At 33.5% G+C, this 72,089-nt stretch overlaps 3 protein-coding genes and 1 pseudogene across 5 annotated transcripts in view; 2 read left to right on the plus strand and 2 right to left on the minus strand.

Moving 5' to 3' along the window:
- LOC102619674 (protein transport protein SEC23-like) overlaps positions 1-3,822 on the plus strand; it is a 12,504-nt gene extending 8,682 nt beyond the window's left edge. The window contains exons 9-12 of the mRNA XM_006492926.4: positions 1-21; positions 126-389; positions 1,653-1,757; positions 3,101-3,822. The exon at positions 1-21 is cut by the window's left edge and continues 141 nt beyond it. Coding sequence (XP_006492989.2) covers positions 1-21; positions 126-389; positions 1,653-1,757; positions 3,101-3,247 — 537 coding nt within the window. The 3' untranslated portion in view covers positions 3,248-3,822. The remainder of the gene's footprint in view (positions 22-125; positions 390-1,652; positions 1,758-3,100) is intronic.
- Positions 3,823-19,706: 15,884 nt separating this feature from the next.
- LOC102619963 (protein PUTATIVE RECOMBINATION INITIATION DEFECT 1) lies at positions 19,707-25,699 on the plus strand. Of its 3 annotated transcripts, none has more exons than XM_006492927.4 (9): positions 19,707-20,204; positions 20,622-20,731; positions 20,832-21,007; positions 21,645-21,956; positions 22,030-22,996; positions 23,085-23,805; positions 23,889-24,181; positions 24,250-24,919; positions 25,186-25,699. In XM_006492927.4, the coding sequence occupies exons 1-9, from the start codon at positions 19,761-19,763 to the stop codon at positions 25,420-25,422; spliced, it is 3,930 nt and encodes a 1,309-aa protein (XP_006492990.2). In that variant the 5' UTR covers positions 19,707-19,760; the 3' UTR covers positions 25,423-25,699. The 3 variants fall into 3 exon arrangements, with proteins under 3 accessions (XP_006492990.2, XP_024949085.2, XP_052289834.1); XM_025093317.2 differs by having other exon boundaries at positions 24,358-24,919; XM_052433874.1 differs by having other exon boundaries at positions 21,729-21,956.
- Positions 25,700-26,336: 637 nt separating this feature from the next.
- On the minus strand, positions 26,337-28,288 carry LOC102620247 (pentatricopeptide repeat-containing protein At4g14190, chloroplastic). The gene is made up of 3 exons (XM_006492928.4): positions 27,873-28,288; positions 27,452-27,737; positions 26,337-27,352 (listed from the first exon to the last, which is right to left on the minus strand). The coding sequence occupies exons 1-3, from the start codon at positions 28,242-28,244 to the stop codon at positions 26,577-26,579; spliced, it is 1,434 nt and encodes a 477-aa protein (XP_006492991.2). The 5' UTR covers positions 28,245-28,288; the 3' UTR covers positions 26,337-26,576.
- Positions 28,289-40,674: 12,386 nt separating this feature from the next.
- LOC127900150 (small nucleolar RNA R71) lies at positions 40,675-40,773 on the minus strand (annotated as a pseudogene).
- Between the last annotated feature and the right edge of the window lie 31,316 nt (positions 40,774-72,089).

Below are 72,089 nucleotides of genomic sequence, written 5' to 3' on the forward strand. Positions count from 1 at the left end.
CGGCGATCACAATTTGTACAGGTAATTTGACTTGTAACTATTTTCCTGTACTATTTATGTTTTTATAGTTATTTGACCTTATGTAAATATGCATGCCTAATATGCTCCTCTCTCTCGTGGGATAGGTCTTTAATAACAGTCCAGATGAGACTGCCTATTTTCGAATGTTGTTAAACCGGGAAAATATTACCAATGCTGCTGTCATGATTCAACCATCTCTAATATCATATTCGTTCAATTCTCTGCCCCAACCAGCATTGTTAGATGTGGCTTCCATTGCAGCTGATCGCATCCTCTTGCTGGATACATATTTCAGTGTTGTCATTTTTCATGGAATGACAATAGCACAATGGCGTAACATGGGTTACCAGAATCAACCAGAACATCAGGTATATACTCATCTGCATACTACTTGACTGGGTCCGAGTTTAAGTTGTGATGCATTTAAAAGCATTGGCTGCATATTCCCTAAAGCAGCTGCAGGACACTTGTACCTCATGTTACTACAAATCATATAGTTCTGCTCATGCCTCGGTGCCACTAAGTCCTAGAGGCAGCATTGAGAACACATGAAAAACTACTTGACTAGATAAATATTTTCTTCAGTTTTCACATTGAAGATCTCTTGAGCATAACATTCTCCACTACCCTTTGCCTCTCAGTTCAGTGTTTGTATTTCTTATAATAGACTATTGAAATTTATAAGTTCTCTCACTTGACACAATCTATCATAATACCTTCTTCGGGAAAGTGTAGACTGAGTACCTCCTGCTTGCAAATCTAGTATGGAAATGATTTAGATTAATGCATTCTTTCTTTTAATGTAATATTGGATGGATGCCTCTAAGGCTCTGTTATTTCTGTAGACTACTTTTTTCCTCTTTTGGTATTTTACAAAATCCTGTGAGCTTTAAGAGGTTGAGGAATATATTCTGAAGTAATATTGGCTTGATATCTGTTTTCAGAATTTCCTGTAAATCACACATTCTACTGATTCACCCTCGTTGTCTTGCTATGGTAGATGAATTGCTAGCTGTTCTTGAGCTATAACCATAACACGAACGAAGTATTCCTTTTGATTATTGTTTTCACTGAGCCATCTCCATGAGCATAGTCATCTGAATTGCTAACGGAACAGCAGGGCTTTTGCCTGGTAGCAGGATGAGGGAGCATTTAGATGCTATACTGATCTTATTGACATAAAAACTTTGTATTGGAATCAAATTGTCAAGAGCAACAACTTTGAAATAATGTTCTTTAAATGAACACTTTGATTGGAGTCTTCTTAAGCGTAGGATATGAAGAGGTGTTCATTACACTTGAATGGGAATTTCAACCATGCATTAATTAAGGTCTATTCACGACATTGCATATTTTATGCTGTGAATCACATGTTGGAGTTCGTCCACAATATCATTTGTGGTTGTCATTGAAGTCTAAGATTATTATGGCCAGTTGTGTTGCAAAAGAAATTTTGACTTGGATATGGTTGAAATTTTTATATAGATTTTAGTTAGAGTTTCTTATAAATCCACTAATTATCTGGAGACTTTGATAGGAATTTGGTCAAAATTTCAAATGATCATTAGTGGGCTTGAGTATGACCTTTACGTTGGTTTCAATTATTTTATTCTTGTTACGTTATTTTACAGGCATTTGCGCAGCTTTTGCGAGCTCCTCACGATGATGCTGAACTGATCATTCGGGATCGTTTTCCTGTTCCTAGATTGGTGGTATGCGATCAGCATGGATCCCAGGTCTGTATATACTTTTTCAGATTTTAGTTTCTGATGCTTTACAGCAAAAGTGAATTTTTCTTTAAGAAAATGTATGCCTTCTGAATATGGTTCAGAATTTAAGATATAGTAGTGTGCAGCTATGGAATGGTCTAACTAGTAGCTTTACATATAGGATAAACCAACCAAGTAATATATTCTTTTTTTTTTTTATTATTATTATTATTATTATTATGATTATTATTTATTTTATTTTATTTCTTCACTCAGAAACAAAATAAGTATATTAGATATAGGAAATGTACATAGTGGAGGGACAAGAAGTCCACAAAGACAAAAGACAAAAATCCCCAAGCCCAAGAGCTACAAATCCTGTAAGATCAGAAATTCTAACTAATGATATTACACCATAGCTGCATTGCAACTAATCAAAATAAAAAAGAATGACGAATCTTTAAACTCTCATAGAAAGCCCAGAATTTAACTCTGTCCCAAATAAACATGTAATCTTCCATCACTTTGTTCTCGAAAGTTCTTAAGTTTCTTTCAATCCATAGGACCCAAAATATAGCCATAGCTGCGCAACCCCATAAGACAGAAGCCTTTCCCCTACTGTTAACACTAAAAAATTTGTGCAAGTATTCTAATCTTACATTCTAGAAATTACATTCAATAATAAAGAAAAGAAAAGAAAAAGAAAAATGCTTCTACATAATGTATGCTGGTCTGTCCTCTTTTCTGATATTTTACCTCTATTGACCTGGTGAGTGATTTACTGTATGTCTTGGTAGTTAGGCAAAAGCTCTTATCTTTTATTGGCACAGAGCAGAAATTTTATGGTCTTTTGTAATTCTCTATCTATCACATAATAGTGCATCATAGTGGATGGGTTGAAGGAAGTGAAAATACCAAAAAAGAAAAAATGTGGAAAAAAATGAAGAACCTGCCTAGAAAAATAAAATTAAAAATTAAAAATTAAAAGCAAATAAAGGATAAAGGCTTTTACTTAACATAATTATAATATATTTGGCTGGTGTAGAACAGTTCTTCCTGCTTTCTAAAATAAGGCAAAAATGGAAAAATAATAACTCTCCTCTGTCGATTATGCAATTGTTTGGATTATTATCTCTTCAAACCGCCTGTTGACACCATGAATTTTAGTTCCTTTGGATTGAAGAATTTTAAGATTTGATCAAACCTTTTTCTGTTGCTTTATTTGTGTGGCTAACTTCTAATGTCTAAACATTCGATTATTCATTTGATATTGTGGACCTGGTGGTTGAACTGATATTCTGGAAATCTTTTATTAACTATTGTCCAATAAAACTTATTGTGATTTGATTGTTTAATGGCATGTTGAGCAGGCAAGGTTCTTATTGGCAAAGTTGAACCCATCAGCTACATATAACAATGCCAATGAGATTGCTGCTGGGTCAGATATAATCTTCACAGATGACGTGAGCCTTCAAGTCTTCATTGAGCATCTTCAGAGGCTGGCTGTGCAATCTTGATAGCAGAAAATAGTTATCAGTTCTTTTAGATTAGGGAAATTCCCCTAATGTGAGTTCTGTATCCCCTTTTAATCCGATGCTACATACAGTTCTTTTCCTTTCTTTCCATTAATTTTTCTGAAAAGGTCAGACCCCTCATAATTTGAAAAATAAGGATAGCTCATATTATTCTTTTGGGTGGCGGGAGGTTTTTGTGCTTCTGGAGATGAGAGTCAGAAAAGGTTAGTTCAATTGGAAGAGTGATATGGAAAGGAAGGGAATGCGATGTACACACATCCATGCTTTCATTAGAGGGCCATCAGGAAGATATCTTTACCAACTTCTCTTTTCTTGTATTCAGTCAGGTCAGAATGTGTTTTGTGTATTTTGAAATTTCAAGTTAGATACCTCAACAAGGTTTGATTCTCTTAGGTTAAAAAGGTTCAGTGAGGTAAGTTGTTTTGTTTCAGACTCTCTCATAGCTCTATAAATTTGTTGCGCTTATATTTTATACCAAATTATGAGATTCAAAACCATTTTGAATGTATTTTGTTTGATGGAAAGAAATCAGAAAGTGAATATATTAATTGACTATATGTGGCTTATATCAAGATGGCATTCGCCTCCCATTAATAAGGTCGTTTATGGTATGAAGCATGCCACTTTTCCTTTGACTTAAAAGGTAAGTACTTTGTTAATTGTCTTGGGTGGATGGCAGTGATCTTATTGGCTAGTATAAGAGACTCCTTCCAGTTTGTCACAGTAGTGTATCTCATAAGTTCTAATGTTCTATCAAAATATTTGTTATATCTCGCAAATGATGCACTTGAGAAGTTATGGCAGTATTCTAATTGATGTGGCACCTATAGTCATAAATATTATTCTGTATCGAATTTGTAAGTCTTATCATTATCTTAAAAAGGTTTATTGTAAGTAAAATAACATCAAAATTCTTCGCTATGATGCAATTCTGATCAATTTCTTTGTGGGATTAGGATCCTCTTGTTATTTTTTCCTTTTCTTGCCTTCCAATTTTTTTTCCATAATCTAGTGAAAATGTTAATTTAATTGTATATTAAGTGAAAATACCTAGCACGATTGTTTATATTAGATACAAAACTTAATTTTGGTACTCGTGGTGTGTGGTTGGGAGGAGAGAAAGGAGAGGAGGAAAGTAATTTAAATTATATTGTAATTTTTGTTGTTTGATTGGACAAAATATATAAGAATTTAATTTTCATGAGAATTTAATATCCATCATAATATAGAATTTAAATTTCACACTCAGGAGTGAAAAATTTAAATTCCTCTTGTATTGAAAATTAAAATTTTCAAAATTATCCTTTAACTTTTTAGCTTGATTGATGCCATTAATATTTATTATTAATAATTTTATTTTATCAATTTAATATTATGAATAATTTTATATTGATTAAATTTAATGAATGATTTAAGAAACTTAACAAAATAAATAAACTGATTTATTTAATATAAAAATATAAAATATAAATTAATTGTCGCCGAAGTCGTTGGATCGTCGTTGGACTACCTTCGAAAGGTCGTCGACCACAGTCAATCGCTGTCGAGTCACTATCAACACACACACATATTTATAATGTTTTAGGATTTTTTGACATTAAAAAAGTTGGTATTGATATTAAATTATATTTCATTACTAATGTAGATAGTTTAGTATTTAAGGCAAATAATAAATTTATCTAAAGAAAAAAATTGTAATTTCTTTCCTACGCCTATTAAATTTTTTGTTAAATCAAACAATAAAATTTTATTTTACTATTTTTCTCCACTTGTTTCTTCTCATTTTCCTTCCATTTCGCTCTTTTTATCTCCCCCTTTCTTTAAACCAAACATTACCTTTAAGGAGAGGATTTTTATCATTCTTTACTTTGGTGCTTAATTTTGTCATGTTAAATCTCTTTTGAAAAATGATAATTGCCCATAAAGAGCCCAGCACGGGCACAGCACAGAAACGGCAGTCTCCTGCTGCTGTTTTTGGCCATGCTTTGTTGCCAAAAAAAGAAAAAAATAATGGGGGCAGCAAAAGTGGCAGCCAAGAGCTGAAGGGCAAATGTCAGCGCTCAACTCCTTATGCGAGCAAATATACCATATTTGATCCCTTAAATTATATCATTAAATTTCATTTCTTAATTAACCCTATAAAAAATTTAGAATAATCTCATTCTCTCAATATAATCCATATGATTCTCATAATACCCTTATCATTTTCACTTTCTCTTTTACACATTGGATGGTTTGTGTATTCTCAATTATATTGTTGACTTCTGTGAAATTAAATCTAGCCCTGTTGATGGTGATGAAATTACCTGCTGGGAATGCATGGTTTTGCCCGGATTTTGAGGTAGATGATAAATCAACAGATGAAATTCCTCTGGAAATTTATCAAAATTCTCATTAGCGTATAAAGCTTAAATGCTTATCCGGTGCAAAGCAAAAAATTAAATAAATAATGTTTAAACTAGTTAGGGTTGCCATGTTTGTGAACTGAGTAAAAAGGAGTGCTGCGTGTCCATGTATTCAGGAAGAAATGAAAAACCCATGTAACTTCTAGAAGCTTATACAACCCTTTTTCTGTCACCCAATTGACTCAAACTCTCCTTATAAACCCTGGCTTTGTTGACGAGGATGTCTTTCAGTTTGCATGCAAGTTCCTGGGATTTGATTTTGCACTCGAGATTCTTCCATGCCAACACACGCTTCTCTGAGTTCTTGATGTGGTGTTTCTGCTAATTATCAATGATTCGCTTTCACTGGATTGCATCTTACGCTGTTTCCATGACAGCACCTGCTTCAGGTTCCCGTCGAACACCTTCAACTGTTCCTCGCAATTTCCCAAATTCTTTTGACCTCTCTCCATCATTATATTTGTCAAGGTTTCACTTCCCATTTTTTCAGTTTTTTCTGTAAAAGGTTGAATGCAGTGCAACAACCAATACAAACCTATAAAAGATTCAGAAAACAATAATTGATAATAAAATTGTAGTTATGACCATACTAGATAGCAAAATTCAAGCACTTAAATATTTTCCTTCTCATATGGCTCTTTTATTTTCATATATAGATTACACGAAAAGAGAATTAAATGCATGAATTCAAATGAACTTGACTATATATATATATATATATCCAAACAGAGCTTTACCGACCAGAAGTTTTAAGTCTAATCCCATTGTTAATACTTCATTCCACTAAATCAAGTGTTGATGAAAAAGAAAATCCAAGAGGTGAGTCAAAAAAATCAAAGAAAATGAGCGTACCGTGAATTTTTTTTTTTCTCTCTATCTATAATGGAAATTTAGATTATGGACATTTTTAGTAATAAAAAATAGTTTTAAAAGTGGTTCAATATTCCCACCTTAAATTGATTAGTGGGAACTAACGAGATTAAATAAGGGGTCAAATATCATAACTCATTTAATTATTTAGTGAATTTTATGGAAAAAAGAGACAATTTATTGTCTGTGCTAGTTTTTAGCTTGACCAACCAAATAATAAAAATAAAGGAAAGGAGAATGGGTACTAGAGGTTGCCTAGCTATGTCTGCAGTGTTCTCACATGAATGGAGGAAGTTAATTGTGTGGGGTGAGTACAGATGAAGATGGAGTAAGTTGAGGAGAAAATTGGGTGGAATGCCACTGAGTTTAAACTAGAAAACCCCTGCAAAAAAAAGCTAGAAGCTAACGTTAAGGGTGGAGCCGGCAGTGGCCGACGATCACACTCTAACGCTCAAGTTAGATTATAAAAGGCAAAAGGTTGCTTTAAGGTCAAAAAGGGACCTCAAAGCCATAAGCAATTAAGGATAAATTGAGAGAAGGAAGAAGATGCGCGGTGAATGAGATAATAAATTGTTGTTACCATTAGAGTGAACCTTGAGTTCTTATGGAGTGTGCCTGAGGGCTATTTGGTGGTTGCCCTTCCTCAGGTGAGAGCATTTGCATAATTGGTTTAGTAGTCCTGAGATGGTAATATTCACATGGCATTCCCTCCAGCTTGTGGTTATGTTGTTTTTTGGACCATTGCAGGGGGCAGCTAACATGGCGCTTGTTCATTGGCTTAACTAAGGAATCTCTCTTACTATTGGTTTCTTGTATTTAGCCAAAGGTGAGATAATTTTGATTTTACAAATGCTAGCATGCACTGTTCACGTGTACTCTGAACAACATTTCAGATTGTGCCCTTTGAAATCACAAGTCTTTCTAGAATTGGCACTCTCTGCTAGGAGCTGACCTCCCAGATCTCCTCTAATTCTCCTGCCATTATGTTCAGACTGTTATGATTTCAGTTATTTGACTCCCTTTTTCCAAGTATCATGATGCCATTGGTCCACATTTGCTTCCACAATTCCTTCCAAACAATATCCCCCTAATTTCTTTGTGTTTAAAAATTTTGAAGCACAAGAAACTTCAAGGAGAAATTTGTTTGGTGTTGACATGTGATAGGGCTGTTTCTAGCTTTTAGATATGGAAAACATGGATGAGCTTGACGGATATTTTGTTGTAGGGGTAGTTTTGAAATTCTAGCAGACATCAGGGGGTGTTAAAAAAATTTCCCCCATTTTTCCATTTCGTGACGTGGTCCCATGTGGGCCTTTCATTTAAACTTTTGAGAGTGGGTTAGTGGGTTTTTTAATGCACTAACGGTTACTCCACGTGGCGTTCATCCATTATCTTTTTTTTTTTTTGCATGTCGTGCCACTTGCAATTAGGTAAATGACAAATTGGTGTTTAATGTGAATAGTGAAAATAAAATTTTGTAGATGCCTTTCGTGCATCTTAGAATAGTTAAGCTCTTTTAGGGGTTCCCTTGATCCCTTTTATCATAGGTATATAGGAGCGTTCGTGTCTCTATGCACTAGTCTTTCCCTCACTTGGGCGTAGTCATTCCCTCACTAGGGCGTAGCCATTCCTTCATTAGGGCTTAGTTTTATAAAGGCTCAATTTTGGTGAAGTGCGTGTAAGGGCAATTTAGTTTTAAAGGTATACCTTTATTAGACTGTTGGCGATTTGCTCTCATTTTTAAATCTTTTATGAGCTCCACTCCTATCTTTAAGTTACAGTATCTTCAGATTTCATTTTAAGTGTTGTAGCTTTCATTGTTTTTTGTTCATTGTTTCGGTGTAAATATGCTTTAATTCTGTCCTGTAGCTTATCTCTCGGATCAAGTGTTTTAGGAGAGCTTTTTGTTTAAGCCCTTTGAGGGTGTCATTTTCCTAATAATCATATGATGAAAACAATGGCAAAATGTTAATGGAGATCATTTATGAATAAACAACCACAAGGCAGATGGATAAATCATCAAGCATGAAGTTAAACTTCACTTATTTAAGTGAAACAATTCACCATTCTTTTATATCATAAGGAGATTAAAAGTAGCTACATTCATAAGTGAAAAATAGGCATTTATAGATAACTTTTCTTTAGGTATCGAGAGATCACATTATTACATGACATGGCAGGAGTTAACCTAAGTGAGGCATATTTTGTAGGCCTCTTGATTTGTCATAACGAATTCTTGGAATTGAAAAGAGCAACTAACCATTTAAGGAAGCCAGTATAGCCCCAACAATGGCTTGCACATAAGATTACAAACACATTTTTAAAGAGAATAAGAAATTGGTGTGAGTAGTGACAAGAGAGGACTACCGAGAATATTTTCTTAGCATAGTTGTGTTCTATGGGTGCTTAACTATTGACCTATCCATGTGTAGCAACCTATAGGCACCTAAACCAAATGGCTTATCCACCCAGTAGAGACCTTCCCAGTTTCGCCCAATGACCCCTTTTGAGGCAACCTTTGTGTTAAAGGTTATCCTCCTGAGTGCCAGATCCTCTTTCTTAAAAGCCCATGGGTGAACTTTTTTATTGAATAACTTGAACACACAATGCTGATGTACGACAATTTGGAGCTCTGCTCTTGCCCTTTTCTCTGCTGGTAAATTGAAGTCAGCCGTAATAAAAGAGATATTCTCCTCCTCATTGAAGTGAGCTTTCCTATGAAAAGGAATCCTAATCTCAGCGAGTATGACTGTATCAACCCCAAGGGCAAGGATGAAAGGTGTCTCCCTCGTAAAAACATTTTGAATAGTCCTGTGGGTCAAAGAACACTTAACAATCCATCCACCTAAGCTCTTTTTCTATCCTCAAGCTTTTTTTTTTGTAGGATTCCCTTAATAATTTTGCCCATAGACTCCACTTGGCCATTGGATTGGGGGTGAGCTAGTGAAAAGAACCTGTTAGTTGCTTTGTAATTCAATTTTTTTGTTGTACCCTTATCATCTAGGAGCTATCATTCCTCTAAACACTTCACAATGGGCGTCATCTAAGAATTCTCCAAATGGATGAAGATTTCCTCCTTTCCTTTAATTAGGATTATACTTGGTGAAGGGATATGCTCCACTAACACCTGTTCAGGAAGTTGAGTGTTTCCAAATGAGGTCACTTAGCCAAGTTGTCAGTTTCATTGTTCTTGGTTTTAAAGACCTGTTTCAGCTTCACTTATTTGAATTCCATAATCAATTCTCTAGTCTTTTTCAGATAAGCTTTCATATTTTTTTCTTGGTCTGGTACTCGGAGCTTATATGATTACTAATTGAGAATCACTCCTTATTGATGAGCTTTCCTACCTCAAGAGCTTTGCATATCCTTAATACAACAACGATTGCCTCATATTTAGCTTTATTATAAGAGACTTTAAAGTCGAACTACAATGCGTGCTGAAGCTTCACTTTAATACGGCTTCTAATGAAAAGATCAGCTCCGTTCTAACATGAATTCGAAGACCCATCTACTAAACATCCTAACACTCTTCCTGCTCTTTGATGGTCACCTCCTCACTCGGCTCCCCTAGATTCCTTCTACCCCTGAGTCATTGGCGAATTTTGCAAGGAAATCAGTGATGGTTTGAGCTCTGATCACTTAGCGAGGACGGTAGGTGATGTCAAACTCACTAAGCTCAAGACCATTTCATAAATTTTTCCGACATATCAAGTTTCTATAACACTTGTCTTAAAGGCAAATTTATGACTACAATTATAGTGTGGGCCTGGAAATACGGCCAGAGTTTCCTTCTGGAGATCACCAAAGCTTGTAATAATTTTTCTGATGAGGATACCTCTTTTTAGCATCTACCATAGCTTTGCTTGTATAATAGATTGGACATTTTGTGCCATTCCCCTCTTCTCTGACCAAAACTAAACTGGTTGTATGCTCGAAGACAACTAAGTAAAGAAGAAGGTATCTCATGCCTTTGGCTTAGTGAGAATCAGTGGATGAACTTAGTATTCCTTCTACTTTTGAAAAGCTTCTTCATATTATAAAGTCCACTACAATCTTTTTTTTTTTTAGCTTTGATGACTTTAAAGAATGGTTTCGAACAATCGATAGTTTTGGAGATAAATTGGCTTAATGCTACAATTTTGCTAGCTAAGCTCTACACCTCTTTTACTGCTCTTAGAGATCTCATTTCTAGCACTGCTCTAATCTTGTTTGGATTGCCTTCAATACCCCTCTATTGTACCATAAATCCTAAACTCTATTCAAATATTACCCCGAATACACACTTTTCCAGGTTGAGGCGCATCTTGTACTTTCAGAGGAGCTCAAAATTTTCTCTGAGGTATACTGTACGATCGGTCGCTTGTACTAACTTGGTTATCATATCATTGTTGTAAACCTTCATGGTTTTATCGATTTGGTCTTTTGAGTTCTTACTAACCAAACATTGGAAGGTTGCTTCCGAATTCTTTAATCTAAAAGACATAGCTCTGTAGCGGTAGAGACCCTTATTGATAATAAATGAGGTTTTCTCTTAGTTTGCATCGTACATCTTGATTTGGTTATAGCCTAAGAAGGCATCTATAAAGCTCAACATTTCATGTCTGGAGGTTGAATAAACCAACAGATTTACCATGAGGATAGAGAAGCTATCCTTCGGGCAAGCTTTTTTTAAATCTGTGAAATCAATACGTATGCGCCATTTCTCATCAGATTTCTTGACTATGACAATGTTGGAAAGGCAATCTAAACAAGTGGCATTTTGAATAAATCCAGCCTACAGTAAAGATATATCCCTGCCTTGATGGCTTTATACCTCAACTGGTTGAAGGCCCTTCTCTTCTGTTTATTAGTTTGTGATACAGATCAAAATTAAGCCTATGATAGAACACCTCCGTATTCATGCCTGTCATATCTTTATATGACCATGCGAATACATCACTGAATTCTTGCAAAAAATTAATGAGCTGCTCCCTGTTATCCTCTATCAGATGGGACCTAATCTTGATAAATTTGGAGAGGCAATCCTCTTTAATTGGAATTAAGAGGAAGTCTTTTGTTGGCGTTCTTTATTTTTCTTCTTTGGAGATTTGTAGATCTAATGGTGCTTCAATCAATTTTGAAGTCTCACGACGATTATCCCTAGTTAGAACATCTTGAAGAGTGATAAAGTCTACCTCCATGGAGGTAACCTCATTTAGAATTGGCTTGAAACTTAACTTTACAACTTTCTTTCTGGTGTTCCTTTTTCACCTGATAACAGCATGTCAAGTCATTTTAAGAGCGAGAGCATGGCAATTATCCCCAGCTAGAGCATCGTGGAGGGTGATAGAGTTTACCTACATGGAGGTAACCTCATTTAGAATTAGCTCGAAACTTAACTCACAACTTTCTTTCTAGCATCTCTCTTTCACCTAATAATGGCACGTCTGGTTATTTTAAGAGCTAGGCCAGCTGAGTTGAAGTGCTTCTTGGCAAGAACATTGGTGATTTGCTCATTGGAGGCTATCTGGTAGTTAACCTTCATTGTTGTGGCATAACACTGGCGGGCAATCTCCTTTAATAGTGATACAAATTTTGGGGCTGATAGTTTGATAGCAAGGTAATGCATGTAAACAGTTGGCTTAGTGGTTGCTATGAATGGGCGACCCAACATTGTAAGCTCATAGGTTGTCTACCACAAAAAAAATTAACCATATAGACTGCCTTGTGAGGGGTTTTACCTAATAAAATGGGTAGAGTAGCTATCCCCTTAAGCATAATGATGTCACCAGCAAAACCAATAAGAGAAGTGCTATTAGGAGTTACCCGAATGGACTTAAGTGTAAGCTGATCTAGCATGTCCTTAAAGATGATATCCACCAAACTTAAAGTTGATGACTAGAGTATCATCATAGAGATAGACCAAGTGCTGAGCTGCTGTAGGTAAGCTTTAGTTAGTTAACCTCTTTCCTAACAATAGTGTTCCTCCTATAAGTTTTGATTGATTGTTTGGAATTCCCAACAAGAGTAAACCCCCTAGATATCATGCCAACATAATTACCCTTCTTGGGACACGAAGTTCACCTTCGTTAATACTCTCATTTTGGTTTTCTTTCCCCTTAGCCCTATCCCTGAATTTTCGAGTATATCCCATCCTAGCCATACACTCTTTTAAATACCCATTAATAATTAATGCCTTAATTTCTTCCCACAACTGAAAACATTCGGTAGTGCAATGGCCAAAGTCTTAATGAAACTCACAATACTTCAAACTTTATTTCATGTTAGGGTATTTCTTTATTGGCTAAGGGGGCCTCAAAAGGCCACTATCACGAATATAATAGAAAATTTGTTCTAGAAATTTATTCAAAGGTTGATAGGAGTCATATCATGATTTCTCAAGTGATTGTTCTCTCTCACGATGCTCCATCCGAGGGGGTGAAGGAATTCTAGGCATATATTGATGGTGGACTCCTCGACCTTTTCCCTCTAGCTATTGGGGTTGGGGCACAAGCGGTGCTTTATTGGGGTTTGGTTCTGGTCCCTTGGAGTTATCCTTGTCCTTGCTGCTATCGAGCTTGTCCTCTTAGAGCTTGAGCCAATACTTGTCGTCATAGTCAATTTCCTATAAGGCTATTATCCTAGCCTCCTTATATATGTGTGGTTTAACTTTTTGAAAGGACCTCTAGAGCTTCTCTCCTATGAGATTTTTTGTAAAACATGCTAGCATTTTCTCATGTCCAAAGGCTCTAGTGTGGAGGACTTCTTGGTAAAAGCGATTGACAAAGGAGGCTAGCGACTCTGTCTTACTTGCTTGATAAAAGCCAACTTAGAAGAGGATTTCTCCTAATGAAAGGCATAGTGAAACTCCTGAATGAACTTAGAGAATAGTTGGTCAATGCTAGCCATGCTTTTTGGCTTGAGAGATCGAAACTAGGTCTTGGCTAGACCCCGTGAGAGTATACGTAAATAGTTGGCACATGGCCTTCTCCCCAACTCTTTTAATAAGAATTTAATCCTGATACAACTTGGCATGCTTAGTGGGGTCAGAGGTACTATGATATTGTGGAATTTGAGGTATGTTGAAGTCGATAGAGAGAATAGCTTGGTGAATTTTCACGGTGAATAGTGATTGATGAACGATTGGCGCTTGATCCCTGGTGATGGAGCTATCCTTCTCGCAGAGTTTACAGACTTGTTTTTCTAGAAAAAAAAAAGCATTTTGTTAAGGATTTCTTAAAGCATCCTCTGGTTTCTGAAGGAACCATCCCCATGATTAGAAGGTCTCTTGGCGTTGAACTTATCTCGTAAATTTTCGCTAAGTTATTTGCCATGTTTTTTACCTCTATTGTTGGTATATCGGCTATTGGTAGTGGATCTTTTATCCTTGGAGCAAATCGGCTGTGCTTTAGATCTTGTGGTGGTAGGGTTGAGCCTTTTTTCCTGCTTTGAGTGCCTTTTGTTCTTGGGCAGCAACTTTTCAGCCAAGGCCTATGCTGTGGCTTGTTTGCTAAGGCCACTGTCTGGGATTTGAACTTGCAAACCATGGCACAGTAAATCTTGTCGACAAATTTATCAAAGTGCCTTTTAGTGACAAACTCATCGTCACAGTGAACAATGATCGAAGGGTTTTACAAACTTTCCTTCTTCTATTCCCATAATTTTCTTTGTCGGTTCAATGGTGAGTTGTTATGAAAATTTTATTGTACTTACAAGCGCACGAATCCACTCCAGTATAGAGTAATAGTGAGGAGTGTCGATCCCACGAGCATGTAGATTTAATTATGTGTAAGATTAATTTTCTAAGTTTATATTAGTATGATGTGATTTTTTAGAAGTACTGAGATTTAAATTAAAAAGATGGCAGGAATAAATTATGGATGAAAGAATTCAAATGAAACAATTGAGTCTTAGATTCACACTTAACACTTCACCATGAGCTTAATATTCTTTTTTAGTTCCAATTAATTTATAAAAGAGTATTTTTACTCCTCATATTCCTCATTCTGGTAAATATGGTATCAAGCACTCAGTGTGCTAGAAGAAATAATCTTCTACTAAATGTGGTTTCAAGTACACGTCGTGCCAAGTGATAATAATCCTACTGTCAAAAATGTGGCAAGACTATTCATTAAATTACTTAGATGCATTCTCTATCAACACTAAGTCAAGATGAACCACTAATGCTGGAGGGAAGATTTTCGCTAATAAATATAGTGCAAAGTGCTCATTGTACCAAACAGTAATGAACTTACAATAGGGAGCTGATATACCGTGCAAAATCTAAACAAGATTATTATTGTCTGTTAACAGTGAGTCAAAACAATCCACAAAAATCAGAGGGAGAGAAATAAACTTACTAAATTAAGCCAATGGATCATGTTGAAGCTTCACCTTCAACTCAAACTTAAAATTAAATTAGTCACTCATAATTCAACAAAGACTAAAATGGTAATTTTATTATAATATGTAGAAAATACAAGCTAAAGTGAGAATTACACAAAATGAAACTCAAATTTGGATTTATACCTGTCAAATTAGGGGGGAGTCCCACATTTATAGATACAATAGTTAAAACATGGCCATCAGATGAAAATAACTCGAACACTCAGGATTGCGCCACGTGACAAGCTCTAATTGGATGAACACGACAATAAGGTTGTTATTCGGTGAATTGCATGTAATGTACGTGCGTTTTTTGGTCCAATAATATACTGACACATCATCGGTCAATGAAAAAGTCAACCAACATTGATTTAATGTATTGCACGTATCGTAAGCTCATTTTTCAATCCAATAGAATGCTGCCACATCATCGATCAACACAATAGGATACTGTCATATCATTGGTTAATGTCACATCAGTTTGGCCCTACCAAAATCCTAAAACAAAAATGCTATATGTTTTGTAGGGGTGTTCGCGGATCGGATTTTAGGGATTGGACATCAATCCATATCCAATCCATGATTTTGCGGATTATAATTTTTCAATCCAATCCAATTCACGGATTGATAAAATTCAATCCAAATCCAATCCATATATCTACGGATCGGATGCAGATTTGACTCAATCCATATCCAATCCACCATTTTGCGCATTAGTTTTCAAATTAAAAATTTTTAGTTCTCTCCAACTAATGAAATAAAAAAATCTAATATAAAAATAATTTTGCTACCAATTAAATTTAAAATTGAATAAAATTTAAATAAATTAATTATTTAAATAAAGCTAAAATAATACATTTAAAGTTTCAAAATATAACACATCAAGACTAATTATTCAAATAAAGCTACAATAATACGTTCAAAGTTTTAAAATATAACACACCAAGCTTAATTGTTCAAATAAAGTTACAATAATACGTTAATATAATACCGAAATTAATTGTTCAAATAAAGCCACAATTAATTGAAATGACTAAGTTTTAGAAACCAAACACAGTTTGATCCTTCACCAGGGTTGTTGTGCCTTTCGAAAAGTGGTGATTACGGAGCCGTCCACGATGGGAACCATGAGAAGCCGTACGAGTGGAGATCTTGAAGGTTGTGACAGTGAAATTGTTCAGCTAGAACCAGTAAATGTGAAGTGGCTCGATGGACTTAGGAAAGAAGATGGCTTGCTCTCGCCGGAATCGCGCGGCCGATGTTCTTCAAATCTGTGTCGAGAGTATATCCAACCAGTATTGAGTGTTGCTAGTGTGTGTGACGGCGGGGAAGCTTAGGGTTTTTTGTTTGCAAATTGTTGGTGACTTGGCGTTATGTTACTTTGCTTTTGCTAGTGCGTGTGACTTTACTTTTATTTTGTTTTACATTTTTTACAAGTTATATTTGTATATTTGTATATTTGATTATTTAATTATTTTTTATTTTATATTATTATTGGGTAATGGCTAAGATATGTTATAGTCCTTATGTAACTATGTAATGTCACATTTATAATTTTTTAAAATTAAATTTATAATAATTTTTTAATTATATATATATATATATATATATATATTTTTTTTTTTTTGGATTCACGGATTTCTGTGGATTTACAGAAGTAAATCCATATCCAATCCATCGACTGTGGATTTTTAAATTTTCAATCTATATCCAATCCACCAATCCACGGATCAGATTTATACGGATCAGATTAAGTGGATCGGACGGATTGAGCGGATCAGATTGGATTCTGAACACCCCTAATGTTTTGCTATTTGATTTCTTGTTAATCATAAACTGACCAAAATACCCCTGAAACACATAAAATACTCAAATTATAACAAAACACACCCAATTAAAGGTTAAAGAACTTAAACACATAAAAGGAGAAATGTTAATGAGACTTGTAGTATATAATGATGATTTTACCCTTTATAAATATACATTCTCTAATACTCAACATGGGCCCATTTTCGTATTCCTTACTTTGCTCTATGATGGCAAGATTGTCATCGGAGGATTGATCATGATCCATGTTGCTTCAAACACAAAACAAAATAACTTGGCAACCATTGTGGAGCATTTTGTCGCGCTCCCACCAAGACGGCACTAATTGTTTGTGCTAGTTTTTAGCTTGACCAACCAAACAATAAAAATAAAGGAAAGGAGAATGGGTGCTGGAGGTTGCCTAGCTATTTTTGAGTTGTCCTCACGGGTATGGAGGAGGTTGATTGTGTAGGGCGAGTATAGATGAAGAATGGAGTAAGCTGAAGAGAAATGGAGGTTGAATGCCACCAAGTTTAAATCGGACAACTCTTGCAAAATAGAGTTAGAAGGTAGCTTTAGGGGTGTAGCCGGCGATGGCCGGCGACCACACTCCGACGCTCAAGTTAGATCATGAAAGACACTTAAGGTAAAAAAAAAAAGACCTCAAAGCTGTAAGCAATGGAGGATAAATTGAGAGAAGGAAGAAGAAGAATGATGGATGGGATAATGAATTGTTGTTACTGTTAGAGTGAACCTCGAGCTTTTGTGCAGTGTGCCTAAGGGAGATTTAGTAATTTTGTACACGTGGCTCCTAATTAATTTTTGCCCTCCCTCAGGTGAGGGCATTTACGTAATTAGATTAGTGGTTCTGAGAGGGTGATATTCTTAGGCTTGGGGAGCAAAGAAACCATCAGCCACCCTTTCCCTTACTTTTATTCATGTGGCATTCCCTTCAACTTGTGGTCCTATTGTTTTTTGGATCACTGTAGAGGATAACTGACATGGTGCTTGTTCATTGGCTTAATTAAGGAATCTCTCTTTTCTATTGGTTCCTTGTATTTAGCCAACAGTGATATGTTGATTTTACAAATGATGGCATTCATTGTTCACGTGTGCTCTTAACAACTGAAATTCTGAGTTTCGATTATGCCCTTTGAAATCATGTGTCCTTCTGGAATTGCCACTCTCTAGGGGAGCTTACCTCCCAGCTCTCCTCTAGCTGTCTTACCACTCAGTTCTGACTATTGTGATTTTAGTTGTTTAACTCCCTTTTGCCATGTGTTCTCATGTCATTGGTCTACATTTACTTCCAAAATTCCCCCTAAACATTTCTTATTAATCTAATTCATTGAAAATAAAGTGGATCAGTTCCTTAATTAATCTTTTTGTTTCTAAAGGAATGGAAAGTAGCGTTGGCAAAATCTCAAGCCGGGCCTGCCTGAGCATGTCTCGATCCAATCTGAATCAGGCCTAAAAGTCAAAATTTATGTGTTATATTTTATTAATTTTTTGTAATATAAATTTTTGTTTTTATTATATTTGGCATTAAAAATTAGGTTAAAAGGATATAAAATTTAAAATTTATGTTATACATGGGTCAAATAAATATTAAAAAGTTTATTTTAATTAAAATAATTTTTTTTTAAGCATTTATTGACTTTTAGGCTGGGCTTAGGCTTTCCAATCCAAATGTTTGAAAAATATTACCAAATCAAGCCTAGCTCGACCCAAAATGCCCGGACTCGAGCTAGGTAGGCCTCATTTGTTTTTAACCATCCCTAATGGAAAAGAAACTCACTAAAAAAATGAAAGTGAAGAGCAAAGGAGTGAAACCTTGAATATGCGAATAAAAGATGCGAAGAAAATGGTTTAAATAGAATGGCTATAACACACTAAAATTAAAAAATTCATGTTGTTAAGTAATTAAAATTATATTCTTATTCACCAATCAACAAAATAAAATATATTAAAAAATTTATAATTAATTTAGTAATAGCTAGTAGGAACTAACTATTAATAATACCACGTAACTATTACACTTAACAAAATCAATTAATTAAAAAATATGTTATTAACAAATTAATTTTAATTGATTTTAATTATTTCACACATGAGACTAAGACCTAACTCAATTGTTTAGTGAGCAGTCTTAACAAAAGTTATGTTTTGGGGTCCAGCCTCATGTGGTATGCGAGTCTGTTTAATTAAAAAAAATTATATCAAATATGAAACATTTTATGTACACAATGATGTTACACTAAATATCAACATCCATTATTAATGGTATATGTAATACCAGAAATGGAGTTTTCGCTCACCATAGATTTACAATCAAAGTTTTAGATCCTGAAACTTTGACCATATATTTACAATGATAGGAAACTCCGTTGCCGATGAGACACGCACCATTGTGTAGATATGATGATGAAGAATCTAATGACACCAAAATTGATATTAGAAGATATCAAAATATGAATGTCGGTGGTAGTTCGTGATGGCTCAAGTGGCTACTGGTGAGTTATTTGATTTTTATTTATAAATTTAAATAACAAATTTAATAAATATAAATTATAAAACTTTTAAGATATTTATAATTATAAAAAATTAATTTAGTATAAACAATAATATAAAAAAATATTATATATAATACTATATAATATAACATCAAATATTGTATAATATTAATATAATATAATATAATGCTAATGCAATATAATTTAATGTAATATATCCTGTATTAATTAATATAATATATTATAATACAATATAGTTTACAAACGCTCCTTGAGGGTTCTTGTTAATGCTGTTCAGTGCAATCCATTTCAATTGCCAAACATGAGTTTATTTCAATTAATTCTGAACCCACAAAGTAATATTATGTAATGCTACATGCCAAACATACTCTTAAGTGAGAGTTTCACCTTAACCTTTTTGAAAAATAGTTTCTTTTAACATATTGCTTATATATAAAAAAAATCCCCTCCCGCTAAAATTCAAATTGAAAATAGACAGCGCAACTTTCTCTCTCTCTCGCTCTCAAAGAACAACAGATGTCTCAGACGGATTCGCAAGAAGCAGAAGACCTCGAGGTGGAGGTGGAGGCGCAATCATTGGGTTCTTGTTCACAAGGCCACAGATCAACTCTCTCTCTCCAAACTCAACAAGGCGGCGCCATTTGCCTTCTCTGCCTCTCCAATCTCATCACCACTCCACACGCTCTAACCATCCATGTCTCCTACGCGCTTTCTCAGCTCTCCCTCGCCCTCTCCCACCGCCCCCTCCACCTCTCCCAGTCCCATGCGCGGTTCCTTGTCTCTCCTCTACTCCACGCTCTCTCCTCCTTTGACGACCAGCCCATTGCCTGTCAACTCATCGATTTAATCACCATTCTCTCCGACTCCGGCGACGAAGATGTTTTTGCTGAATTTGTCTCGCGCGTCGCCGAACGCCTCTCCTCCGGCGCTTTCTCCTGGAGCCCCAGGCAGCTACATATGGTATCTCTATCTCTGTCAGCCAATTAGTTTGAGAAATTTTGAATTTACGCATCGCATAACATAATTGATTGTTTAGTCTAGATATATTTTTTAAAATTTTTATTTAATTGTGAGAGTGGAGTATCAGTGAGATTGATGAAGTTTTGTAAATTCAATTGCGGAATTGCCACCGATCTTCATCAGGATAATCCGCAAATGTGAATTTACTGTTTTAGCCTTTTAGGGAAAATCATTGTGCGAGTAGTTTATTTATTTATTTATTTATTAAATTCGATCAATATGTACACCTGCTTCTTGCAAGTTATAAAGTGAACTCCACATTTAGTGTCCATGTGTGAGTATAAAAATTCTTTTTATCGTACAAAACTATGCAAGTTTTATTTTTACCATTTGATGTGTTGGTCCTTTTCTGTGCAGATTCACTGCCTTGGGGTTCTCTTTAATTGCCGAACAAATAATCCCTTTATCTTTATTAAAAACAAAGATGCCCTCATAGCCAATCTTGTTACAGGTCTTGGATTACCAAGGTAAGAGGCAGAACATAGCAACCTAGAAAGAGGAGGTCTTCCATTACCATGCCTCAGCTGTATTTTTATAACACTGTTGAGTGTGCACTTTTGATTGCAGTGAAGAAATCCGGGGGGAGATTCTTTTTGTTCTGTATAAAGTATCCTCCATCCAGTGCCAGTCTATGGACATTGATGGAGCTGATATTCTTTTTGCTTTCTGTCCCAAGCTCTTGCAACTTTCTTTGGAGTCCTTGATGAAGACCCAAAGGGATGACGTCCGCTTGAATTGTGTAGGTCTGTCACATTCTCTCAGACATATCTTTCTTTTTTGTTGCAATTTTAAATGCATCATCCGATTATCCTTTTCTGAAATCTCATGGTAGGGAAGTGAGAATAAACCATCTTTTTAGTTGGATGCCAATAGAAATTTCTGAGTGGGATTGTCCTTTTAAATTTATATAAAATATCTGTTCGTCAAATGACAACACTCAGACAGCAACTCTATTTGTGATCATTCACACATTTTTGTGGTATGCATGTACTGACTTCAGTGAGAAGATAAAGCTTCATTTAACTTCTCCGGTCAATAACTAAGAATAAGTCTAAATTTCCAAATGCTAAATACAGAGATGTGTTGTTCCATGAAAAGTCATTTAGGATACCATTCAGTAAGCTCTAAAGGGATTGCCTGAAAGGGATGCCATGTGATGTTTAAGTATTGATCGATTATAATCACCCAAGAAACTAAAATTATCATAACTGTTATGCTGAATGAGAGAGTTCCTACTTTTATTCTGATTCAAACCATAAGGGACATACATCAGTCATTGTGACATAGCCTGCATGCATTCACCCATCTAGATGCAGTCATCATTATCTTATATTATCACTGCTGTCTTCTGAGTAAACAGTTTTAAGTCTTATTTGCCAGCACTTTTGACAATCCTGGCTCAGAAGGGGTTTCTTGTGAATGCATACACAAATAACATTAGCCGCATGAATTTTGATGAGGCAGAAAACTCCATGCAAACAACAGACTATGGAACAAATCAATCATCTCTGCCTGTCTTGTTTGCTGAGGCCATAAAAGGCCCTCTGCTTTCATCAGACAGCCAAGTCCAAATCAGCACACTTGATTTGATGTTACAATATTTGTCATGGGAAGCTGCTCCTGGAAAACATATCCAAATTTTGAAGGAAGAAAACATTGCAGATTATGTATTTGAAGCACTAAGATTGTCAGGTAAGCCTACTTTGAAATATTTTCTGCAACTAAGTGTAATTTAGGGCTGATCAGCTTGTAATACTGCAAACAGAATGCAAGGATCCAATGGTCAACTCTTGCGTTCGGGTGCTTAATCTTCTTTTGATCGCTGAGCCAGCCTTTGGACAAAGGCTAGCTGTTGGATTCACAACTCTGATTCCAGTGCTGAACCATGTAGCTGAAGTTCCTTTTCACCCTGTCCAAAGTCAGACCCTGAAGCTCATATGGAACTGCATTTCTGATTTTCCTGGAATGATTTCAGCTTCTCATGTCAAGGAGTTAATCCTTTGCTTGACAAGGATGCTCAGAAGGCATACTGATGGAGAGATGGGCATGCTTCCAGAGACTTTCACAGTTGTCTGCTCAATCTTTGTAGCTTTTTTGAAGTCACCATCCTTTAAGAGAACTGAAAATCTAGCAATTGCAGTTCAAGAAGCATCAAAACATGCTGTTTTAGCTTGTTTGAGTATCTCTGATGAAGATCCCAGTCAACTTTTGCATTCCTTGTACCTCCTTAAAGAGGCATATGCATACAGTTACAAGGAGTTTTCCACCAACAAAACCACCATCATGGAACTACGGAATTCAATTGTTGATGTATGTGAATCACATTTGTTGCCTTGGTTTGTAACTGCGATTAGTGACATAAACGAGGAAATTGTACTAGGGGTCCTGGAGACTTTTCATTCTATACTGCTTCAGGATTCTGATATTCCAGCCACAGAATTTGCACAGATTTTGGTTGCATCTTCTTGGATCAGTTTGTCATCTGGATGCCTGGGATTATTTCCCACAGAAAAAATAAAATGGAGAGTATATCTCATGCTTAGTTCACTTGTGGATGTTCTTTTTAGTAATGATACCGGGCAACCCATTAGAGATGCTGCAGTACACATTCCAACTGATCCTGCTGAGTGGCTGTTTTTACTTGGCCAGAAGAGCTCCCATAACTTCGAATTGTCTTGCTGTCAATCTGCAATTTTACTGATTTTACATACTGCTGCCATACATGATGACAGGTACTTGTGCTTCACCTCTAATCTTAGTCGTATTTCCGTTATAGGTTTAGATTATCTACTGGACCCTAAGTTTTGAGACTTTCTTCAGGCTTGCAGATGAGAAGTTGGTTTTAGCTTCATTGGAACAGTATATTCTTGTCAATAGCAGCAATTTCCAATTTGGTGCAGCAGATTCATTGACTATGATGTGGCTGGTGAATCTTTATGGATTGTATAGGAGTCTTGCCAAAATGAGCTACCAAATACCCTACAGTCTAGAAGCCGAGAGGATGCTATTCCATCTGTTGACTGAAAAGGAATGGGATTTACCATCTGCAAAGATTCACCCATTGTCTCTTAAATGGTTGTTCCAACAGGAGAAACTCAGCAAGCCGCTGTCTTACCAAATCCTAAAATTCTGCAGAAGCAATAGCTTAAATGTGAGCAATGTTGTTGTCCATGGGAAAAGTAACAATTCTATGAATGAAGAAGTGATCACTGAGTTGGTAGCAGCTGGAGACAACTATGGAGCTTCAGTTGTGGTATGCTTATTGATGCAGCTCATAGAGCAAGAAGGCCAAGTACCTGACATTGTATCTGTACTGAATCTTGTGGCAACAGCCATTAACATCTTGCCTCGTACTTCAGATCAGTTTTGTTTGCATGGCATAATAAATGCAATCTGTGCTCTTTATAACAATTCCAGCTATTCTTCTTTACCCCAAATATTAACGGCCATCTCACTTTTAATTTTTAACATTTTACGGTCAGTGCACCCTGAAGTTCTTTCTCTTTCTGATGAGGCAGCCTGGCTCACGGTAACTATGAAGGTAATTATTCTAGCTCTGTCTCGTGTGACCATGCTCATCATAAATCCAGAGAACTAATTGAACCTTTATCACTTATTTTGTAGTTGATCGAGTACTTGATCTCTACAGTAGCTGTGTGTAGCTGGACTCATGAAAGTCTACTAATAATCAGCATTTTGTCCTTAATCTTGCACCATTCCACCAACAAAGCACTCATAGAAGCATCAAAATATATAGTTCTAAATAATTCATTGGTGTCTACTGTTAATAGTACCATTGATGCTGCTTGCTTGAAGGGACCAGCTATGACTGATTATGATGAGGAAGCGAGCACAGGAGAATATGAATATGAATATCTAATATTTGTACTTTTACTGTACTACTTTTCCATAAGAAGGTAAGTGCCTTGGTTGAATGCACCTGTATGATTCCAATTTCTGAAATCTAACTTCTTTGTTGCCTTAGTTTGCAAGCTAGTTTACCAGGGGCTTTGGACTGGCAGAATTTTCTTGATCCGTTTAGTGAAAAGCAATCTCTTTCTACGATCAACATCCGCTGCCACGACTTGTGCAGGCTGATGCATTTTGGGTCTCCCCTCGTCAAGCTTGTCTCTTCATATTGTATGTTGGAGTTGTTTACCAGATTATCAGACCATGAAGATGGAGAACATGACGAGCTGGAATGCTCCATGGGTTTCCTATCGTCTGTAATGGCTGTACTAGAAGGCCTTGTTTTTTATAGTGACATCAGAGTGGCTATGAACTGCGGATTCTGCTTGTCGATGATTTTAGGGTGGGAAAAATTGGATTTGCATGAAAGGACAATCATTGCAAAGAATTATTGGTGTAGATTGATTGTAGAAGAGATGGCAATGTCTTTGGCAGTTCCACATTTAGCATCAAAATCCTTCTTTAATCATCACAAGCCAGCTGTATACATAGCTGTTGCACTGTTAAAACATGAAAAAATTCCTGAGTGGATGAGAACTGTGTTTGATAGTCCCTGCATATCTGGTATAATTGGAAACCTTGGGGCCAGCAACATGGGAGCTGAAATGGTACTTCTATTTCGAGAATTACTAGATTCTGAGTTCTTGAAGGCTGAGCAAATTTCCAGTCTCAACCATGTTCTGCAGGTAACCTAAGTTTTTCCTTCTCCACTTTGCACTTGTGTATTGTTCTTAAGCTATCCAAAAGAATTGGAGGAGTTTCATATATCATCAGAACAGCTATTATATCCGTGTCATGTTCTTCTCTCGGGTTTTACATAAAAGCCTTTCTAGTGCCTGCTATTCTGTCTTAATTTTAAGACTCAGTAAGTTAGATGGTTTCATTTTCCATGATATATAATCAACGATAGTAGCTGTCAGACATCTCTTTTATCTTCCCTTTGCTTTTGCAGGCATGCAGAAAATACGTGTATACCAACTGTACTCAAGATGAGCACACAAACAAGCATCTGTACAAGACATTTACCAAATTGGATGATCTGGGCGAAGTACGTGAGTATCTCATTCACTTAATGTCATCTCAGTCGTCCATGGAAAAGAATTGTAGGGGATTACAAAATGGAGACAAAGAATTGTTAGAAGAAATAGAAATGTTCTTTAGATCTTTAACAGTGAAGGAGCATAGCTAAGAATTAGGAGTCCTTGTTTGATTATTCGAGGAACTCTAATCTGAACCCCTACAATCAAAACTCTCAACGTGTACATGCAGTTTCCAGCTAATGATAAACATGAACGTGTGTATATGTAGTATGTGTATCTGATAAAAGCATACTTAAATGATTTGATATGTCCATATGTACTTGTGTTTGTTTACGGAGCTTAATACACATATAAGAATGGTACATATATCATCATTTGTGATTCAACAAGTGAAGTGGCTTGTTAATTTGGTTTACCGGAGTGTTTATAAATTGAATGTTAAATTCACAAATTATAAGTCGAGTTATTTCGTGGAGTTACAAACAAATTCTGGCACTTGGCATGTTAAACTCTCGTTGATTGCTGGCTTCTTGAGCGAATATCTTTTCAGTTGGTGACTGGAGAGAGGTGACATGCGTTAAACTTACTGTATGTGTTTGTTTAGTTAAGCCATAAGGGTAAACAATGAGACCATTTCACAAATGCTCCTACCAAGTGAAGTGGACTGAAGTAATTTTTTAAGAATTGGTTAACTAGTTATTAACTAATTATTAGTTCATTAATCATCTATCAGTAAAATCCCAGAATGAAAGTTTCGACTGGTGTTAATCGTAAATTTGCGCGCCAAGTCTTCCAATAGAGTACCCCATGGTATCAGCTCAATTAGGAGTGTAAAATTTTACTCGCGGGCATTAGCTCTAAATGGCATCTGGAAATTTTCGAGTGAAAATTTTACCCCGGGTCTAGCTCGCCATTGATCGATATTGATATATAAAATCAGCAATTTAAAACTACCTTTCAAAAAGAACCAAAAAAAAAAAAAAAAAAGAGAATTCAAATGCAACAAACTTCTAAAGCCTATAACTTCACCAATAAAAACACCAAAGGAGTCGGGGAAGCAAAATGGAGTGCAAGAGAAAACTGAAATGTAGATAACTCATTAGCAAGAACAATGAAGTACAAAATCAGGACTTGTCAAGTACTGATTTGAAAATTTCCATCAGCAGCTCCTCTCACTTCATCCAGAAATTAATATGGCCATCTTGGTACAGTTGCGAATAACACAGATTGGCTGAATCATGAGAGGTCCTGTCAAGCATTCTATCTAAAACGTACCATCTAGATTCTGTACAGTCCTTGTAATCTAAAACGTACCATCTAGATTCTTTCCATTGTGCTTTATCACTAAATCAATGAGGTTCTGATATGTCCACCTCTTCTTTTCTCTAGAATATGGCTCAAGGGAGGAATACACCTCTTCACAATATCGAAGGAAGTGCCCCTTGCCATATACTGCAAGAACTAAAGGATCAGTGTTTATCTCTACAGTTTTGAAAAGGAAGCCTATCCTTTTCCACATTTCTAGAGCCCCAGTTCCATCAAAGCCAATTCTTCTTGCATCATATAGGATTCCAATGGTGACTATATCTGGTTTCACATGTCGAGTAGGCAGTTCAGAGAGTAAAACTCTCAAGTGCTTGAAATCTTTCATTTTCAAATAAGCTAGCAAAATAATGTTTGCAGTTGTTACATTCCATCGAACCTTTGCGCTTTCCATCTCCCTAACAACAGAATCAATGCCTCTGTGACTCAAAAGACATGCATGAGAAAGGAGGCGTAAACACCAAACAAGCTCCGTCCTACCAATTCTTGAAGCAAGATCATCACCCAAGTCATCTAGTCTTGAAAACATGTAGTTCTTAATATAAACCTCAGCCAATTTCCTAACAAGGTCCTCCTTTAAAGGAGTTCTTGAGTTCAGTAACCTCTTGTAAAATTTCTCCATCTTGTCTAACATCCCAAAATTCATGTAAGCATCAAGTATTGCAACCATAGTAGATGACCGCAAATGCATTCGTTTTGTAAGCATGCTTTTATATGTTCCTTCCATTCTTTTGAGCAAGCCAGCACATGCAAACTCTTGAATAAGCAAATTATAAGTAATGTGATCAGGAGAACACCCATCTAGTTTCATCATCTTCAAACACATATCAATCTCATCATACATTTTATACTTACCATAAGCTTGAATTAGACCGTCATAAGTATCTGATTGTGGAGACAAATTCATTTCCTTCATCTCATTAAGGAATAACAAAGCTTCATTGAACTTCCCAATTTTTGAATAACCATGTATTATCGAATTGTAAATCTCCAATGAAGGTTTAAGAGCAAATCCCTCCATTTCTTGAAAAGCACGCACAGCTTCTTCCATCAAACCCTCTTCACATAACATCCCAATAATCTTTTGAGAGTTGAATTCATTAATTCGTGATTTTTCAATGTTCTTCCACATATCAAACACCTGTTCAAAGTATCCCAAGTTTCAGTATTGGAAGATCCCAGACACCAAATGCCTTTTTTTTCTTTTTTACCGCTCAACACGAAAGACTCACATATTTTTTCCCCTTATTTAATTAAATAGAGAGAGGCAGAGTACCTGGGGAATTTGCCTGGACCTCGAGGAATTTTTGAGAAATCTGATGACAGCCCAAAAGTGATCTTTGGTCCAATCTCCATCGTGTTGAAGAATTTGAAGAGGGCATGAAACTTTCTTGTTGAGCCTCTGAATTAATGCGTTGAGTGCTTGGTGCTCATGGTAGCTCTCAACAAGAAGGGTCGTGTGTTTTGTCGAATGATAATCAAGTGACGGAGCCGATGACAAACAACAACAGCTGATGGGTTTTCTGATTAGGATTTTGGAGAAGAAGACGCGGTTATGTGTCAGCTTATTCTTCTTATTTTTGTTGAGTCTGACTTTGTAATGGGTATTATTATTATTATGCAGATGCAGGGATACAACACTATCCATTTGCCAACCCGTGTTATGTTCTTCTCCTTGTATTCTCCTACTGGGGTGGCGGTAGGACGGTTTCAATTAAATACCCTTTAACAGCTCAAAAATTATTTAAACACCCCTCCTCTTTTTCATTTTCACAGATATCTTAAAAATTATATGTAAAGTCTAAAATACCCTTAATAAATGCATCAAAACCACTTCTTCTCACTCTCTTCTTATACTCAAAATCTATTCCTACCGAAAACAGCTTGAAAATCTCTCAAAATCTCTTAAAATTTCTCATAACCTCTTACATAATTACAACTATTTATTCACATCTTCAACTTCTATGCATTTTTTAATTGGAAGGAGGTGCGTTACTCATTAAATAACCCAATAAGATATATTAATATCGTTGGATGTTAAGTTTTATATTTATTCACATCTTCAACTTCTATGCATTTTTTAATTGGAAGGAGGTGCGTTACTCATTAAATAACCCAATAAGATATATTAATATCGTTGGATGTTAAGTTTTATATTTTCTAGAAAAATTTAGATATTTTCCTCACATTATAATGTTCTATTTTCAATTTTTTTTTCACTATTTTCCCAAATGTGTTAAAATGTATGCAATGTAGGTTGTTTAATCATTTTTCTCAGTAAGAGATCTTGTTGAACATGTGTTTATACTGAAAATATTTCGGGTTGTGTATTCTTTTCGATGTCGTGTACATCATGTAGTCCTGTAAATCGAGTAAGTCATGTAGTCGGTCATGTAGATTATGTAGTCATGTAGGTTGTGTAAATAATGTAGTTGTGTAAGTCGTGTAGGTTGTGTAAGGGATTTAGTCATATAAGTCATGTAAGTAATGTAGTTGTGTAGGTTGTGTAAATAATGTGGTTGTGTAAGTCATGTAATCATGTAGGTAATTTAAGTCATCTAGGTCTTGTAATTATTTATATATGAAATTCGATATTATTGTTTTTATTATATCAACAAATATGGTCTTGGTAGGTGTGCCTATTCTATTTAATAATGTATGGATAAACAAAATGACGAGTACAAGTTTAAAGATTCTGAGGATAAGCGGATAATGATACCACGATCGACAACATATGTAGAATTACTGGAGAACGTATATCAAATTATTGATATAGATACTTTAGAATTTGAAATCACAATGAAGTTTAAGCTTAAAACGTCTGATCTTATGCTACCAATTACAATTAAAATCGAAGATGATGTGGAGTTTTTCTTAAAGAAATAGCTAGTGGAATAAACAACTTTCATTACTTTTGAACACAAATTAAGTTCGACAATTCTCATGGATAGACAACTTTTACCTCGTCCTTCAAGGGAAGAGAGTCATGCTTACTTGAGCCAAGTGACTCTATCATTTCCTATTCTCAACTCAAACAATTTTACTATTGGTGATGAATCAACAATTGAGTGTTTGTCTAGAATGCGGCCTAGTAACGAACATGAAGTAATTAATGAATTTATGACTATTGTTAATTGTTTGGATGAGCCACCATTAGTTATTGATCCAGCATTAGGAGATAATGCTCTAGTTACTGGAAGTTCAAGAATCTCAAGCAATGCATATATGCCTAGAATAAATTTACTTGCTAGTAATAGTAATTTATTGTCAATGGAAGTTGTTAGTGACAGTGATAGGTCGATGGTGAAAGAGGTGTTTGAGTCAAAGGAGGTTTTGCAAGAAAATATTAAAGCATTAGCTGTGAAAAAAAAGGTTTCAATTTAAAACCAAAAGTCAAACAAAGACTTAAATTGTTGTTGCTTGTGTAGACGACAATTGCAAGTAGCAGCTTTGTGCAACTAGATTTAATGGTTGCAACATGCTTGAAATTAGAAAGTATTACAATGTCCATACTTGCTCCCTTGATTCGTAGCAAAAAGACCATTACCAAGCTTGATCAAAGCTAGTTGGGCAAAATTTTCGGATAAGTATGATGGTGCTTCATTTTATAAGCCTGCTAATATCAAGCAAGATTTTCAAAAGGAGTTTTATTATAAAATAAGTAATCATAGGGCATGGAGAACAAAGGAGTTTCCAATAAGTTATCATAGGGCATGTACCAGTTATTACCATCGTACATGGTAATGCTTGAAAAGAAAGATCTCGGAAGTCAAACATTCATTGAAAAAGATAGTGCAAACAACTCCAAGTACTGTTTCATGGCCATTGGAAGTTCACTGAGAGGATTCACTTTATGTATTAGGCCTGATATTGTAGTTGATGGTACATTCATGAAGGGGATGTTCAAATGAACATTATTTATTGCAACATCTTTTGATGGTAATAATCAACTCTACACTGTTGCATTTGGTGTAAGTGATTGTGAGAACAACACTTCATAGGAATAATTTTTAATGAAGTTAAGAGAGTCCATTGGTGATGTTCCTAATTTGGTATTCATTTATGACCACCATAGGAGCATCAAGAAATGAGTTTATTAAGTATTTCTATATGCAGGGTACAATATATATATGCATCATCTTTTAAAAAAAAAATATATGCATCATCTAAAACAAAATGTAAATTCTCATTTTAACGAAGCTGATGTGTTTTACCCAATATATGAATTCCATTCGCAACATTAGTTTGGATGTTCGCCAGTACCTTATGAAATACTAATTATGCAACTCAGGATGGGGGGTGAATTGAGATTTTAAAACTTAAGCTAAACAAACCACACAACAATTCAATCATTGCCTTAATGTAATAAAAAAAATTTAATAAATTTTAATAAAGCACAATAATAAAAGAGTAAGGGAAGAGAGAGCAACACAATGATTTTTACATGGTTCGGCCAATCGTGCCTACGTCCACACCTCCAAGCTCACCGGGCTTGAGGATTTCACTAAGCAAACCTCCAAGGTTTCAACCACTTTTACAATTGACTTCCAAGGCGTCAATAAACCTTTACAACAAGAGATTATTATCAATTTCTTAACCTAAATGTATCCCAACACTTAAAATCACTCAAAGATAAAGATTACAAATAAAATGTTCTCTCACACAATGTGTTTGATTACAAATGATAGCTCAAATGTGTGAATAAATGAAATAAAATCAAGTTTGAAGCTCAATAATAATTGTGTACTTAATAGCAAGTTCAATGATAATCGTTGGATCACTGTTTGTTTGAATTTGATTGAGCCATTTTACAGATAAAGTTGAAAACTAGCCGTTGTTGACTTTCTACACACAATCAGATCGCCATTTTGACTTGAGCAAGTGACCGTTGTGCCAAAATTCAAATTGTCGGATCGTCGTTATTAAGATGTCGGATTACCGTTAGCTCCAGAATCTTGTCCAAAGATATCGGTTATCCGTTTGACATAAACAGTTTACCGTTTGCAAGATGATTGCTCTATGGAATGTTATTGGTTTACCATCATCAATAAACAGATTGCCGTTATTTGAAACTTGCTCTCTGGAATGAAATCGGTTCACCATTATCCATAAATAGTTTTTGTTATTTGAAAGTTGTTCTCTGGAATATAATCGGTTCACTGTTATCCATAAATTGTTTGCCGTTATATGAGATTTGCTCTCTGGAATGCTAACGGTTTGCCGTTTTCTGATAAACGGTTCACCGTTTTCTTAGAATATTATATGACTTATAGATTCTGAACCGATTAACAAAATTTTCAGACTTATCAATTTAAAACTTGCTTGTTAACATCAAAATCATTATCATCAAAATCATTATACATATAAGTTAATACCTTATTGATGCTAGGTATAAGAAGTGGGCTTGTTCTCCCTTTGAGGGGAGGCATTATGGTATTATGATAAATAATAGTGTAGAAAGCATGAATTCTATCATAAAAGAAGCACATAGCTTGCCTATTCATATGTTAAAAAATGCTATCATTGATAAATTGCAACAATGGTTTGCAAGAAGGCGAGAAACAACGATGAATGCATGTACTCCAATGACTACTTAGGCTGAAAAATAGTTAAAAGGGAAACTCAAAGAATTTCACATATATCCAATAATATATATTAATTTCAATGAGTTTATAGCTAAAAATGGCGACCTTGATGGCCATGTTGACGTTCTACAAAAGACTTGCAGTTGCTATGAATTCTAAATTGACCAACTTTCTTGTGAACAAGTGGTAGTTATGTGTAAGCATATGCATAACTATTCTGTCTATGATTTATGTTCCCACCATTATCTGTCAATGCATGGGTTACAACATATGTAGAGAACATTTATCTTGTGGGTCCACAAAAGAAATGAGATGTTTTAGAAGAGGTTCATGCTTATATGCTATCATCACCTACGAAAAAGTGAGGTAGTAAGGCTGCAAACTAATAGAGTACCTTCTCGAGGGGAAGACACTGTGCATCGTAAATGTTGTAACCATGGATTGTGGGGCATAATTGACTAACATGCACTGCAGTAATTCCACTTTCAAAGCAAAAGCATGCCACTAGAGCCAACCAACCTTGAAATAAATAATTGTAATATATGTAATATTAAATAATTGCATTTGCACAATTTTATTCTTAGATTATTGTTTTGTATTTTAAAATTGGTATATATAACTTGAGACACTGAGACATATTGTGCATGGCAAATGTAATTTGTTGCAAGATTTGCTCATATACTTCATCAATTATTTCTAGCTCACTGGTAGTATCAAAGAATTTAATTTGATAACAAATTAGTTATCTACTGCTAATTTAGTAATCTATGTTAAGTTAATATGTATTGTAGATTGAATTGACTCTGGTATGCTGTAAATTAAAGTTGAAATATGACACCCATTTGACTCCTGATGTTGATAATATTGTCCCAATGATTTTAGCCTAAGTGCTTTTACTCCTTGAAGCTAGTTTTTCTATCTTGAGTCAGTGCTTGCTATATTTGATTTGAAATATAACTAAAATTAAAATATTAGTCCAATTAACATAAACTTTTCTAGGTTTGAAGTAGGCTTACAAAAGTTTAGTATCAAAAGTACAATTCATTTAAATAAATAGAAAGTTAGTTCTTCTCTAAAGCAATGATTTGTCATGAAAAAGTCTTTCAGGCTTTCAGCGAATTGTAGGGGTGTTCGCGGATCGGATTTTGCGGATTGGACATCAATCCATATCCGAACAATGATTTGCGGATTATGAATTTTTAATCCAATCCAATTTGCTAATTGATGAAACTTAATCCAAATCCAATCCATAAGTCTGTAGATCAGATACGGATTTGACCCAATCTATATCCAATCCACTATTTTGCGGATTGATTTGCGGACTAAAATTTTTTAATTATGTCCTATCTACGAACTAACTAATAAAAAATTAATATAAAGATAAGTTTACTACCGATCAAATTCAAAATTAAATAAGATTTAAATAAATTAATTATTTAAATAAAATTAGAAAATACATTCAAAGTTTCAAAATATAATATACAAAAAAAATCTCATTTGTTTAGATTAGTACAGAAAAATTAACTGCTTAGGAAGCTATATTTTTTATTTAATTATTATCTGATAAGATATAATATGGTGTTAATGTAACTATATTTTAACTTATTTATTTATTAGTAAGTATAATGCCATATTTACAAGTTTATTTTTTATTAAATAAATTTTTTTTTGCAGATTCGCGGATTTTTGCGGATTTACAGAAGAAAATCTATATCCAATCCACCAATCTACGGATCAGATTTCTATGGATTAGATGGATTGAGCGGATCAGATTAGATTATGAACACCGCTAACTAGTTTCTTTTGATAGCAAGAGACGTATATGAGTGCAATAAGTTTGAATATCTTCACCACATGCATGTGTCTCCGAAGTAACATAAAACAAACACATTGCAATCTTTGTTGAGAATTTTAGAAAATATTCAATTACATACTGAATAAATAACTATAATAATATAATATATAATTTGGACTTTTGGTTTTGCTCATTAGAACTTTGCTGTGGGTATTTTATGCTTGCAAAATTGTCTAAATCTTGTTTTTTTGTATAGTTTCAAGGTGCAAATTATACCATAAAATCTTCTCCAGCATATAAGGAATGATGATGACATATGGCAACAATTCTTCTAAAAAGGTAGATTCATTCATTAATGAAACCATCGAGTCATCTATGTAAATTGTCTCGCTTACAATGTCAACCTTGGCAAGAATCCAATGACACTCAAGGACATTAATTGGGATATAAACCTACAATAATTTGAGAAAATTTAAACAGAAAATTTAAATTAAAGAGAAACTTTAAGAAATCATTATAACTCTAATTGCTAACCTTGTGAACATCTTTATATGGAATAATAGATGAAAGATCTTCGCCATTTGCTTGTTTGATCGTCAAATCATGTTTTTCATCTTCCTCCCGTATTGTAGTTTGGTCTTTCTTAAATAGCTCATACTTCAACAGAAGCTTTTGCTGAAAATGAATTTTGCTAGTTATCGGTGCACAACTTGCATTTCACTATCTTATTTGTTTGTTAATAAGAATACCATACACTTGAAATACATTGTATTGCAAATCATTGCAGGTATGAAGCAATAGGCTTGGCTAAATCATGTCGTACAACATAACAACCAATGTCTATCTGTTGTTTGTATTAAACTTATGTTCATTAATATTTACAACACACATTACTGCAATATTTTAAATGCTAATAAAAAATTAAGCAATACCTTGCCATTCAACCATGCGTCTACCTGATACAACCCACGAGAGAAGTTCTTGCTTGCTTTGTGCATGGGCCACAATATATTTTGCTATACAAATAGGAAAAAGGAAAAAATGAGGAATTCATTTGAAATAAGATTAATGTAAAGAAAAATGAAGACTTACAATTCCATGTCATCCTCGTTGAGCTAGTGCTCAAATTGAAGTTGTTATTTTGCTTCATCAACATTGACATGTCGCAGTCTGCTAAATGGACTAGTGTACAGTATGCATGAAACAACTGCATCCTTTCGACATTGCTTTTTCTTTTTTAGATTTCTTCACCCCTTTCTACTATATAAACGAAATAATTATAGGATCATTTTTCACTATATTGAGATTTATGGTAAAGTTTGGTTCAACAGACGCCGATACCTGGGTTTTCATCAAATATTGTATGAATCGCCAAAAAGCAAATATTATTAATAAGAAAATTTTTGATGAATAAATTTATACTTAGTACGTGATAATAATGTAATGAACCTTGAAATTTTAGTCTGCTGAATTTAGGAACTCCACCAAGTCTACAATTTTATTAATTTGTCTCCTAATCTCTCTCACATCATTAGTATTCTCCTCTGATGCGTCAAATTTCAACACCTTTTCTTCGATCTTTTTGAGACACTTCTCCAAACAATTAAACTTATCCTTAAAGAACGAAATTAAATTATCAATAAAAGTAGTAAAAAAAAGTAGAAAATTTAGAATATGGTGGTAAAATAACATAGTATTTTTGTTAGAGTTCTTTGCAATATATGCAAAATTATAGTGATTAGTAATTACAACAAGTGCATGATTATAACTTATGATCAAGTAAGGGTAGCTGTATAATAAGAATATATGCAAAATTATAAGTAGTAAGGATAGCTGTGTAATAATAAGAATATTACATTGTGATTAAAAGTGTATCTCTAATGAGTATCGCTGATATGCCCTGGCAAGATAATGCTTCCATCGGGGACACCAATCTTGGAACGAAGAAGATGAAGCTGAGACACAAATCTTTGAACGGAGGAGATGGAGCTGTTGATGAGAAAGAAGCTTTGTAAGTGTATCAGCTGATTGATCTTAAGACGAGACATGAGAGATATGAAGCACAACATTTTGAACTTTGTAGCGAACAAAATGGAAATCTAAGGCCATATGTTTCATTTAAGAATGAAATACAGGGTTTGAGCATAAGTATGTTGTACTCATGTTGTCATAAGAAATGATAGATTATAGAGTGGAAATACTCAATTCCTGTAGTAATGATTGAATCCATGAGAGCTCGATAGTGGTTAAGACAGCTGCACGGTTCTAAGCCTCAGTTGTCGAGTAAGCAACATAATTTTACTTTTTGGAACTCCAAGAAATGGGGTTGCAACGATGGAATACTATGTATCTGTTGGTAGAGGTATAACCATTTTTGTTCTCTGCCCAATTACCATAAGAAAAGGCATGTAGTTTGAGTGGTAAATGTCGACAAAGAAAAAGACCATGATCCATAATACCTTTAAGATGTCGTAGAATGCACTTTGCAATAATCCAATGAGTTGTGGTTGGCTTGTGCATAAATTGAGATTGCTTGTTAATGGAAGATGCAATATCAGGTTCAGTGAGAGAAAATACTGAATGCTGCTGACAAGTTACCATTATTCTATTGGATTAGATAGATTTGTGCCATCATCCGAAGAGAGAAAGAAACTTGTGGATAGAGGATTCTGCAAATCCTTTGTAGAAAACATATTGAATTGTTGAAGCAGATCATGAATAAACTTATGTTGGGATAGAAATAGTCCCGTTTGAGTTGAAATGACTTGTACACCAGCAAAGTAGATAAGTGCTCTAAGTTCCTTGATGGAAAATCTTTATGCAAGTTGGCTCACAAACTTATCTAACATAAAGTTAGGATTAAATCATCAATATAGACTAATAAATAAATAATGACATTGCCATAAAAGTAAATGGAAAGGGAGTGTTAGATTGTGAATTAAAAAAGCCAATAGAATGAAAAACATTTTTGAGCTGAGTATGCCTGAGCATGTGGGCCTTGTTTAACCCCATAAAGTGCTTTTTTGAGCTTGCATACATGACTAGGATACATGTGATCAAGAAGGCTAGGCGATTGGCTTAAAAAGACTTTCTCTAATTAATGTCCATGTAAAAATGCATTGTTTACATCAAGTTTCCGTGAAAACTAGCCACCAGATAAGTTGTATAAAGGATAATTCGAACAATTGTAGGCTTGACAAAAAGTCTAAAAGTTTCATTGTGATCAATTCCTGGCCATTGATGAACACCCTAAGCAATAAGTCAAGTTTTGTAATGGTCAATAGAGCCATCAACATTGTGTTTAAATTACAGCCTATAATATTCTGGGAAGGGTTAGATGAAACAAGTTCCCACGTCGCATTTCGAATTAGGGCATCAAATTCTTTAGACATGGCGAATCTTCACTGTGGTTATTTATAGTTTGAGATATAGAGGCAGGTCAAAAGATAATGATAGTGCATGTGAGGCAGAGATAAAAGAATCTAGGATTTGACTTAAAGATTTTGTTCTGAGCACGTATGATTATGCAACTAGGTGCTACAATGGTTTTAAAAGACTAGTAGGATGGAGAAGTCTCACCATCGGAATCATTATGTGAGCTCACAGACGATGGAGTGGAGTTAGCTTGCTCATGCACCATAGGTGTAGGTAAGGCTTTTTTGGGAATTCCTTCAGGAAGTGATGCATTAAGAGAGTCATGATTTTGTAAAAGATTTGGTGGATATAAATTTAGTGTGGCAATTCAAGGATTAGAATTAATTTTAGATAGAAGGCAATGAATGTAGCTAAATTAAAAAGGAAGCAGTATCTTGATTGGAATGGTAATTATTTTTAGATATCAATGGCTGATCATTATGTAAAATAGGAATGGCAAAGTGATTTAGGGAATTAAGTGCAGGGACCCACTTTGAATAAGTTTCTCAATATATCCTTGGTAATTTGTGGTCAAGTGAAGAATAAAGAAATGTATTTGCAGCAAACTTGAGGTGTTTAGAAATAGAAATTCATTTTAGTAACTGGTTCAAAACACTTAAATGCACTTTATGTCAATGAATTTCCTAAGAACTAAGAAAACACAGAACTTGGACTTTGGTTTTAGTATATGGTGTGTGTAAGTTTTAAGCCATGGATAACAGAGACATCAAAAAACACGTAATTTAGTGTAATTAAGAGAATAACCAAATAGTTTTTCAAGAGGTAAATAAGAGTAGGGGTGTTGGTAGACGAGTAATGAGATAGACAACCACAAAAAAAAAATATGTGAAAAAAATGAAGGGGTAAATAAGCTTGACTCAGAAGGCTAAGGCCGGTTTTAACTATATATCGATGATGGTGCTTAGCAAAACCATTGTGCTTAGATGTGTGTGGTGGAGAAAATGAGAGACTCTATGGAATTTAAGAAACCATTTGAGGGCTTGAAGTTTACCACCACCATATGTGTAGATAGAGATGATAAACTGTTGGTGGAAAAACTTCTAACTATTAATTTGAAGTGAGTAAAAATAAATTTGACATCAGATTTTCGTTTAGTTGAAATTAACCATATATATTTGGTGAAATGATCAACAAAAATAACATAATAATTAAATCTGTCATTTGAAGGAATAAAAAATAGACCCCAAATATATAAATAATCAAGTTTGACTCGAAATTTATGAGATTTATTGCACTAACAAGAGTTACAATGAAGGTTACAACTTAAAGGAGATGACAGCGGTAAACTATAAGAAGAAATAATATGCTTAAGGATTTTGCTGGAATGATGGCCAAGTCAGTTGCACCATTCTTATAATCAGACTTTGACACTAGCAAAGGCAAGAATTGATTTGGAGTGAATGATGCATGAGTTGGCCATTCATCTTTATTGGGCCTTTCGACAAGCGGTGCCCCCGTGCGAAGATCCTTCACAACAAGTGAAAAAGTTAAGAATTTAATAGAAACATTATTCGAATGAAAAAGTTTAAAAACTGATAAAAGATTATTTTTCATGCTCAAAACACATAGAACATTATCAAGGACAGAAGATTTGAAAGAAAAAGAAAAAGTAGTATAACCTATATGAGTGATTGGAAGCTCAATACCATCATCGATCATTATATCATCTGGACCATCATAGTCAGAATGTAAAGACAAGTTGTTAAAATCTACAGTAAGACCATGAGAGGCTCGAGAATCCAAAAGCAAATTTGTAAAGGGATTTGGCTAGGCTGTAAAATGAGCACATGGAGCAGGAGGGCCAAATATGAGATAATAAGGTCGGGGTGGTAGTCTATGCATCCGAGCTAGAGGGGCAGAGCAAAGCAGAAATAAAGAAATGTTTTGGCAACATGACCATGTTGATCGTATAATTGGTTGTACGGTTTAAGATTTGAATTATTTTTGTTGTTTTCAGAATGTTGCTTGTTGTTGTAACTTTCATCGGTAGTGTTTTATTTATCGTGTTGGTTTTAATTATAGCCCTTGCCACTAATATTGGTTTTATACCAACTTATTGAATGCTTAAGACTTGATAATTTGTTAGTCTAAGAGCAAGTTTATTGCTTTTGATGTGTTTTGTGTGCTATTTGCTTATGTAGGTATATTTAGGACATATGATTGTATGAGTGTGTAATTAGGTACAAAAAGAGATAAAAATTCATGCAAGAGACATTTCCAGCACTGTGGCTTAGTGCCACGACCTTGGTATCAAAATTTTGGCAGAAACTTGGCGCCATAACGGCATATCGATATTGTGCCACGTAATTGAGCTACTATTGAGTAGTTATTGAGTGCTGGAGAATGTACATTTATAAAGGGTAAGATCATCATTTTGTAATCCAAGTCTCACTAACATCTCTACTTTTATGTATTTAAGTACTTTGTACTTTTAATTGTCTATGTTTTATTATAATTTATGTATTTCAGGGGCATTTTGGTTATCTTATGATTAATAAGAAGTGGAATAACAAAGTGGGTGACATTTTTTAGCTTAGAACAACTAAAAACCTTAGGAGGAGCATAAAGGGGTATACAATATTGTTCACATATATGATATTATTCATATAAATGGTATTGTTCATACAACAAGTTTTTGGCGCCGTTGCCAAGGATTTTCCTTATTTATTAATATCGATACCAAATAACTTTAGTCTTAATTTGAATTCTAATCGTTTATTAGTGATCTCATTTCTTATTTCTCAGGTGTTAGGTGTATGAGACAAATCGGAGCCAATATTTTGATTCCTTTTATTCTGAAATCTAGAGAACTTGTAGGAGAAATCGAAAGGAGAGAAGAGAAGCCGTCAAACATCTTAACAACACTATGGCTGACCCAAGAGAAGAAGTTGTTGAGAACCATCAAGTACTACACAATTTTGCTCTGTATGTTGCCAATCAAACTATTTCTATAATTCGATGCCTTGTTATTGAAGCTGACAATTTTGAGATTAAGCCAGCTACTATTCAAATGGTGCAGCAGTCGCAATTTGCTTACTTATCTTATGATGATCCAAATCTACACAGCCAATTTCCTTAAAATATATGACATGTTCAAGTATAATCATGTTCCTAATGATGCAGTTTCGCTGAGATTGTTCCCATTTTCTTTAAAGGACAATGCTAAAAGTTGGCTTACTTCATTAGCACTTGGATTTATCACTACTTAGGACGTGTTGGTGCAGAAGTTCTTGTCAAAATACTTTCCTCCTTAAAAAACATCTAGAATGAGGAATGAAATCACTGCTTTCACTCAGCATGACATGGAATCTTTGTATAAAGCATGGGAATGATTTATTGAGAAAATACCCTTACCACGAGCTACCTAATTGGTTTCAACTTTAGCATTTCTATATTGGGATGACCAGTCCAATTAAAACCTTGGTCGATACAGCTGTTGGAGGGTGTCTTATGAGAAGGACTTATGAGGCTATATATGATTTGTTAGCAAATATGAATGCTAATTCTTATCAATGGTGGACCGAATGTAATGCACCAAGAAGAGCTACAAGAGTTCATGAGGTAAATGCTTATTTTGTTTTGACAACCAAAGTTGACGCCTTACCTAAGCAGTTAAAAACTATGTCTGCCAAAGCTATTTATGCTCCAGTGGTGTAAGAATTATGTTGCGGGTCTCATGTTAGTGATGATTGCCAAGAAGGAAACCCTTTTGCTCCCTCACATGTTAAATAAGTTCAGTTTGTTGGAAATTATAACAGGTAGCAGAAAAACCCTTACTCTAATAAATTTAATCGTGGATGGCAATATCATCCTATTTTTTCATAGAAAAATAGTCAAAATGCAATTCAACCTAAGTCTAATTTTCACCCACAAGAGAAGAAATCAAGTCTACATGAGGTAATTACTCAGTTAGAAACCTCTCAAAGTCAGTTAGCAAATGCTCAAAGCTAGTTTATAGTTGAGACCAAGACAAATTTTTAGAATCAAGTAGCCCAAATTTGAAGTTTAGAAGTGCAGATAAGTCAGCTAGTTAATATCTTTTTAGTGAGAAAACAAGGAAACTTACCCATCACGTATGAGGTGAATCCAAGAAGAGAAGGTAAAACGCATTGCAAAGCTATCATTTTAAGAAGTGGTAAAGAATTAGAGGCTTCGGTGAGAGTTGAAAAATCTATCCCAAAAGAACAAGAAGAACAAGTTCCATTGCAACTCGAAGAAGAAGTTAAAGAACAGATGAAAAGCCAGCTAAATTCACCTCAATAATCACAAAGAATTTCACACCAGCAGCAATTGAGAAAGAGCAAGTTAAACAACAATGTGCTATGTTTTTGGATGTTTTTAAGAAACTTCACATTAATATTCCTTTTATAGATGCCCTTGAACAAATGTCAAGTTATGTGAAGTTTATAAAAGACATCTTGTTCAATAAGCGAAAGCTAGTGGAGTATGAGACCGTAGCACTTATTGAAGAGTTCAGCCCTATTCTATTAAGAAAATTGCCTCAGAAACTAAAGGATCTAGGGAGCTTTACTATTACTTGCACTATTAAAAATGTTATTTTTAAAAATGCATTGTCTGATTTGGGTGAAAATATCAATCTTATGCCTCTATCTATTTTTAAAAGCTGGGATTAGTTAAAACAACGCCGACTACCATCACTTTGTGACTAGCTGATCGATCAATTAAGCATCCAAGAAGGGTAATTAAAAATATGCTCGTTAAAGTTGATAAACTTATCTTCCCGTAGGTATTGTAGTGCTGGATATGGAAGAAGATATGAAAATTCCTATTATTCTTAAAAGACCATTCTTGGCGACCGGTAGAACATTAATTGATATTCAAGAAGGAGGGTTGAGGCTTCAAGTATAAGAAGAGGAGGAAATTCTTAATGTTTTTAATGTCGTTAAATATCCGGTGAAAAGTGATAATTGTTTATAAATTGAAGCCTTTGAAGCTATAGTGTCTAACCAAATAGGTCAAGTTAAAGACCCTTCAGAGGCAAGTTTAATGGTTATAGATTCTTCTAGTATGGTTGACTTTGAAATAAAAGAGTATTTGTTATTGATGGATTTTAATTGAATAGTCTTTAACTTTTGAGCTCAAACCATTATCTAGTCATCTTTGTTATGCTTACCTTGGTGAATCATCAACAATTTCGGTAATTATTTCCTTTTTACTCTCTATAAAAGAAGAAGAAAAGTTGTTAAGAGTGTTGACATAGCACAAGTTGACTATTAGGTAAAGTAAATGATTGTTTACCCTGATTCTATATTATTTAGTTTACACAAGCATGTGCTTCAAGAAAAATCAAAAGAAAATGCAAATTTATGTTTGTGTCTAAAAAAAAAAAGATAATGGGGTTAGTTTGATATGCTCTATGTATTATTCGATACAAAGACTATTGATATTGAAATTTTGAGAATGAGTTTTGATTAAATTAATTCACACACAAAACACAAGAATCCAATGTGAGATGAGGCTGAATTAAAGTTAGAACTTTACCAATATTTATAATTTTCTTTGAGCTATATGCTTTATGTGACCTTTGAGGTAATTTTGATGATGTTTCTGAGTATCATCGGTAGAAGCTCTCACAAGATTATAACTCATCCACTAGGGCAGCCTAAGGGTTTAAAGGCTTGCTAGATACGTTAAATTCAATCGCAATCACCTAGGAAAGTTGTTTAGTTATAATTTTCTTTTCGTAATTTTTATTTTAGTTTTCGCTCAAGGACTAGCAAAACGTTGAGTTTGGGGGTGTTTGATAAGTTGGTTTTTACGAACTTATTGAATGCTTAAGACTTGATAATTTGTTAGTCTAAGAGCAATTTTGTTGGTTTTGATGTGTTTTGTGTGCTATTTGCAGATGTAGGTGTATTAAGAACATATGATGGTACGAGTGTGTAATTGGGCATTAAAAGAGATCAAAATTCATGCAAGAGACACTTCTGGTGCTGTGGCTCAACGCTACCACCTTGGTCCCAAAATTTTGTTAGAAACCTGGTACCATGGCGCCAAGATCTTCAACATTGTGGTACTAGATCGATATTGTGCCATATACTTGAGCTAGTATTGAGCAAGATAAAAGGAAAAGAAACCTTGGATGAGAGGGACTTTTTAAAAAAAAAATGATTGTAGCAATAGAAATGATGGAAAATCAAGGGAGAAAACAAACGAAAGTAGCGTGATCAATCCAAAGATGGAAATGCAAGGATTTAATCGTCTAAACTTATTTTATTTCTTAAGTCTATCATTATGTGTAAGACAGTTGTTAGGGATTTTCATTCTAGGGCTGTAGTTGAATTATGAACATATGAATTTATTTCAATCATATGAATGTTTATTCATTCATGTTGTGTTGAGTATTGCAGTATTTGTTTAATACTTGTGTTTGCTTGATCAACAATTACATGATTAGGTATTTGATTTAAGACTGAGAAGTGAGAATTGAATAAACCATTGTATTGCAATGCTATGAGATTATCATAGGATAGTGATCTATGAAACTTGTGCAGTTGTGATGGAGTTCTTGAACATGAATAATTTCAATAGGTTTAAAATTTTCATAGAGATATAGAAAGTTTGCTCATTAGAATAAACTGTTAACGCTCGAGAGGGGTTACAATTACTTTAGAGAACTCTATTCTCAATACAGGAGTGAATAACAATTGATTGAACTTGAAAATTTGCATGGAATTAATCTTGGTAAGTCAGAAACCCTAGAGTTTGAAATTATTAATTGTTTCTTAGATAAAAGCTTCGTAGTGATTAAGTGCATTTGTGTTAGTTTAGTTTATTTTCATTTCAATTCCAACTCTCTTTTCACTAATTCAAATTAAATTAAAGTTAGATTAATTTAGGTAATTAATACGGTAATCCTCGTGGGAACGATACTCTACTTATCACTTTATTACATGTTAATAATATGTGCACTTGCATTACGGTTTTATACAACAGCCACCATTCTGACCATGTTGTTGGCGAAATTGGTTGTGATGCTTGGATTTTCAGATGTTTTTGCTTCTCGTTTAAGAAAAGTTTCATAATCTATCAATTTTTTATGGAGCTCTTCAAAGGATATTGGACTTTCATGAGCACATACAACAATGACAATTTCTTTAAAGTCAGATCCGGGGCCATTACGAACATGAAATTTAAGATCATCGTTGTTGAGTTGGACATTAATAAGGGCGAGTTCATCAACAAGGCTGTTGATTATTTGCATTTATTCAATCATATTTTTCGCATCCTTTGATATTTATTATCACTTTTCCTTAGATCCCATGATATGACCTTGAGAGGGTTTGGTGTACATGGTAGCAAGTTTGTCCCAAGCGTCTTTAGATGTTTTGCAGATGTAACAAAGAAGATAATATTGGTGGATAGAGGATCTAGGATGGCACTCATGAGAAGTTGGCCTTGACAGATCGACAAGGAGTAGTTAGCTTGGATTTTTCTATTTCATTTTCCTTAAGGATAAGTGACGGACAAGTTAAGGTTCTATCAAGATAACCCAATAAGTCATATCCAATGAGAAGATGATTAATTAAACTCTCCAAGAAGTGTAATTTGAGAGGGTAAGTTTGAGTGAAGCTTGGGCCACAACATTAATGGAAATAAGGTTGATGTCAGAAGATAAAGTGGAGGAAGAACTAGTAGAGATTTGATTGGCCATTGATTAGTCATTTGAGTGTTGATGCTCTTATACCATCTAAGAGAAAAGAAAACTGAGAATGCAGCGGTAAAATAGCATACTATTTTCATTAGAGTTTTTTTTAGTATATACACAATTGCAATGATTAATAATTACAACAAGTGCACCATTATAGCCTAAACTATGTAAAGACAATTGTACAAATAATAAGAATATTATAACGTGATTAAAGGTGTGTCTCTAATGAGAATCGTTAATAAGTAGAATGTTTACCTCGAAGGTAGAACAAGACATAGCATTCTGTACGAAATCTATTAGGTTTTTTTTTTTTAAATCCAATTGCAATTGTTATTAAAAGATTAAAATAACTTACAATTTTGTCCTCAATGGAATTTGCATGTTCAATGGAATTTGCATGTTCATCAGTCTTTTTATGTTTCATGGACACAACCTCACCATTTGTATGTTTATCAATCTCTTTAGCTTCCGTGGCCATAGACTCTTGCTGCACAAAGGCACAACTTTTGTGCTCCGAGACTAGAGCGATTGATTTTGTATTATTTGAGTCAATACTAAAATCCTTCGAGTGTTTATGACCTTATAAGTTGTTGGAGCCAATTTGTTTACCAAAAACACAGTAGGGAAGGTTATGATGCCTCTTCTTCATTGGTGACATCTAACTTCTCTTCTACATTAAGCTATAAGAATTAGGCTAGTAATTAAATGTTAAAAAGAAATTAAAAAAGAGAGACAGTAAGAGACATAGAAGGTTCAAATTGTTTACTATGTACCATTTTTCTGATCAAATATGGAAGAGTCAAAAGCATTAGAGCTAACATGCTTGGTCATTATCTAATTTAGAATCCTTACAGATTGTAGATGCTTACTTTTCATAGTAAAAGTGCCATACCTATGCATGTAAAAGAACTAATTAATATTCCTATTCTTAATGATTTCTATTAAAATAAATAAATAAATAATTGGTTTCCTAAACTAGAATTGAGCAACCATGAAAGTTGTATACCTCTTTTTCAGGGACGTAATTTGGATTTAACCTTTCCTTATTCACTTTATTTGCAATCATATTCTTTATACTTTCCAGTGAGGCCTCGAAGCAAACACAAACTCGAGGATATTTATTGAAATCTTCAAAGTTGTCAATATGTAGTTTGTTATCCACAACGATAGATGGTCTCCACTATTTTCTAAGTAATACAACCTCTAGAAAGTATAACATAGTAAATTTAACCATTTTCATATCATCCTCTAACTTAGTTGCTTCGAATGTCTGATGTAGAGTTGTGTTTCTGAACATTGAGCAATTGCCCAACAAAACATCACATACACGACTATTATCATCAACAATGTCCAAGTCAGTATTATAAAATTTTTCACAATTCAATCCACTAACTAATGCAAATTCAAGCATTGACAATCGACAAACTTTTTTTCCCTATATTAAAGTATATTACTTTATTGGATGAATGTAGGGCCTTAACACTAACTTGTGCAATAACTAAGTACAAAACTGAAACTCATTTAAGTGTAAAAATTGTCGAAAACATGATTTGCAAAAATATATATATATATCCACTTGTTCATCACCAAGTTGCTTTTCTATTATTCTTCTTGGGTCTATCAATAACAAATTAAGACTTTTCACTTTTGTTTTGCTACTTTTTTTTTTGGAACAATTTTCGTTGACAGCATAACAACAAATATAAATTCTTAGCACAAACTAAGTGTTCAAAGAAATAAATTATTCATATGAATTGAGAATTATGGCAAAAGTCATGTAATTTTGAGGTCGTCACTTATGCAGTCTTATATACACGACTAAAGGTTGTGTAATGCATGAAAATCGTGTAAAACACAATTGAAGGTTGTGTAATATTGCAAGAATTCATGTAATAAATGAATGAGGGTCGTATATTATATGAAGTCACGTGTATTATGCGACCTTGATTCATGTATTGCACGACCTTACATGACTGAATTATAATCTGTAGAACCTATCAAATTTTCACCATTTCGATGGAGCAAAATAGTTGCAAAGTTTGTTTTTTGAACATGTTATGAGAGACCAACAACCAATTTAATCTATTTCTTCAACATAAAACCCTAAACTTTTTATTTTTCATTAAATATCAAAACCCTATCAACTAATTAGAAGAAGGAGTTACTTCATTGAAGAAGTCAGATTTCAGCAATTGTGTAGCAACGAATCAGCTCTTCTCCTTCTCCAAGCTCATATATGAGTCATGTATCTATCGTGTTAGCATTTTGGGTCGTGTAAACATTTTGAGTTAATGATGATTTGGAAATTTCATGTGAGTTTTTAGAGGTATTTATGAAAATTTTTAGGGATTCAAATAATTTCAAAAATATTACAAGGTATCTACCACAATTACCTCTGCTATACAAGTGTCAATTCGTAGAATCATGGTGTCTTTATGTCGCGCCTTAATTTATGTTTAGTCAAACTTAAGGAAATATAAAAACGATTCATTTATTAATAATGTCAAAACATTAAAATAGACATAAAATCCATTTATTAATTTTATTAATCATATTGATTCTTTTAACATATTTAATAAAAAATAATAAATTAATTTAAAATAATAAATGTGTCAATAATATTCTTTAAAATATATTATTAGTAAGTAGATATGGCATACAATTTTAATATGATACGAATAATTAATCCAGTGTTCAGCATATATATTACTTAATGTTTCAGTAATATTACACATATTAATTGATGTTCGTGTTATAAATGTGTAATCATGCTCAGCTGGTCTAACACAAGAACAAAATGATTATTTATTGCGTCATATCATATCAACTAATTTATTAATTGTGTCAATATTTGTAAATACAAATACATAAAAGTTATTTTGTCTTCATATTCTATAATCATGTCATAGTTCATTTTCCCTCCTTTAGATGCATACAATAAGTCTCTTTACAAATTTTAGTTGCATTTAAATTAAAATTAAATTAAATTAAATTTTTTTGATGAATTATATAATTTTTAAAAATAGTAATAATAATAAGAAAAAAGAAAAAGAGGTAAAAATAAAACAAATACTGTGAATTTATTTATCTATCCCACCTTATTCCTATTGGAATATAAGTTTTGATTTCTGAATTCTGTATTATGAGTTTTGAAATCTCTGCTCTTAAATTCAAAATTCCAATAGTCGATTAAGATCTCAAATGGTAAGTAAATAAAGTAAGAAAATTAATGTCATTGTAAGTGTTGCTTCAAAATGACATTTGATTTGCCTTGTTACATTAGATTAGTTAGTAGCACTTTCACTTAACTAGTTAACATAGCTATTAGATGTTTATATATGATCTGATTTTACAAGCATTTATAATTTTTTTCTTGTCAATAAGTTTATGAATTTTTTTTAAGATCTTAATATGGCTGGATAATTTGGCTGTTTAGCTTTCTAGAAGCACAATGCCAATAAAATACTTTCTTCACTAAGTAAAATGTTCAAAACTGATATTTTTTCTTTTTCTTTTTTATTTCCATAGGCTTTCTCTCTTAATTTGATTGTTTATATTAGATAAGTTGATGTAGTAGAAGTTTAATGTTCAAAATATTCTGTTGATTCTAGAGAATACTGAAATTAAAGAACAAACTAAATTAATGTTGATTTAAAAGAATGCCGTGAATTTAGAAGTTAAGACTTGTCGATTCCGCAGAATGCTGAGAATTAACTAAACACGAATACTCACATAAAGATTTGAAAATTGAAAATATTATTGAACTTAAATCTACCTTCAAAGGCTACAAGAGAGAGCTATTTATATTAATAGCAATTATCCTAAACTATAAAGTAAAAGGAAAATAAAGTTCTAAGCTAGAAAGGAAAAAAAAGTCCTAAATTTAGATAATAAGGAAATTAATCCTAGTATAATATGGATTCATATTCTACATCTTTCCCCCTATGATGGGGAGAATGCACCCTCGAATTCAAATTGTCAATAACGATATCTTCATCATGATCACTTTTGTAAAGAATAAGATTCTTGACATTGAATACATTAGCATTGCGAATATGGCTAAGAAGCTTTAGTCTGTAGGCATTAGGATTTTATCTTCTCTATAACTTCTAAAAGTCTAATTTTCCTAGCAGAAAGCTTGTTATACTATCCAAATGAGAACTTTTCTTTGGTTAGGATAGCCCAAACAAGATCTTTCACCCGGAATTTTAAAGCTCTACGCCTTTTATCGGCCTCAATTTATAACCTTCAGTGGTCTTCTTCAGAGACTCTTGTGTAGCTGTACGAATTTTCTGAAGTTGCACATTCAAGTGTTCTACCTTGCTACTTTTGCTTTTATAGTATAAGTGGAACCTTGCAGTAAGGTCATCTAATATAGAAGCCAATAAGGGGTCAATAGCATATAACTCTCGCAATATGTGAAATCCCAAAACTTGATTATGCATTTGTTTAAACCAAAAAAAAATCGTCGACTACATGCATTTGCTACCCTGTTGGATTCACCAAAAGTATGCTTTACTACAAAAGTATACTACTGGAGGAATGATATCCATATGGCATGTTAGTGAGAAAGCTTGTCTTGACTGTTGAGATGTTTCACCACAAAATAGTTAGTGTATAAAATAAAGTCTCTATGAATCAAATAATGATGCCAATGTTTTAATGCTTGGACCACTGCATAAAACTCAATGTCATAAGTGCGGACTTGCACTGTCCTTTAAATAAGATGATTCCATCAACAATCTTCCACGTTCCAATTGCCTCATCTTGTGTGAATTCAGACTTGTAGTGCCTGAAGAGAAGAATTTGTAACTACTTCCTCCTTGAATTTAACCAATGCGGCAGCAATTGAGTTAGAGCAAACAATGAGCCTTCACTATATTCAACCTCATGCCTACAAGATAGTGCATAAGCCACTATGTTCTGACCTCCCCTTTTATATTCCACTTGAAAATTATAGCCCATCAATTTATATAACCAACGCTGCTGAGCCGTCATACTAACTTTTTGTGTCCACAGATGCTTCAAGCTGTGATGATCAGTCTGCACAATAAATTTTCTTCTTAACAAGTATGGTATCCATTTTTAGATGACTAAGACCAATGTAATGATTTATTTCTCATATGTTGAAAGGAGAAGATTTTTTCCTTAAAGTACTTGACTAAAAAAAGCTATTGGTTTGTCCTGGAACAACACTGCACCTACACCAACTCTACAAGCATCACATTCAACAATAAATATTTTTGAGAAGTCAGGTAAAGATATTATCGGTGCTTTAATCATTGCCAACTTAAGCCTTTTAAATGCCTTATCTGCTACCTTGTTCCATTCAAAAGAGTTTTTTTTCAACATCTTGGTAAGAGGAGCTACAATCTTTCTATAATCTTCTTTGAACTTTCGGTAATAACCCGTAAGTCCTAGAAACCCATACATAGCCTTAATATTTTTTGGTTTAGGCTATGACAGCATGGCTTCTATTTTTGTGGGGTCGACAGCCACTCTATGACTAGAGATTAGATGTCCCTGGTACTGTACCTCCTACTTTCCAAATTGACATTTCACCATCTTCACTTTAAGCTTATGGGCTTGAAAGATATCAAAAACCACACTCAAATATTCCAAGTGAGTATCCCAATTTTTGCAATAAATAAGTATATCATCAAAAAAGACCAATACAAATTTTTGTAAATAGTTTTGAAATACCTTATTGATGAGTGCCTGAAATGTTGAAGGGGCATTAGTAAGCCCAAAAGGCATTACAAGAAACTCGTAATGGCCTCGATGTGTTCGAAATGTTGTTTTTTCAATGTCATTGGGATGTGAACTTGGTGATAGCCTGACCTCAAATCCAGTTTGGAAAAATATTGTGCACCCACCAATTCATCTAACAATTCATCAATCATAGGTATGGGAAATTTGTCTTTGATTTTAATTTTATTTAATGTTCAATAGTCTACACACATGCTACATGATTCGTCATGTTTTTTGACCAGTAATATTGGGGAAAAATATGGACTTGTGTTGGGGCGAATAATTCCTGCAGTTAACATTTCGTTGACCAATCTTTCAATTTCATTTTTTTGAAAGTGGGGATAATAATAAGGTGGGCGGGCTATGAGTTTATGATCTGGAAGTAAAGGAATGCGGTGATCATGGCTTCTTTGCGGAGGTAGTCCTACTGGTTCAATGATCACATGAGGATATCTCTTAAGAAGCTGTTGAATTTGAGTGGGAGTTTAGTCAGTTTGCACATTGGTACCATTATTGCTCATAAGTTGTAGAACCACACCATGTTGAGATTTTGTTTGAGTCATAGGCGAAGAAGTAACAACCTTGCGGCTTGTATTATTAATGCCACACAATGTAATTTCTTTATTTCCCTTAGAAAACTTCATAAACAACTATCAAAATCCCATTGAATTGGCACTAACGTCCTCAGCCATTGTGTTCCTAGCACCACATCACAACTTTCCAATGGTAAAATAAAGAAATCTATTTCAAAGGGGACCTTTTGAAGCCTCACCTGAACTTAAGCACACCGACCGGGGCCAACAAGTTTTTCATCAAATGTAATCAATACCTCCAGCTTTCCACTTGAGTTAGGTTTTAAATAGACTCGGTTTGCTACCTCGAAAATCACAAGATTTTGAGTACTTCCTGAATAAACTAAAAACAACACTTGTTGACCCATTAAGCTACCCTAAATACGTAGACTTCAAGTGCTCGTGTCCCTATCATGGCGTGAACTAATATTTCAGGAACCTCATCATCACTGCCATTTTCAATCTCCATTTCCACATCGTTGTTATCTTCTTCCTAGTATGCTTTAATCTTGAGAAGTTTAGGACAATTATGCCTTGGGCTGTACTTGTTATTACAATGAAAGCAAAGGCCCTTCTTTCGTCGTTTTGTTAGCTCTTCCGGTGTCATTTTCTTGATGCTGGAGGCTGAGTTAGAGTTATGTCATTGACTTCCTATTATCGGCTGCCAAGAATTTATTGCTCAAGAAGGTTGTGTTGTTGCCACTGATTTCTGTGATATTTTGATTGCCTCATAGAGGTGAGCAAACCCAATTGCCATGGTTGGTGTTGATGGTACATTCGCCTGAACATCGACTTGGATACTTTCTTTTAGCTCTATAATGAAACAACTCAGTTTTTTTATCTTGAGAAAGTAACCCCACCTTTGCCAACAGTCTCTCAAATTGAGCTTGATAATCAGTCACCGTTCCCATTTGTCGCGGCTTGATTAACTCAAGAAAGTGTTCTTTAAATTGATTAGGCCTGAAACGTGATAAATTCCAGCTTTGAAGTCACCTTATGTTACATAAATCATTTCTTGCTCCAACATTTGGAACCATAATTGAGCATCCCCTTCCAAATAAAAGGATGCTAAAGACACCTTGTCTGACTCTCGTATTTCATAGAGACTAAAATATTATTCAGCCCTACAAATCCATATTATTGGCTCATCCATGCCATCATACTTAGGAAAATCCAATTTTACTATTTGTGGCATAAAGTTGTTGAAATTTCCAATTTCTCTTGGCAAAGTGTGAACCTTCAGACTTTCATTGAATGAGGTCTCTCCTATTTCAATAGTTCTTCTACCAGCAAATTGTTGAGCGAGCTATTCTAGCTTTTCAATAACCTGATTCAATAATTCTTTTTGAAACTTTTCCACTCTTTCCTCAAGTTGCGGAACCCTATAATTAAGCTCTATCAACTTGGCTCAAATACCAAGCTGTTAACGTCACTTTGATAATCTGTGGAGTTAGCTTAACAAAGAAAGGAAAATTAAAAATAATGACTCTTCGAGGGGTCAAACAACTCAAGTTGTTATTCTGAATTCCTTCCATGATTTTATTCAATGATCAATTGGATTTTAAATACATGAATTTGCTAACTAAATCCCAAAAAACAAGGGAATAATATCCAGAACAAATAGAAAAGCTTTGGACTTGCTCTCACCCACTACACACTCAAAACAAATAAAAAATATAGTTGACTTAGTCTTTACATCTATTGCCTACTAAAACTCCATACTTCTAGATAGTTTCTTTGCACATGCCCCAATCAACTACTACTTGCTTGCAACAGTATGAAAATAATTATTTTTAAAAAAATAATATGAAATGAATGAATCTGAAAAGAAAGGAAAAGAAACAAAGATTATTCTTTCAATAGAATAATTAATGAAGATTAAAGAGTCACAAACAAAATAAATAAATGACTTGTTTATATATTCAAAGAAATATAGTTTGCAGAGAAAACAAACAACATATGCGCAGGTTTTGTGGAGAAAGCAACAGTAAACTTTTTTAATTAGAAATAAATATTTATCCTCACATTAATTACTTAAAGAAATAGGTGTTTTAAGGAAAATAAAGGGGTGTTAATATCTATAGACAATTAAACTAATGTTTATAGATATTAGATGATATTATATTGAATTCAATTAGCATACATATGTATACACACACACACACACTTGAATTAGGCCATTAAAATTTTGGACAGAACACTGTTTTTGTTGTGTTGTGGTCTAGCCGTTGGATTGAAAAGTAGTTAAATCCACCGTTAGGTGAAAGGACACCTAATAAATGAAGAAGAATGGTATATCCAATAAATAATAGAGCAACTAAAAAATCTAATGGGATGCAAAATGAAGTGGCCCACATGGCTACATTTAATCACTTGTGATTTTTCTTTTTAATATTACTTGTTAAATCGTCGTGAGAATAGGACAATAAAGATGAGAAATTAGAGCAACACATGGCAATAATAAGAAATTAGGTATCATTCAACAAAAGATCACCAGCTGTTGTAGTCTGGTATTAAAAAATAAAAAACAACAAAAAATAGTACATGTCTTTGAAAATTAACATCAAATAGGTGTAGTCCAGAAAATTTAAATTAGTTTGATTGTACTCAGGTATTCAAATTGTTTAATACTTGACAAGGCAAAGAGCAAAAGTAAAAGGAAAATTATCATTTTCCCACAAAAATTATTTTGACATATCAAGTCAGTACCGTAGTTTGCTGAAAAGTACATTGTACCACCAAATGTTTACTCTTTTATCGTTTTACCGCCATTCTATTAAAAGTAAGTTAATATTTAATAGAAAATGAGTTAAAAGTCAATTTTACCTTTGGAACATAAAATCATAATATAATAAATTCAAGTATTAATCATAACTCAAAACAATTTAATTAAGGAAAAAATGTATTGGACAATAAGCCAAAAAAAAGTCAATAACTCACAATGGAGAGAGCATACAGCTGTGGAGACAATAACGAGTCAATGACAGCACTGTGGTAGATAGAGCAACGAGTAAGAGAGAGAAAAATCGAAGATCGAGCAAGAGAGAGAGAGAGACAAAGGCCAATTTTTAGGGTTGCAAATTTCTTATTTTTTAAATTATTTATCTGATAGTTTGTTTTTTGTTTATTTTACCATTGTAAACGCATTGTTTTGGTTTCAAAGAGAAATGTCTTAAATGTCCCTATGATATGAACAAACCAATAGCAAATTTTTAACTAATTTAATGGAATGGTGGTAAAACGATAAAAGAGTAAACATTTGGTGATAAAATGCACTTTTCAGAAAACCATGGTATGACTTGATATGTTAGAATAATTTTGGTGGGAAAATGATAATTTCCAAAATAAAATTAAATTGAAGAAATTTGAATGCTCTGCACACTTTTATTCAAATAAGGTCAAGCCTAATATATAGGTTATACACCAACTAGAAACCACAAGAAAGTAGCAACAACTTTTAATTGGATTAAGCCACTACACTAACCGACTCCTAAAGATTAGGGCTAACAATCTCTATAGCCTAGATCTACAACTTTATTGAGATAAATAAATATTAAAAATATTTATTAACACCCCTTCTTAATCTAATGTCTACAAAAATCATATTATAAGACTTCATGCTTCAATCAACCACTTCTTTGACAGAGCACAATCCAAACATGCCTTGTAGATTTAAAAATCAAAGCTATTTGATAAGCTTAATCAGAATATCTATAACTGAATCTTCACCTTACAAAACACCAAATCAAATAATACCATTCTTACAAAAATCACTCAAGAAGCAACACCTCACATCAATATGTATGCTCCTCCCATAGACGACTAGATTTTTCAAGAGTTTGCACAGATGTTATCACAATAAATCACAGTTGGTTCTTGTTGTTGAAATATTAGGTAAGCAACCCAAAAGGGGGGTGAATTGGATTTTTAAAAATTATGGAGTAAATTAAATAAAACTTAATACAAATATCAAATAAAAATAAGCAAACAATAAAGTTTTGGCAATCGGTTAATCATTTATTTCTAGTAACTACTTAATGTGAAAACGATTATCCATTTCCCATGTTAGTTCTTTAACATAACCAGCCATTCTGTTTTTAAACGGTAAGTCAATAAATATAAGCGGTGGGCTGCTAATTTTACAGAACATATCCCCTAAGTTTCTGTCTCAAAACAATTATCCATTTATTTTAAACTATGATTTTGCACATTTTTTTTTAATCTTTGACTGACATTTAATCCATTTCAAGACTATTTTATTGATCTGAAATGTCTTAAAGGCTATTTTAAGGCATGATTCATGAATGCACATAATTCAAACATAGCAACCAATCCAAGCAAAAAATCACAACATGAAAAGCAAGATAGTCTTACTATCATATAAAGTTATGCTAATGTACAATCTTCATCATTCCAAGCTCATGTTAAATTTTAATAAATTGTTCTTCGCTAAGGGGTTTTGTGAAGATATCTACAAGTTGTTTTTCCGTTGATAGAAATTTTTTAACATGATTTCTTAAGAAATGATGTCTTATCTCAATGTGCTTGGTTCTAAAGTGTTGAATGGAATTCTTTGACAAGTTTATATTACTAATACTGTCACACATGATAGGTATATGATCACGATTAATACCATACTCTCCAAGGGTTTGTTTCATCCAAAGGACTTGTGCACAACAATTATTAGCGACAATATATTCAGCCTTAGTGGTTGAGATTGCAACCGAATTTTGCTTGTTACTAAACCAAGAGACAAGTGAGTGACCTAAAAAGTGACATGTTCCACTAGTATTCTTCCTATGAACTTTATAACTGACAAAGTCGATATCCGAATAATAATCTAGATCTACGTGAGTTCCTCTAAGATACCAAAGGCCAAGATCTATGGTTCCATTTAAATAACGAAAAATTCTTTTACCAGTAAGCAAATAAGATTCCTTAGAACATGATTGAAATACTGCATACAAGCACACACTAAACATAATATCAGGCCTACTAGCAGTTAAATTAAGTAAAGATCTTATCATATCTCCATATATTTTTATATCAACTTCTTTACGTTTTTTATCTTTGTCAAGCTTGATTACTGAGCTTATTGGAGTGCTTTTAGTCTTTCCATCTTTAAATCTGAATCTTTCGAGTAAATCCCTCAAATTTTTTGCTTGATTAATGAATATTCCTTTTTCGTTTTGTCTTATTTGTAATCCAAAGAAGTATTCCAATATGCTCATTTCAATTTTCTTACTCATACAAGATGAAACTCCTGGCACAAAAACTCATTAGTAGAACCAAATATACAATCATCAACATAGATTTGAACAACAAGTATATCTTGATTCATGTGCTTAGCAAAGAGAGAAGTATCCGCCTTTCCCATTGAAAAACTGTTATCCAATAAGAAATTTTCAAGTCCATCATACCACGCTCTAAGTGCTTGTTTTAATCCATATAATGCTTTAGACAACTTATAAACATGATTTGGAAACTTTTAATTTTTAAAACAAGGGGTTGTTTCATATAAACCTCCTCTATAATATAACCATTTAGAAATGCACTTTCGACATCTATTTAATACAAAATGAAATCCTTATGACATGCAAATGCTAAGAGCATCTTAATGGATTCTAATCTTGCTACATGTGTAAAAGTGTCATCAAAATCAATTCCTTCTTTTTAGTTGTATCCTTCAGTTACTAATCTAACTTTATTCTTTATAACCACATCAAATTCATCCATCTTATTCTTAAATACTCATTTTGTACCTATAATAGATTGATGTTCTGGTTTAGAAACTAATGGGCACATTTTTTCTCACAAATTGATTTAACTTTTCTTATATTGCCATAATCCAAGATTCATCATTTTCCGCATCCCAAAATGATTTTGGTTCAATTTGAGATATTAATGTTGCATGCTCACAAGTATTTCTAAATGATGATTTAGTGGTTACACTTCGTGAAGGATCATCTAAGATTAGTTCTTTAGGATGAGAAGACACATACATCTACTCCTTGGTGAGAGTTTGAGAATTACCTTCATTTTGCTCCATGTTAGTTTGTTTTTCTTGTCGCTTCTTTTCATTCTCACATGGTGCATTATCTTGTTTGTCATTTGAAAGCTCTTCTTTTTGTAACTTTTCATCTACATCATCATTAATAACAACCTTCTTTGTAGAGGAAGGGTTAAACTCATCAAATATGACATGCATAGATTCTTCAACAATCAGGGTTCTTTTATTATACATTGTATAAGCTTTGCTTGCATTTGAATACCCAAGAAAGATATCATGTCAAATTTTGGATCAAATTTACCAATATTATCTTTAGTATTCAATATAAAGCATTTACATCCAAAAACATTGAAATAACCAATATTGAGTTTTTTTATCTTTCCAAAGCTCATAGGGAGTTTTATTGAGATGAAGTCTAATCAAATAACAATTCAAAACATATTATGCGGTATTAACAGATTCGGCCCAAAAATACTTTAGTAATGCATTTTCATTCAATAAAGTCTTAGTCATTTCTTGAATAGACATATTTTTTCTCTCAACAACTTTATTTTGTTGTGGAGTTCTTGGTGAAAAGAATTGATGTTCAATACCAAAGTTATTACAAAAAACTTTCAAATGCATGATTTTCAAATTCTCCAGCATGATCACTTTTAATGCAAGAAATGGTATATCCTTTTTTTCATTTTGAACTTTTTTGCAAAAGATTTTAAAAACATTAAAGGCATCATCCTTATTAGCTAAGAACAATACCCATGTATATATAGAATAATCATCAACAATTACAAATGCATAATACTTACCACTTAAACTTACATATTTAGAAGGTCCAAATAAATTCATATGAAGAAGATGAAGTGGTTTTAAAGTATAAACATGATTTTTCTTTTTGAAATAAGTTTTGATTTGTTTTCCAAATTGACAAGCTTCACAAATTCTATCTTTTTCAAAACCAATTTTCAGAAGACCTTTAACTAAATCATTTTTTGAAATTATTGAAATCAAGTTCATGCTTGCATGACCTAATCTTCTATGTCATACCCAACTATCATCATGTAATGCAGAAAAACATTTATCATGGGTTGATGTACAATCGACATCTATGGTGTATACATTGATACATCTCTTTCCAACAAATAAAACTTTACCGTCACATGCATCCTCGATAACACATTTTGTTTGGTAAAAAATAACTATGTAGCTTTTATCACACAATTGGCCAATACTAAGCAAGTTGTGCTTCAAATTTTTAACTAAACACACATTTTCAATAAAGGTAGAAGAATCTTTACCGACATTACCGATACCGATAATCTTTCCTTTTGAATTATCTTCAAAGGATACTTCTCCATCATTTTCGATTTTGGTAAAAATCAAAAACTAAGAATAATTGCTTGTCATATGTCTCGAGCATCTGTTGTCCAAGTATCATTTATTTTTCTTCTTCTTTGATCCCTGCAAAAGAAATCTCAAGTTTTAAGCACCCAAAGCTTTTTGGGTCTGTGACTGTTAGTAATGGTCCCTCTTAGAACCCAAACAATTTTAATTCCAAATATGCATTTTTCTTAATTGGTCATGCAAAACTTATGTGACCATTACTATAACAATAATGGCAAACAGGTTGATGATCACTGATGGATGTAGTCTTAACAAAGTAATTCTTGTAATATTTTTATTTCAACTTAGGTTTATATCCAAGTCCTCCTTTATTAAAGACACATTTTTTAGAGCTGAGCAATTTTTTCAAATTCTTTTGAGCACTTGTGAATTTTAACATAATATCATTGAGTTCATAGTTCCTCTTCTTTAAATCTTCATTTTCCTTAATCCAATCATTAACACTTAACTTTTCATGTTCACATGAAGTACTCTGTGTTTCTTTAATGATGCAATCCTATCATGCAATGTTTTGTTCTCTAATTTAAGTCCTTTAATCTCTTCATTCAAAGAATCATTTTGTTTTCGTAAATCATCATTCTCATTTGAAATTTTTGGCATTTTCTTTTTAAGAGAAACATTTTTCATACCAATTTTCTTTAGATCATTATGCAATTCAGTGAATGCTTCAAACAACTCATCATAAGAAGGGAGATCTCTTACCTCATCAATTTCTTCTTCTATTGCCATAAGTGCCAGATTTGACACTTCATGTGATTCCTCCTCATCCAAGGTCTCTTCATCGTTATCATCCAAAGTTGCCACCATAGCTTTCTTTTTAAGTTTGTTGAGAAGAGTGCACTCTGATCTTATATGGTCAGGCTTCTTACATTCATAGCAAGTAATTTCTTCATTCTTCTCCTTTTGATTCTTGAAGAATATGACATCATTTTGTCAATGAGTGTAAGAGCTAAATGTCAAATTAAGCTCATATTGTGAAATTTTAAATCTAATATTAATAAAATTTTATTTCTATTAATGTTAAAAATTGTGATTAACATATTGTTATGTTAAATTTTTGTCAAAATAGGTTTAAAGTTTGTGATAGTGTTACAAATTTCATAATGAGTTAAATTTAAAAATGATTATGAAATTAATTTAGTAATTTATTATTTGTAATGTAAATTTAAATTGTAGCAATAAATTAAATTCAAAGTGTAGTATGAAGGTAAATCTAGAATTTAATATAAGGCTACACTTATGCTTTGGATTTAATTTAAGTAAGCATTTGAAGGTTTAATATTAAAATCAATGGTTATGCTTTTAATTAAATATTATAAGCAGCAGTTACAAAATTTAAACAGTTAAATTTGCAAACAAAAATGCCCATACAAGTATCGTGAATATAAAAATATTCTTGGAGGACTAAACAAAATCCATCATTTAAGTACAATTTTTAAATTCTAGATTATAAGGAAAATTGAGAAATTCGATAAGAAGAATTTCAAGAGGTAAGAACATACATATTGTTCTAAATCTTGTGAGATTCCTTATCAAAAGCAAATTGATGCTCGGAATCCTTAAATGCTTATGTGCCGAAATAAGTAAGCTTAAATACCCTAAGAAGGTTTTATCACTAAGGTTATACATTACCTAAGAAGTCTGGATTTTAACTGGAACTATTTATGACTACTCTGTTCTTTCTTAGAAGCCTAACTAGTGTGATTTATGTATGCAAAACGGGCTGTCTATGGAATGTATTCAAATTATTGCTCATGAAATCATGGTGGCAAGGTGATAAGAGGAACAACCTAAGTCTTTTAACAGTTAGGTGTGGTGACACATCACTCAAGTTGATGGCAACAGTGTGACAAATGTTATTGTTCTTGCTGACAGCAAAGCATGCTAAGGTAAACTAACAAGGGCATTGTCCTTTAGATCTTGCTGGCTAGATTTTAATGCTGGCATAAGCATTTGTATATAGAAAATGGTGGTAGCATAGTTTTGACTAATTCTTTATATGCTGCATATACTACAAAAGAAATAGTTAAAGGGAATTAAAAGTCTTTATACTATATAGCACTAAGAAATTTGTCATAGGCCATTTCTTGACTTATAAAATAGTGAACTCTAAAACTATGAAAACTCAGGTTTAAGAGTTGCTACTAACATATCATAAATTCATATCAAGTGGATGGATTTGTAAAAATTTCCAAAGATAATTTTCATTGGAAACAATTTTCCGCATAGTAATATTTCTAGAGTAATCTTATAAGCATCAACAATCTAGTGTCGAACTTTAAATTCAAGAAGATGGCAAATATATTGTTTTAGTCATATGTTCAGTGTTATAAAGCTACAAGGCTAAAAGCAAACTAAGTTTCAAAAATATTTGCTTATGGACCACAAAGTTTTGTAGTGTAAATGTAAGATGCCATTGTATAAGCACAAGAGTTTCTAGCCATTGGTTTATGTTAACTCAGTGGACATATTTTTAGGTTGCAAAGCCTAAGAACAAATGGTATGATGGATTGTGTGACCAAAGCAGAAAATATCTACTTGGTTGTGGGTCCAAGATGTTATAGGAATCACTAGAAAAAAAATGAAATTAAGAAATTAACTTGATAGACAATGTTAATTTTCAATAATGGTCTCTGAATTTGGCAAGGCTTTAATCCAATTAAATGATAGATAGATTCTAGAAGAAGGAATAGAGAAGTTGTATTCAATTAATTATTTTTGCAAATACTCCATGAGAATGATAGAAAATTTTCCTACAAATTTGGATAAATATGGGGTTATTTTGCTACAATAACAATAAAGTTCTTAAATACAACAGCACTGTTTATTGGTTTTTTGTGTATAAGAACACAAAAAAATGATAATATCATTAAGAAATTCATGTTTTTCGAATACGCATTTCTAAGTAAATCCTAAAATGGGTTTGAATGCGCTTAAATGAGTATATGAAACTATCATTGAAGATAGAAGAGGAAGAACAAAGAAGAGTTTAAGATCAAATCTAGATGAGGTAAAAGAATTAAAAGATAAAAAGTGTTTTAGACTTTACTAGAGACTAGACCTCTTCAAAGCTTTTGGATTTTATTAAAGATATTCTTAAAGGTGAAATTAAATCCATACATGGAGGTATTGGATTTTTTTAAGAAGAATATAAAAGCTGGAGGATTAATTGACTAGTAAAGGCCTAGACCTGTAATTGTAGATTACAAGTAATAAAAGCTTGGTACATTTTTGCTTTGTGAAGAAAATAAAATATATTAAGACAATAGTAGCAATTGCAGCTTTATTTGGCCTTTCTAAATGAAGTTTTGATTGAAGAAATCTTATTACAAACTTCATAAAGTGTTAATAAATTGGATAAGTCAATAAAAATATGTCAATCTTGTGAATCTCAATAAGAAGGTTATGATAAGAAAAGAATTCCAAGGATAAAAAAGAGAGTGTCTCTCGAGTAGAATTCTTTAGAGTAATAGTAATTATATTCATGTACTTACGCATTACTCATAAATATAGGCTGCTCACTTGATATCAAATGTATTAGAAAGATATGGAAAATATGAATTAAATATCTAATTTTAAATGCTTAATATTTTTTAGTGCCAAGTATTAACACTAGATTGTGGAAATCTTCTATAATGGAATTAGATTTCTTTGGATGGAAAGACAAAGTAGCTATAAAACTATTAGCAGATATTCCAAAATGACTAAAGCTTGTGCTATTGTCAATTGTTAATTTGTGTTAGCACACAACTTTATGTAAATGGTAAGTGTACACACACACAAAAACACAATACCATTAGACTGTTAATCTCTATTGAAGTTATGTTAGTTGACTTTGGAAAGTCAAAGAATAATATTATAGATCTACTAACCTAAAGGTTAAATATGGAGATAGTAGATAAGTCGTCGAGAAGAATGGAACTAAAAGCCCATAAAATTAACGGTATTTATAAAGGAAAACCCGACATAGCTGACTGAAGATCACAAGATCTAGGTTCAAAGGGACAATATAATTGTTTAATACCTAGCTGGATCACTGTAGGATTATCCTCTTGCGGAGGTTAACCTCTTGTAGTAAAGAGCAAAGGATGAGCTATGCTCTTAATGATTCTTATGTGTCAGAAAATTTGAGCATAGTAATTCGAGTTACTCTTAATTAAAAAATTACCTACGTGAGAAAGAAACCGGCCATTTAAAGGGAACTGTTAGGGATGCAATTCATAGATCGCTTGTAGAACCAGGTAGATGTACACAACCAAAATGAACATATCCATAAAACTCAAGTGTGTTAAGGAAAGCTTCTTGTGTGGAATATATCATTGTTTATATGGATGACATAACAGTTCAAAAACATCTCATCTACTGGTTAAGTAGTAAAGTAAATATATTTCTACAAGGGAAGGTTCAAAAGTTAAGATCTACCTATCCTGTGTAGTTTTTGATACACTAAACTCTATCAAGGTCAATATGTTTTTTTATAAAAATATCTAGTTTTTTTTTTTTTCACCAATTTCCATTCATTTGTGGGATTGTTAGAAAAATATCGCAAAAGTGGCTATTTTTTAGGCATGATTTTGAGTGGAACCCACTTGGTGTAATTAAAAAATCTAGGGTGATTTGGATACCCCTCCATGAGTAGTTCAAAATTATTTACTTATATGCTCAAAGTGATGCTTAAACGAATGAGAAATTGCTACTCAAAATTCATCAATGGAGTTCAAAAAAATAACACAAAATGCATTTATCCCACATTGGAAAAAAAGTAAGAGCACAAAAGGTTAAGGTTTATATTAAAATAGTGTCAGTAATTACTTTCAATGACACATGTTATTACTCTTTTAGTGACACTTGTTATTTGTGCCAATAATCTGGCGGTCTAAACATAGTAACACTTATTTATGGTGTCACATATATGCTGTTAGTGACTACTGTTATTAGTGTCATTAATTCCTATTACTATAGTATCAATATTGATTTATTATTTTAAAAAATGAAAATAGAAGATGGAATATTGCCTATTGATTTGTTAATTAAATTAAAATATACTACCAAATAACAATAAAAATCAATTTATATTGCAAAACTTTTCATAATATTTATTAGTACATATTACTCAACTCAAATACTTCAATACACGACATCCTATTACATGACATTTTATTCTTATAACTGAATAATCTCAAACATATTAAAATTGTTATTATCCAATCAAATTCCTTCTACTTGTAGCTGAACTTATGGGCTAAATTTAGAAGGATTAATATTTTTCACTCCTTGAGCACAAGCACTCCAATCGTGCATTATGACGGACAACTTCTCCATTCAATGAATTTGATGGGTTAAGGGTATAAGAGAAGTTGAGGAAGAAACACTTTAAACATATTAACCAAATCTGCAAACAAATAAAAGAAGGAAAACAAATTGGTTGCCAAATTCTAGTAGTTGCAAAATTAAGTAACAAGCAATAAAGAGATAATAGTTAACAGAAATAAAACATATTTTGCTCCAAAGTAAAAATATTCATAAGCTATGAACAAATAAACTCAATTATTTTGAAGGAAAATTAGAGAACAATAAAATTGTAGCTCATTTCATTAGAAATAACTAAGATATAGTATATTTAACTCCATATATATATAATTCTTAAATATATGAAGAAGAGAGAGTGAGAGAGCGAATTATAGCATTCAAGTTTTCAATAGAGCAACTAGTTTCAAGGAAGTGTGTATATTTCTAATTGGATAAAAAGAACTCACAAATTAGTGATTTGCCAGCTAAAAAGAAACAAAAATTCATAATAAAATTTAACATCTAATACAATATAGTATATTGTTTCAAAAAAAAAGGCTTGCAATCATGTCTTTTAGTCACCAAGCCTAAGTGTAAGACCAAAGCATTTAACTCTTGATAATTACACACTTTCTGCATAATACAATTAGTGTTAACTCATTGCAAACTACTCTACTAAAATAATAAAATATTTACAAGAAAGAGTGATAGCCATTGTATTGATGGATCAAACACAAATCAGTTGCAAGAGCTAATAATCCAAGATATTCACAATTGAAACTTCTACCAAGTATTTCCCAATCATAAGTATTATTGGAAGGTTAGCACCTAACCAAAGTAACTAGAGGCTAGAAGAAACAGCTAGTACAAAATGAATATAGAGTACAGGGTAATTAAGAGATGTTAGATCTTAAAGCTCCACATATTCTCAATTTTTTTAAGGCAATCCTTAATTCATATAATTCCACACACCTTTGAATTCACAAACCTAGTCTTTACAAACAAATGACTTATGTCATTAATCTCAATACCATTTTACCAAAAATATCACTACGTTTATAAATAAAAATCACAATATAATGCTTTAACCTCATGTTAGGATGTTTTGGCCTGCACATGGTAGAGGAATCCAAGATAATGTAGATTTTCCTGAGAAGAAAAATAAACAAAAATAGGGAAAGGAAGTCAAGACTAAAAAGTAATTATTCAATAAGCTGAGAAATAATCATTTATCATACATGTGTTTATTGAAATTGATGATCATATTATTCATAAAGTGATAGAGGAGTATAAGATGAAGTATATATATATTTTGTTGAAAAGAAAGGTCAACAAGAACAGTAAGCACCAAGCAAATTCAAGCATATCATCCACATTGCAAACATCACACCATGCGAGAATCAACACACGCACACACACACATGTCCATAAGAGATAACCAATAAAGTTAAAAGAGAACATACAACGCAAGCCAAGAACATTGCAATGGCAAAAGATGAATTTCCTGACTCTTCTTGTAGACCAATAGCTACTGCTAGAGCCAACATAGTAGCAGAATGTAACCAAGGCATTCCACCTGAATCAAGCATCCTTTTAGAATCTCATCTCTTTTCTTTGTACCTGAGCATCTAGCAAGAACATACAGAATAACCGAGATATTATTATTCCAGAAGAACGACTTCTTAATTACATTAGCCTATACTAATTTTGTATTCAATTCACATTTAATATATCATACATCCATAATTCTTTGAATAGGAGATTAATCACAATCAAAGGAGCATTTTGGAGCTCCAAGCCCTAATGAAAAAGTCAATCTATTTTTTTGTTAAAAAAATCATTTTTTTATGCAGACGAAATACCAAATAAACAAAATTTACAATATGTAACCAATCAAATAAAGAGAAATGCTGAAAAAAAAAAGAATAAAAATGGAGATAATTAAACAAACAGACTAGGCCGTGAAGATCTTGAGGAACTCAGCGAGAGCAAAGGTGAGAAATGCTGAGATTAGAGGGAGATTTTTAGGGAAGAACGGTGACGGCGACGATGGAGGAGAATCCAAGAACGACGTTGTTTGACCACTGCTCAACGACGCTGCATCTCCTACTGTAATCACTTTATCCATTATTTTAAATTTTTTTAAATTTTCCTCTTTCTCTTCAACAAAATATGAGATGATCCCCAACAGTTCGCAATTTACAGTTCCCACAACCACAATCACAACCCCTCCCTATCGTCTTTATCTCTCCAACAAGACGTTAATGATGCAATGAATTTCCAACAAGAAAGAGATTAGAAAGAGAGAAAAAGTTGCCAAGTTGGTGAATTTAAACAATCTAACCATAATCCCTTTAATTTAGTAAATTTATGTCGATCGAAGATTGAATTAATGCAAGATGACAAAAGTTTAGCTAACGAGAAGTTCGAAGAAGTGCAATGAGCAGTGCACACTCGAGTAAGATGGCCATCAACACAAAAGGTGGAGATCTAAAGAGAGTTTTATGAGCTCATGTTGTTGCAACATGGTTGATATTCTGTAACAGAATGTAACTCATTAGGGTTTCGCATGGTATGGGTCTCAGAGTGGTTTCATTTGGCATTTTGAATTTGAGAGGTCGAAGGAGAGATAATCTAGAGGTGTTAAGAGATGAGGCATCTGGCCCTAGAATTTTAGGTTTATGTTGATTTTAGGTTTATGTTGATGTCTTGGGAGCAATTAAAATAAAATTTTTATTTTATTTTATTTGTTACTAATACATTATTGTAGTGTCAATTATCTTTTGATGTCTAATATATTGATGTCATAAAATCAATAATTCATCATACTTGTCCGTTAAATACAGAAATGATCCAAATGAATGTAACTACAAATATTTTTTTAACAAAGTGTCACAAGACAAGTGTCAATAACGAGTGCTGTAAATCCTTACCCGATTAGCTGGACTTATGTGCACTCACATCCTGCATACATGAATATCGGTACAAATTGTGCTAGCCCGCATTTACCACATTTTTGCAAATTTTGTTAATTTTTGGCTCTTAAACCGCTTGGTTTTAATGGACAAGAGTTTATTCTAATTTCAAATTTTAGTTTAATTTTAGAATTAATTATGACAATTACAGGATTTTAATTACAACATTAAAGGCGGCCATTATATTTCCTTGATGCAGTTTATTAGGACTAAAATGTCCCTCTCAATATCTCTAATTAGACGCTCATTTCATTTCAAATAAACAACAAGCATTACACAAAAATAGTGCATGGAGTTTTCCTCTTTCTCTTTTGAAATTTATTTGTATCCAAGAGTTCAAGCATGTTGGAAGTTCGATGGGAAATGAAAAAATTGAACCAGGAGCTGTATGAGGTGAAAATCTTATGAATGATTTTGTAAAATGGTAGTAAGGATGACTTATCTATCAACTTTTCCACTGTCACCGCCCAAAAAATCAAACTCTGCCTTAAATAAAGTTGCCAGAGTACAATTCCTTTACTTATACTTAAAAAATTACAAGTATTGATCCAATTTAAAAAATAAAAATGAAATTATGTTTCAAGTTCATAATCCTAATTATCAATTTCAAGTTTTTCCTTGGATACAAATCACGAGAAAAGAAAATTTTCCCCGAATCTTTTATTTCTTCAATTTAAATTTTGCTAGAACACAACATACGCTGACCCAAAATGAACTATGCAATAAAGAGGGACGATGTATATATAGATAGTTATATCAGCACAAGTTTACTACATACAAGTCTTTTACACACTTCAATTCTATTCTAAAAATTCTAGTAGAAATAAGCAAAGAAAAATGGAGGGATGTTGAATTTGATCATAATTCCATAATAGAGACCAACTACAACAACCTAATTGATTATTAAAAACTCCTATGAGTAATAGACAAACTCCACGAAAGAAAGATTAATGATTCACATAAATCACTTAATAAGAAGTGTCTCGAGTAACCCCAACAGATGATTAATAATCTTGTTATATAGAAAGCGATGCCCTTTCTAATAACCCTCTAATTTAGGCGATTTTTCAATTTTTTTCCCTTTTAAAAAAGCTACCAACCAAGAAAAAATGGAATTTCCACCATGGCAGCAAATACTTCTGATATAATTTGAGAATACAACTTATTCATGCGCCCAAAAAATGGATTTTGATTCGAATCATTAGTAGCAATACTTCAATTAATCTGTTGAGTAGTATTGTTCCAATGGATAACTCTTCTATATAGTTCATTAATTTTTGAACTATAAAACCATCCACTCCAATTCTATATTTGTTCAAAGAAAATGCTTAGCTAATTCTACGCATTATTTTGAGTTGTATGTAATGCAGCTTTTCTTGTTAAGACCCTATGAATCAATTGAAACCTCAGATTCATACTAGAACCACGATGATTCAATAAAACCTTCAAACTAAGTCCAAAGATTCCATGAGTAAGAATCCTTGGATCATCATTTATTCAAATTTGTGCTTTGAGTAAAATAAAAGCAGAAATGGGGAATTTGAAAGAAGAAAAATCTTGCAATTGCAAATTTTGAGAGTGAAAGGATTAAAATTGAATCCTTTTAAGAAATAAAGTTTTTGATTGAAATATCAATTAAACTGAAGGACCCCTTAACTATTAAGGGGATTAATTGAACGAATCACACTTTTACCACTAAACTATACCCGCTACAATGCGATTATTGTATAAAAAGGGCCCTTTGTCGAACAAGAGAATCAGATGTAATCAAGATAGGATAGAAATTGTGCTGAAATTGTTTTGTTCCCATTGTATCTTGAGAAATAGTTGTTGTTCAAAACTAAAGCATCTAACAGTAGGTGGCAAATCTATTTTAAGGAAATTGTTTAGTACATGCCTCAAGTTATTTCTATAATTTTTATCATGTTTACAATTTCTATTTAATCAATGTATTTACTATAATTTATTTTTATTGTTCATTAGTATTGTTGTTGGTGTTTAAGATTTTATTATACTTATCAACTTGCATATATTTGTAATACTTACTACTATATATATGGTTGCTGCAGTCGATGTCAATATACCAAACATCTGAATCAGCCTCATTTTTGACATGATGAGCCATTAACAAAGTTTGTTCTTATTTCTCTTTGGCAAAATTTAATTCTCTTGATTCTCTTTATCTTAAGGCAATTTGGTATAACATTCAGAACAGTAATGACCAAACTTGTAATAGTTGTATCACACAATTTTGGATTTGTCAAATTGTTGATACAACCTCTCCTTCTGCCTTGACCGGCTAATTGATCATAGTCATTGTCAGTTTTGGAATTTTTTTCTGTCGCGATCTCCACTTCCCTCCCCCTTTGCCTGTACTCTTAATGGCATGTTTGGTTTGAATGTGTTAGGATAATACCTTGCCTTGAATAGGCGAGCCACAAGTGTATTGGGATTGGTTAGGAGACGCCAACCTTGCTTTCCAAGCATTGCAACATTAAAAAAGTGCAATCTTTTAAAAGCAATACCCCCATAAGTCTTCAGTTTACACAGTCTGTCTCATTTCATCCAAATAATACCCACACTGCCATTACCTTTACTGCCCCACTAAAAAGAATTCATCATCCTCTCTAACTCTCTACAAAGTTCCATGGGAAGGAGATATATATTCATTGCATAGTTGGGCATTGCTTGTGCAACTGTCTTAAGTAAAATCTCTTTACCAGCTCTTGATAACAATTTTTGATTCCACCCTTGCAAGCACTTCCAAACTCTATCACGGATATAACTAAATACCGCAGACTTGCTTCTACCAATATATGAGGGAAGACCCAAATAAGTGTCATAGTCGTCAATGCCCTGAACCCCAAGGAGACTACAAATCGAGTGAGAAACATCATCTTTAACATTTGCACTAAAGGAAATGGATGATTTATTGTAGTTAACCTTCTGACTTGAGGCAGCCCCATACATAGATAAGACAGTCTTCATCACATGAGCCTCTTGGGCACTAGCTTTGAAGAATAGAAAACAGTCGTCAGTGAAAAATAGGTGTGTAAGGCATAGAGCACCCCTAGCAATCCTGGCCCCATGTAACAGCCCTGCTCTCTCATAATGGTTAATGAGTGAGCTTAGACCTTCAGCACAGATAATGAAGAGGTATGGTGATAATGGGTCACCTTGCCGAAGACAACGGCTAGGAACAATATGGCCTATTTCCATCTCATCACGAGAAATTTTGTAGGTTACAGTGGACACACATAACAAAACCAGAATCAAAACCCATCTTGAGCATAATAGAAGATAAAAAAAAACTTCACTCGATTCTATCATATGCTTTAGCCATATCAATTTTAAAAGTTGCTGCCCCTTCTTTACCCTGTTTTTTCCTCTTAAGATAATGCATAACCTCAGTCGAAATCATAATATTATTAGTAATTGCTCTACCCAGAATAAAAGCACTCTGAGAGTCCGAAATAATATACCCCCAATACCAATTTAAGCCGACTAGCTAACATCTTTGCAACAATTTTATAAAGGACATTACATAATGCTATTGGCCGAAAATCAGTTATATAATCAAGGTTGGGTTTTTTAAGAATCAAGGTAACAAAGGTCTCATTCAAATCAGCAAGGAACACACATTGTTGAATAAAGTTTAGACACGCAGCAGAGACATCATCTCAGACTATTGACCAAAATTTTTGAAAAAAAAACGGGATTCATATCATCTGGTCTTGGTGATTTATCTGGATGCATGCTGAAGATCGCATCACGGACATCTGCTGGACTAAACGACTCCATAAGAGTATGATTCTGCTCAGTTGTAATCCTTGGCTCTAAACATTGGAGGACTTCAACACAAGAGCCACCTTCAGAGGAGAAAATATGAGTGAAATACTTGCTAATTGCCTCGCTAATGTCTTCCGGAGTAGTACACCACTGCCCCTGAATATTTCGAAGCTTCCCAATCATATTTTGCTTTTTCCGTGCTGAAGTCATAGCATGAAAATACCTTGAGTTCATGTCACCTTCTTTAAGCCAAATGGATTTTGCCCTCTGCTTCCAAAAAATCTCATGGCTATGCAGTAACTCGTTATAACGTTTTCTAGCTTCAATAAAACTATCCACACTAGCCGAATCACGCTTACCCCTTAACGAAGTCATTTTCTTCTTGCACTCCAAAATACGAGCTCGAAAGTCATGCATAAGGTGACTACCCCATCGAAGAAGGGCAGAGCCACAAGAAACAATTTTATTCTGAATGGGTACCCAAACAGACGAAACCCAGCTTTCCTTCACAACCTTTATACAATCAGATTCACGGAGCCAACTATTCCCAAACCAAAACTTCTTACTCCTCGAAGTTCTCACCACCGGAGCAGGATCAAGAAAGATTGGGAGATAATCAGAACAAGAGGCTTCTAGGCTAGGGCACGATCCAACTGCTCCTCAACCCAACCTCCAGTACCCCGAGAGCGTTCCTATGTGAATTGATAACCAATCATGCCCAAATCGAAGAGCCCTGAATTTGAAACGGCTACCTGAAATCCATGCAATTTCCAATTTAAGTGTACATGCTTCCTACGCTTTTCACTTGAGTGGAGGAGATCATTAAAATCACCAAGGCAAACCCATGGTAACGAGGAAGACAAAGCAAGAGAACGCAATAAGCTCCATGACTCACGACGACGAACAGACTCTGGAAAACCTAGAAACCCGTGATATGCCATTGTTTCCCCTCAGTATTCCCAATAGCCACTTCAATAAAATTCTTCCCAAACTTGAAAATTTGAACCTTGTAATTGGGCTTCCAAAATAAAGCTATCCCACCACTCCGGCCAACCTTTTCCACCACAAACAAACCAACATAACCCAATTGGATTTTAAGTTTTTCTAACTTATCTCTATGGCATAATGTTTCCATCAAAAAAATAAATGTAGGATTATCCTGCTTGGCCAGGTCTACAAGAACCTGAACTGTTCGTGGGTGGCCTAATCCACGACAGTTCCA

Source organism: Citrus sinensis, chromosome 9 (assembly GCF_022201045.2).
Source record: "Citrus sinensis cultivar Valencia sweet orange chromosome 9, DVS_A1.0, whole genome shotgun sequence".
In the NCBI taxonomy this organism is placed as follows: Eukaryota; Viridiplantae; Streptophyta; class Magnoliopsida; order Sapindales; family Rutaceae; genus Citrus; species Citrus sinensis.

Excerpts from the sequence above, each read along its gene's own strand:
- LOC102619963 (XM_006492927.4), top strand. The coding sequence starts at position 19,761 with ATGTCTCAGACGGATTCGCAAGAAGCAGAAGACCTCGAGGTGGAGGTG. Across the intron at positions 22,997-23,084 it reads GCTGCCATACATGATGACAG|GCTTGCAGATGAGAAGTTGG; the intron begins GTACTTGTGCTT and ends GACTTTCTTCAG. Across the intron at positions 24,920-25,185 it reads GTCTCAACCATGTTCTGCAG|GCATGCAGAAAATACGTGTA; the intron begins GTAACCTAAGTT and ends TTGCTTTTGCAG.
- LOC102620247 (XM_006492928.4), bottom strand. The coding sequence starts at position 28,244 with ATGGATAGTGTTGTATCCCTGCATCTGCATAATAATAATAATACCCAT. Across the intron at positions 27,738-27,872 it reads GGTCCAGGCAAATTCCCCAG|GTGTTTGATATGTGGAAGAA; the intron begins GTACTCTGCCTC and ends TACTTTGAACAG. Across the intron at positions 27,353-27,451 it reads CGGTCTAATTCAAGCTTATG|AGTTTGCATGTGCTGGCTTG; the intron begins GTAAGTATAAAA and ends TGCTTATTCAAG.